Source organism: Lycorma delicatula, chromosome 7, assembly GCF_047948215.1.
Source record: "Lycorma delicatula isolate Av1 chromosome 7, ASM4794821v1, whole genome shotgun sequence".
NCBI lineage: Eukaryota > Metazoa > Arthropoda > Insecta > Hemiptera > Fulgoridae > Lycorma > Lycorma delicatula.
In genome coordinates, this window is record NC_134461.1 from 15620701 (window position 1) to 15692789 (window position 72089).

At 32.5% G+C, this 72089-nt stretch overlaps 2 protein-coding genes across 4 annotated transcripts in view; both read right to left on the reverse strand.

The window, feature by feature from the left end:
- LOC142327672 (uncharacterized) overlaps nt 1-269 on the reverse strand; it is a 2358-nt gene extending 2089 nt beyond the window's left edge. Inside the window, exon 1 of the mRNA XM_075370905.1 lies at nt 1-269. This exon is cut by the window's left edge and continues 2089 nt beyond it. The gene's annotated coding sequence lies outside the window, so the exon portion shown is untranslated.
- Nucleotides 270-5552: 5283 nt separating this feature from the next.
- On the reverse strand, nt 5553-40710 carry LOC142327673 (protein C19orf12 homolog). 3 transcript variants are annotated; one of them, XM_075370908.1, is made up of 3 exons: nt 40293-40710; nt 34381-34552; nt 5553-12762 (listed from the first exon to the last, which is right to left on the reverse strand). In XM_075370908.1, exons 2-3 carry the CDS (start codon nt 34538-34540, stop codon nt 12503-12505), a joined length of 420 nt encoding a protein of 139 aa, XP_075227023.1. In that variant the 5' UTR covers nt 34541-34552; nt 40293-40710; the 3' UTR covers nt 5553-12502. The 3 variants fall into 3 exon arrangements, with proteins under 3 accessions (XP_075227023.1, XP_075227021.1, XP_075227022.1); XM_075370906.1 differs by having other exon boundaries at nt 40299-40706; XM_075370907.1 differs by lacking the exon at nt 40293-40710 and adding an exon at nt 39806-40136.
- Between the last annotated feature and the right edge of the window lie 31379 nt (nt 40711-72089).

Consider the following 72089-nt stretch of genomic DNA (forward strand, 5'->3'; position numbering starts at 1 on the left):
ACGTACTCTTCGTGATCTCGACTTTCTTTAGTTAGATGCAGAGCTATGGCATTTGGATTTTTTTTTTTAACCTCCGGGACTACCGTTAGGTATTGCTTCGGAGGATGAGATGAGTGACAAATATAGCGTGTGAGAGGCCATGCTTGACCGGAATGCGAATCCGGGACCTCCGGATGAAAGGCCAAGACGCTACCACTCGTCCCACGGAGGCTGGCATCTCCAATTACCTATTAGCAAATTTAATTACGTATCAGAATACTGAGCTACAATCTTCAGTATTAATAAACTCCGCCTTTTTAATTTGAGTAAATTAAAAAAAAATCACTAATCAGGCTTATCTTTCATAAATATTCAAATTTATACTTAGCCTTTTCATGTGACATAATTTAAATACTCAAATTACCATCTAATATTCTCACATAAAATTGGATTACTCAAAAAAATGTTTATTTTTGGTGTTTTTCCTCGAAGAAAATATATTTCAAAACACTTTATAGGAAGTTTGACCGAGTTTCTTGGTGTCATTTTATACACCAAATTTTTTATTGGCACTTATAATTGTACTAATTTTTATTTATATATGTTTATAATTAAAATCTTTCTATTTATAAACATATTGTACACCTATATAATGTTCAAAATTGTTTTGTTCAGGCACAGGACGCCTATTAGGCGCCTTCAACTTATCAATCCGAGTATTTAACCACTTTCTAATAAATAGATATAAAATGCACACATTCTCTTTGAATATAAATATATTATTCAAATATTGTTCACAGAGTGCTCATTATATCTTCTAAAATCATAGAAAGAAAATATTTTTAAATACAATTACTAGTAATTTACAGAATAACTTACAACTGAATTTTATATCAGTAATACTTGGATTAGGAACACTATTAGCTTGTGACAAATTGATTTTTACTGTAAAAATTGCATGGTCATTTGTCAATAATAGAGGAAATAACATCCAGGTAAACTTCACCAATTACAGACGTATTAGTAATTTTGGCATTTTACTTTCAATCATCCAATCAACAAAATGTCCTCCAAGATGTAATGAGTATTGTAAAACTGTAAAGAAATAATATTCAACATTAAGATTCAAATTTAAGGGTAGCCTTTATTATTCTATAATGGACTTAGAAATCATCAAAGGAAAAACAATCAATAGGTACTAAAAATAATAAACCTTGTGATATAGGTGAAATATCATGTGCAATCTTTTTTTTGAAATATTGTAGGCTCAGTAGGTTTAGTTGTCACACTTAAAGCATGAGTTATTGAAAAATTAAAAGTAGCGAGAATAAGACTTCGTAAGTTCAACAAGAGACAGAAAATTACAGGCCTGAAGGTTTGTTTCAACATTCTTAAATATTTAAAAGAATACTGTTCAACAGATTAGAATTTTATCTGAATGAAAAGTATATGTCAGTACAGAACAAAACAGGTATAAAAAAAGGGTTCAGTTGGCCTGTGAAAATCTCTTGTCACTTATTTCATCCAGAAAACAAGTTCTGTAGTGATGGAATTATGGTTTTACCTCAAAAATGGTAAAAGGTGGTCAATCAAAAACTGCTGGCACATATATGATTTAGAAAACTTCATTTGAAATATAAAATATTTTGTTTTACTTTTGCATTAAAATATGAATAAACTTTTTCCTCCAACCCATTGTTTCAATTGTGCTGAATATCAAGAGAACATATTGAAAACACATCAGTCAAGTTAACAAATATGTGAAAAGTGACATAATTAATCTTTTTTAGAAAATATCAATAAATGTAAAAATAAAATCCTAATTAATAAATAAGCAGACAGAATGTAGGGCTAATACATTTTAATGTTAGTTGAACTGTTAGTGTTGCACATTACTGAATATTAAATTATTCTATTACCTGCTATTGAAGAAGAGATTGTTATAAACACTGAATTGTCAAAATAATTGAAATATAAAACTTTTAACTTAATATTTTTGTTTTAAACAATCTTGTTAATGAGCATAGCACTCAAAGGTATATTATGGTGTTTTTACCTCTTTTTATACAATTATCTGATAGTTTAGTGTCTACCTGATGGTTTATATATATATATTAATCAAAATTAAACTGCTCAATTATATATTTTTAATTTAAATTAAGTGTGCAAAGAGAATTAGAACACAGGTAACACTAAGTTATTTATTATTACTAACATTCAGTACTTTAAAATTTTAATTAATTAAAATAAAAATCTTCATATTGTAATCTATACTATTATACAGTGTCCCATATAAAACGCAACCCAACCTTATATTGGTAGGTATTGAAATAATAAAAAGGCATGTGTAAATGTAATCTTTATTATTACCATCTATTACCTTACATTTAGAGTAAATGTTGGAAGTGGCCGCCATCTTCTTGAATAGAAGCTTCAATTCTTTTTACAGCGTTTCTTGCAACTTTTTTCAAAGTTTGTGGCTGGATATTTAATACAGCTTGTTCAATATTGCCTTTCAATTGTTCAAGTGTTCGTGGATTGTTGCTGTAGGCTTTTTCTTTGAGGTAACCCCGTAGAAAAAAATCCGCCGCAGTCAAATCTGGAGATCTTGGTGGCCACAAGCCTCAACCGATAACACGATTACCAAAGAATTCCTCGACTAAATCAGAAGTTGAACCTACGTAGTGCGATGTCGCCAGCAGTGTCTGTCTTCCTCTAACAAGAGTGCAATGAACTGAAATAAAATATCCTGATATCGTTCTGCATTAATGGTGTACTCGAAAAAAATAGGACCGATTATTTTCTTCCGCGATATCGCGCACCACACGCCCGACTTCTACGGGTGTAATTGTTTTTCGTGATAAACGTGGGGATTTTCAGTATTCCAAATTCTACTGTTTTGGCTGTTTACGTAGCCATCCAAATCAAACCGTGCTTCATCTGTGAAAAATAACGAATCCATAATGTTAATTCCCTCACGCAGAAATCGACGAAACCGTTGACAACATTGTAGCCGTTTTTCTTTGTCGGGCTCAAGAAGTCGATGAACCGTTTGAATGCGATAAGGTCGTAATTGTAATCGTTTGGTCAACCGAAGAACAGTCGATTTAGACAAATTAATTTCAGCAGACAAACGTCTAATCGATTTATTAGGCGAGGCGAGTAATCGGTCTTTGATTTCAGCGACTGTATCTGTATTCAACACCGACGCAGATCTTTTGTGTTCCTTGTTATTAACAGAACCGGTCCCTCTAAATTTTGCGACTAACCTTAATACCGATGTTTTGTTAGGAGCTGGTTTATCTGGGTACTTATGGCGAAACAAATCTTGCACTGCAACCACTGATTTCGTACTTAACGACTCAACAATGAAACCACGTTCGTCTAGCGAAAACACCATCTTGTCTCTAGCAATACACTGAAAGTTATGATTGCATTGTTATTACTGTCGGTAGTGTTATACTGCGTCACCACGATGTTCAGATGTTGGACGAGTCCATTTCAGTTACGAGTAAGGGAGTAAGCTTGTCTTTTGAAATTTCATGGAAGAGCGATTGATGGGTTGCGTTTTATACGGGACACTCTGTATAAAGAGGAAAGGTCTTTTTATTGTTTGGGATAAACAAAAACCTACCTGATCAATTGCAACCAAATTTTGACCCATGTTGCTTGGTATAACTAAGAAGAATTACAGATAATTCATCAAAAAAACAATAATGAATGAGGTTGATATATATGAATGTAAATGAAGTGTAGTACTTATGACTGTATAGTCTCAGGTCGACCGTTCCTGACATGTGTAGTTAACTGAAACCCAACCACCAAAGAACAATCCATGACCTAGTATTCAAATCCACATAAAAGAACTGCTTTTACTAGGATTTGAACCTTAGAACTCTCGACTTCAAAATCAGCTGATTTGTAATGACAAGTTAACCACTAGACAGGGCTAGGCGGTGGATATGTGGCACTCTTGCTACAACTTTTTATGTAGTATATTGGCTCTCTGCTAGGTGGCTTCACCAATTTTTTTTCCTCTGGGACCATCGTTAGGTATTGCTTCAGAGGATCAGATGAATAATATGTAGCATGTGAAAATGCCATGTCTGACTGGGACCTCCAGATGAAAGGCCGAGATGCTACCAGGTGGACTTGTTGCACTAAATTCAGTCTACTTATTCCCAAGAGCGTAAGCTGCCAGTGAATTTCCTAGATACTATATCTATAATAATAACTAGTTTAGCAGAAGAAAGTGTGGAACTAACATTGAAGGACTTCGTGGAATCTAAAAGGATGCTCCTCTGGGTAGAGTATATACAATTCATTCAAACCAAAGTGAATTCTTTCATCTGCATATGTTATTGCATAATGTTAAAGCACCCATCTTTTGATTACTTGAAAACTGTTGATGGTGTGCTACATTAAACATATAAAGTTGCTTGCATTGCACTTGGCTTATTGGAAAATGATAATCACTGGAAAGACACGCTTGCTGATGCTTCTACCTGTTAAGTCTTCGGCTAAATTGAGAGAATTATTTGCAATTAAATTAGTTTTTTGCCATCCTGCACAAATGAACATATTGTGGGAAATGTTCCACAACGATTTTTGTAGATATTTTATATCAAAATCAAACTTCAAACCAATGATACTGAGATTACAATTTCAAATGAAATATTGAATAGAGGTCTCACTGACACTGAAGATACTGCCATTACATGGCAAATGAGAAATACTTATACAATTTCAGTTTATCTTTACCAAACACGTGATAATCAAGAAGCTATTAATGCTTATGATAAAATGTTAAGACTTTCTTTTGATGTTGATGAACAGTAAGAATTTGTAAATATTAATCTTCCTAAATTAGTACCAGATCAATGTCAGGCATTTGATGATATAAATGACAATGCTGCTAGCAACAACCCTAAGATTTTTTCTTTGATGCTCCTGTTGGCAGTGGGAAAACTTTCTTAATCAATCTTCTTCTTGCTCAGATTCACTCAACTAAAAATGTTGCAGTCAGTGTAGCATTATCAGGAATAGCTGCTACACTAATGTAACGAGTGGCTTTGCAAAAGGTTTATCATAACTCCTCAAAATATTTCTGCATTTGAAATTAATAATATGATTTTAGAAAAAGTTGAAGGGCAAAGCAAGGAATATTGATCTGTAATCAATACTGAAGATGCAGTCCACTATCCTCCATAATTTTTAAATTCTCTTAATCCTGCAGGTTTTCCAACTCATAGTCTCAATCTTAAAATGGAGTTTCTATTATTTTAATACAAAACCTTAATCCTCCATGATTATGTAAAAGCATGAGACTGCAAATCAAAACTATGCAAAATCACATCATTGATACATTTTAATTATCCGATATTACCTAAATAAGTAAATTAACTACTTATGATGTCGATTAGATTATTCATGCTTAATGAGTGTAGGATTAAATACTTAAGAACCATTTTATTCCACTTCTTCAACCACTTATCAAGAGAATTAATTTTAATTTTAATTTTATTACACTATTTCAGGATTAAAAGACAAAAATAAATCTGAAAACAATTAAATATTAATACATTATATTGTATATTTTACTGGTAAGTTTTTATATTTTACTGGTAAGTTGAGTTACAAAAACAACACATTAAAACTTACTGATATGTTTATATTAACTATATTAGAAACATAAATATTAATAATTTAAATAAATTCTAAAACTTAAGAATAAATTTAACAGACAAATAACCTGTACCCTGTATCAAAATATAAATTTTTATAAAAAATTGCATTTTAACAAATTTTTTTGAGAAAAAACACTAATACATGGGTGTTAGGAACCAGTTTGAAAATTCTAATTCCTTTCCTTACAGCTAAATGTTTTAATTATGAATGATCACATTCATCTGTTAAATGATGTGAACATAAATTGACATGGACAACTATATGAAGTGCAGATATGGAACGGAATATCAAAATACCACAGGTCAAAAAATCAGAAGGGAACATTAAACTGCTGAAGATGAAGAAAGCCTAGTAAATAAGGAAATAATGTTGGCTAAGCTTTGCCTGTAAATAATTTTATATTTCAATACTTTATAAGTATTAATGTAAAATTATTTATAGCATTCGGCTAACTAACAATAAAAATAAAATTACGTGTGGAGAAAGATAAAATCCCAAGTTAAGGAGTTGGAAACAGCGAGTTCAAGTAATTGGTAACTTAAGTAATAGATGATGAAAGATGAAGGCAGAAGACAGGAAGAAGTGCAAATAGTGCACTGGCTTCTACCAAGATAAAAGATGTTTGTTATGAGATGCCGAGATACAAAAAGTGTAAGAAATAATTTGAATGAATTTTAAGGCATGAGATGAATGATGGATGAGCACAGAAAGATAGGACAGTAGGAGGCAGGCAAATGAAAAAGAACTTTCTCTGGAGTATGGGATACCCAGCATACTCCTGATTTGAGACTGGCTGAAGGAAAGTTTGAGGACGTGTCATAAACTATTTGTCACAGACTCCTCTTCGTTGTCATTCTGGAATCAATGTTCATCCAGTGCCTCCTTCAATGACCCAAACAAAAATAAATTGCAGAATATCAACCTTGTTATCCTAGCATTTTAAGTATGATTATAACTACTTTAATAAAAATAAAAAAATAAACTGAAGATGGAAGTACCACAAAAACATTTTTTAATATAAATAAATATAATACCGTCTACTTTGGAGGAATTATTGATATAAATAGTTATGTAGTTGCATATTTATATTACGTGTAAAGTTATGTACAAACTAGTCGTTTATATATATATATATATATATATATATATATATATTAACTGACAAAACACAATGATATATTTAATTATCAATAGATTAATGTTGCATATCTATCAATCAATAAAAATCAGTCTTCATAAATTTTTCAGAACTGTCAGCCTTATATTTTTTTCTTTTATAATGATCATAGGTAATAATTGCAAATGAACAGAACATTCAGTCAAGCAGAACATTATTAAAGATATTCTATCTTTTAATAAACTTGTATTTTTTCCTTTATTCTTATTGAAATAGATAGATAAGGTGGAAATAATTGCCATGATAAGAAAATATAAATGAATATTAACATAATGTTTTGAACTATTTATAGGTGTATAAAAATAATATTGGCATTATAATTTTCTTGTTATAATACCTCTTGAAGTAGGTGTATAATGTTGATTTAAGTCTAGAATCTAAAAGCTGAAAGGGCAGTTTTAGTTGTATACTGGCCATAGATTAATTCCCTATCTCTTTGCCCGACAGCACTGTTGCAAAGATGTTAAAAGAGAGTCTTTTGCGTTTTACAGTTTGCTATATGTGAATCTGTTTTAGAGTTCAACATGCATTCTGTAGAATGCTTAATTGTGATCCTCCCAAGTAACAATAACTTTCGTCAATGCATAACTGGTTTGAAATGACTGGATGTCTGTAAAGAAGAGTACAGGATGACAGTGTATCTGAAAAAATGCTGAATGTGTCTGGGAATATTTCCTGTTTTGTCTTGAAACAATCTGTTAGGAAGGCCAGCCATAAACTAACAATGCTGGTACTCTGCTGACAGTATGGAATAGTTTTTAAGGAGTTTTAGTATTTAGTTTTTAATTGTTGTTAAGGAACACTTACATACACATCGATACTGGTCACAACCTGTAAACAGTTTAGGCTTTGAAGCCTACCAACTATGCTGTTCATGCCTACTATGAGATCAAAATGTTGCAGCATGAAGATGGCTTTGTGACTGTACTGTGTCTAGCGACACAAAATTAACACACATAATCTGGGGGAGGGGGTCAGAAAAATTCCATGAACAGTGTAAAAGGAAATCCAAAAAATTCAATGTTTTGGCTGTTCTTTTTCGCTGAAGCAAGCATAACAGGAGTTGCTTAAATGGATCAGAAAATTTTATTTGGCAACAAGATGGTGCACCTTCTTACTACCAGCATAATTCTGTACAGGATTGTTTGTTTAATACTTTTTCTGTTGGATCGGTCAGTCAATGACAGAGCTTGTTTGCACTGGCCCCCAAGGTACCCACTCTGATTCCATGTGATTTTTTTTCTTTGGGGTTTTAAAAATGATATTGAGTATATCAGTTGGTTGCCTTCATGATCTTTTGATCTATCTGATTTGAGGCACATGATTAAAGTAGCTCTTGTTTACTTACTCTAGACATGCCAGTTAAAGTATCGGATGAACTCTCCTATTAATTGGATGTTAGTCGTATGACTAAAAGTACTCAAATTGAACACTCATATTAGAAAACGGTAAGAATTACATTATTTGCCATTCATTACTATAAGTCAAAGTTAAAAGATATTAACAAGCTTTAAAACTGCTACATTCTTTTTTGAACACCCATATGACTATCATACAGATTAATCATATATCTCAGAGTTACAAGTATTTTTAAAAGCTGTGATAATATTCATGCTTTTATGAAATTCATTTTCATGTTTAAAAATTATATACATATGTAAAAGATTATTGCCACAGTGTTGCATCCACCCTCTATCTCTGTAAAGTAATAATTCTATAATATAAATCATGACATTTATGATTACAAAAATAATGTTTATAAGTAAATACTGAACTGAATGAAATTCAGGATTTCTAAAACTCATTTTTATAAACCATTTTATTTTATGAAAGAAAGAATAAAAATCTAATGAAGATCTGTTAACTCTGATTAAAAACTTACTAATGGATACATTTAAAAAAAAAATCATAGTGATAATTATATCACATATGATACAATATATTGTACTTAAATTGAATATAACACACTAAGTTAATAGCAAACCACAGATAAAAGTACTGACTATTTTAAAATAATTATTATAAACTAGACAATTTTCAAATATAACAATTTAAAAACGGTAAAAATACATTTCTAAATATAAAAGCTTATGCGTACAAAAATACATGTTAAAATACAACATATATGTTATATATTATGATAAAATCAATAAAAAATTTTTGAATTTATTTGAAAAAATCCAATTTAAAAAAATAAATTTCTTTTCTAATTAACTGACATTAATATCTGCTGAAACTCATTTTTCCATTACTTTACACCATTTTATATTAAAAAAATCACAGTTAAATAAAATAATTGTTTTTTATAATTATAATCTATAAAAATTAAACATTGTCAATATAACATAGAATAAACACTGTAGCAGTCTATTCTTCTGAATGTATTTTTTATTTTCAATACAGATTTGTGCTACTTCTATGATTAAGAATAAAGTAAAGATACTTTTCATGTTCTCACCCAAAGTTAATATCAACTATGTAGATAAATTTTCTTTAGTATATAATAGTTTTGTACACTTTTTCCTGTAAAAGACAATCTTCTCATGTGAATGTAGATTAACCAGACAGGTAAAAAAAAAATTAAAATATGAGGAAACTAATATCAGTTAAACAAACAAGATTTTATATTAAAAGATAGGTTCTGAAATATTAATGCATAATGTTAACATTTACAATTCATTATTTATGTGTAATGTTGTGTAACATTGACCTATAAAACCTATAAAATTAAATACAAATACTTCAATTAAATTGGCAAAATGCATAAATAAAGGAAGGGGCTAGTATATTTGAATGTGGATGAAATCTGTTTATAATAAAATAAAAAAATCAAGTGTTTATAAGTAATTTAATTAATCTTATCAATTTTGTTTACTGTAACGTAAAGATAAGAGAATCATTATATAAAATACTTTTCTCTAAACCTACATTCTTTTGTTTAACTATAAATAAAGTTCTCCACTGATTATTTTTCAACCTAAATGAACTTTATGCTTTTATTAGACATGTAGAAAATAATTTTAAAATTCTGAATTTTTTTGATTGTCTTCAGTCAAACAACTCCTGGTTTTTGTAATAATGAACTGGTCCAAAAATGAAAACAAAAAACAAACAGGAAAAAGACAATAATTAAAAATAACTGCTATTATAATGGGGATGAAGAAAATATTTAAGAAAAACATTCTTTTAAAATAATTCCCAAGTTAAGACCTTTGGTGAGGAAAAATATAGCAATTTCATATTAATACAGCCTACACAGTTGCTGTTACAGATTGCAATCATAAAGCAATGTGCTGACATATATGGAATAATTTTCTAATAGAGTTGCTGTAAATCAATCACACTCGTGCAAGATATACAACAGGGTTCTCACCAGATTTAAAATTCATTTTTCCTGACCAATATAGTAAAAACTTCCTGACTCTCATAATGCTATGCTACTGCCATTACTCAGCAAATTATATACATATTTTATTTTTTGCAGCCTTCATCATCCCCATAACTGCTGAACTAGTGGCTTTTCTTATTATTACATTAATTTTTAAAGTTTATTTTTTAATGATTTTTTTTTACAATATACATTTAAAACTGGGCTATTTTTTTGTGATAAACTGTTTCAGTAAATCAATTATATTGCAAAGTAAAAAAAAAAAAAAACAACAATATTTAATAAGTTTCTTGCATAAAAATCAACATCATGATAGTTAAAATTAACGCAACTAAGAAATAAAAACCAATTAAAGCAATTTTTAAAAATAATTGGCTCTCATCTAAGGTTGCTTAAAAATTTTTCACAATAACTAGCATACACAATTTTGCAAAGTAAAAAAAAAAAACATTTAATAACTTGGTTTATATAAAAATGCTAAGAAACACACATTTCAATTTAATAAAAATTATATGCATGATCACAACTTAAAAGGAAAACTAAAAATCACTGCGACTAAAGTAATACAGGAAAGAAAACTAGAACACAACACCTTATTTTGTACAGAAAACAAATATTATTAATATCTACTTGAAAAATATTTTATGATTATTATTCAATTGTACACCAAAAATTAAAAAAAAAAAAATAATAATATGAGATTTTGATTGACGATACATTCGTATTATGTATAAATAAAACAGGGGGGAAATTTTTTTCAATACCTTTAGGTTCCTAATAGTTTTCCCTATTCTAAAAGTTTAATTTTGGTAGTTTCTATTCTATTCTTCTTTTGCCAAGACTGTAGCTTTCAACTTTTTCGTTTTTCTTCCAGTTTTTTAATTTCTGCTTGCATTTTCCTTTTCAAGGCTCTATTCTGTTCTTGAGAGGTTTCTGTTTTTTCTACAAGACATTCTTCATATCATCTTCTAGAGCTTCTCATTGCAGTGAGCATTTTTCTTTTGATAATGAAAACATTCTTCTTGAGCCCAGCATCTACAATTGCGTATAAACTTTTTGCTGATAAATTACTGTCTCTTTGTGCAAATTCTCCACAAGAAGAAATTTGTTAATGGAAAAGCCACCTCTGAAAATGCAATTCTCTGAAGTTTTTGCAATTTTTCCCGACTTTTCCTGACTAAGTTTAAATTTTCTGACTATTCCTGACTGTGGAAACCATGCATAAAATAATATTTTTATTTCTGAGTCTTTTATAATTCAATAATGGTTATTTTACATTATGTGAATATTAATTTTACTCAATTTATCAAAATGAACAAACAAGTTACAATGACTTTTAAAAACATTTTGACAGAAATACCATTTATAGCGCTAGAAAAATGTATACACATTAACGGTTAAAAACTTACTGAAATGACAATGAGAAAAGATAATTTTAAGGTTGTTAAATTCTACGGGAAAAATTCAAGATATAACAGGAAAACAACATTTTTTTATCTATTTTCTAGTTTTTTAAGACATATTTAATAAAATGGGTACTTACGTATTAACGCCACTGCAGCTACAGCTTTAGGTTATGTTGACTTAAAATCATACGTATATCAAAATAACCTAACTAAATATAACCTACGCTCGCTAACCTTGGTACTTACGTATTAATGCCACCGCAGCTACAGCTTTATTTAAAAACAAAGTAGTCAATTGGATTTCGGTGGTTTAACATTAATTGGATTTTGGTGCTATAACATTAAGGTTATATTATTTGTATAATATTAAGTTGTATATATTATGCATATTTAATGTTAATTATAAGAGGTTAGGTTAATTACATAACCTAACGCTGTAGCTACGGTGGTGTTAATACGTAAGTACCATAAAATTAAATTATACAGGTAACAAGAAAACAAGAAAAGTGATTGGAGAATAAAATAAGACCATCCTTAAATTTTATCATCATTATGAAGTAAATTATTAAATTTAAAAATTACTGATAAAGAAGTATGAGTGAGACGTGTCAAACATAAAATATAAATGTTATCGGTATAAATCAAATTTGAATTTACTTAATTTAAAAGTATAAATTTACGAAAGTTAAGGTAGCACGCGATAGAATAATAATAAAGGAAAATAAACACATTAAAACTAAAAATCACAAGTTATTTAAAAATAAAATTAAAGATTATTAAATAAACATTTGATAATTAACAGAATGATTGATAACAGAATACCTATGAACATAATCTAAGTAAATAAAGAAAAAATTAATACATCTACATCAGTCTAAGATTCATTTCACTTTGTATAAATCCTAAAAGAGCACTCATAACAGCTTCACCCAACCTAGCATTTCCTTGAATAATTGGTAATAACAAAACTAAATCGGTGACATTAAATTCCCGAAGAATATTGTGAACTCTTGAAGCAAGTAATGCTTGTTGCTTTGGTGACATGTCTTCAAGAATTACTTTAGCTACAGGACGGAATGAATTTTTACTGGATGCTGCTGCAGTAATACCCCCAGCAATTCCACCTAAATGCATGAAGAAAAATTAGATATTAAAATAAATAATTATATTATGAATAAATAATTAATAATTTGTTATAATTATAAATGGATGTGTAAACAACAAAGTTAAAACTGAATGGTCTTCATTATCTTCCCACCCTCTATGAGTCTGTGGCATTTAATGATGAATCCAGTCCATGTTTTACCTACTGTTATAAAAAATCAAAGAAACTCAGTGGAATCACATTTTAATAAGTGTCCCTCAAGAAGTGTTCAGTCAAATGTGTTTTTGGTCGACTGTTATCCACAAGTACAATGAGGAACCCATCAAGCAGAAAGAAAGCTATCTGATACCCAAAACATTCTGTAAAATGTAATGGAGATGGCCGATTGTAATATCATCTATATTATACATTATACAGTACATTCCGAAAGTTGCTGTGCAATATGCTTTAGAATTATATGGTGCGTTCTCTTCTTTCAGCATTAGGTTGGTTACCCTGTGGGTTTGTTGGGTATTGCTCAGTAATAAACGAAGATGTCAGTTGCTGAGTTGTGATTATATGTGCTTTGTTTCATTTCATGTTGTTTTGTTTATCAGAATCAATAGTTGCAAAAAACGTAAAGGTTCTTTCAGTAACGGAACGCATTTTTCTCGTTGAACATGTCTTTTGTGAAAGTGATAATTATACTGATTTAGTGAAGCACAAGTTTTCTGTAAAGTTTCCAAATATTTCTTTCTGTTCCTCATCAGAATACATTTTGAACTCTTATCGAAATTGAAGATGCTGATCGAAGTGGAAGACCACACCTAAACTAAACGAACAGAAGCTGCTTGATATTTTAGATGCTACAGTCGAAAGTTCATCAAAGTCAATGCTGTAAAAGTTAACATAGCAGCAAGATATTGAACTTGGCACAGCACATAAAGCTGTAAGGAAATAACTGAATTTGTCTCCCTACAAAGTAATAATATGTAATTATATGTAATCAAGAACTGAAACCTACAGATCATGCCAAAAGACTAAATTATTGCCAATGGTTTAAATGTTTTATTGACCAAAATTCCGTAGGTATCCTTGACATTATGTTTTTTTACAGATGAAATGTGGTTTCATTTGGGAGGGTATATTAATTCTAAAAATACATCTGTGATAAAAAAAAAACTAACCTCCATGAATTACATAAACAATCTTTACATGAAGCGAAAATTGGAGTCTGGGTTGATGCGAGTAGAATGCGCATTGTGAGTCCAATCTTTTTTGAAAATACAGATAATAGTGATCATTATTGTGCTGTTTTAACAAACTTCATTATTCAGTTAACAGAAGTTAAAATCAATCACAGTTATTTCAAACAAGATGGTGCCACAGCGTACACAGCTAACATGTCAATGAATTATTTATGACATGTGTGGTGAATGAATCATTTTGATTTTGAGGGGTTTGTGACCAGCACGATTGCCAGATCTGACTCCCTCAGATTACTTTCTATGGAAGGGCGGGGGGGGGGGGCAGTGAAAAAAAGTAGTGTTAGCGGAGCAGACCATGCAAAATTAATGAATTAAAAACTGTGATGACATATGTACGCGACACTCCAGTACATCAGCTGGTTAAAGTGATTGAAAACAAATTGAAATGTGTGCTGTGTTGTACTGATGTTGGTTAATAGACTATTCCAGTTATTATAATATTAGTTTCTATAAAATAATGAAATAAAAATACACAGTAATAATTAAGATAGTATTGTTATTATATTTTCATAATTCCAGTGCACAGTATCTTTCCAAATGCACTTTCTAACCAAAATTTAATTTTTATTGATTCAAGATTTCACAACAATGCTAAAGTATAGTAAGATGCTAGTAATTTAAGTAATTCTAAGCTTACAGAGATCTTTCCAAGTGGAACTTGTATATTAAGGTAGTTTTAATTGATTAACAGACTGTGACTTGCTCCAACATGTGCATAAATAACTAATGTCAAACTGTAAGATTTAATTTAACATAAACTTCTGACAGCAAATGTTTTTTTTCTTTAACAATGGTTAAATTTTTGAGTCCTGCCATACATAAAGTGCAAGTGCAATCAATATGTTCTGAGATCGGGCTTATAAGAAATGAATATCTGATGTAAATTTGCACCATCTCCTTCAAATCAGTCCCTTTGTTAAGTAATAAAATACTTCTATTCATATTTAAACTATTACTACTACTTCTGATACTTAATCAATAATAAAACAAAATCCAGTCTTTAAGTGTGTCATCTTTTGTGACTCACATTTGATCTCCATTGGTATGTTGTAAAAATGGTAGGCAATCTTTGAGCTTGAGTTTCATTTTGGGAAAAAGAAGTTTGCTGGGGACCTAAATTGTTGAGTATGGTTGGTGTGTAGCAAGAATCATTTTTGTAAGCTATGAGGATGGGAAAACCATCATCATAGTAAACTCAATTAACTTCAAATATACCTCATTGTTTACGATGAATATTCTCTTTCAGCCGCCTCAGAATATTAAGTAAAAATTTCTGTTTACGGTTTTCTCCCACGGGATTAATTCGGGATGTAAACATCGTTATCAGTGTAGAAAAAAATAAAATGATAAGTAAGGTTGTAAGTGCTTAATGAGATTTAAATCAGTAATTTTCCTTTCCAGAAAATTTAGGGATTTTTTCAAGTGTTACAGCCTGGTATAAAAATTATTAATAAAATACTAGTAATATTATCTAATTAAAATTTGAATATTTAAATAAATATTTGGTTTAATCTAAAAAAAAGAAAAATTTTCTAATAATGTGAATTTTTATACAGAATGATTCACAAAGAATGTAATCTCAACCATCAGGATATGTTCTAGTGGTAATAAATGTCTTGATTTCTGTGTCGTTAGTGTCTTGTAACTCTTGGGACCAAAATTAAGGGGTTTTAGAGAAATCTGTAATAAAAGACTAAGTATTGGGGTTGAAAAACACACTATTTTATGTTTGGCATAAAAAATTTGATAATTGAGTAATAATAATAAAAGTTTTAAACAAAACTTGTAGAGAATTTGATTTTGAGTAAAATGGTATGAATAAAGTCCACAGAAACTAAATACAAAGATAAGAATTTCAAGTTTAATAAAAACCAAACATTTCAAAATGTGGCAGATTTTAACTATGTATAAAATGAAACAAAAATTTCATTATTAAAAAAAGAATTAAAATTTTATAAAATAATGAATACAAACAATTGAATAAACTGCTGAAAATGTCCCCCACCACAGTGGAGACAGCAATCTGCCTGATGAATAATGTTTTTGATGGATTTCTGTATTTCATCAGAGTTATTTTGTTCAACCAACTTTCAGGATATGTAACTGTAATACAAGCCCTTATGTTATACTGCCCTGAGAATTCTAATCTCTTCTCTTATATTACACTTTTTCTCATATAGTAGTGATTTCAAGTGGCCCTACAGGGGGTAGTCCAGAGGTGTTACAGCAGGTAGCACTGCAGGCCAGTTGATAGATCCATCACATCCAATCCACTTATTTTTAAAAAGTCACATTTAAAAGTAGTTTAACTGCCAGAGAAAGGTGTGCAGTGTCCTATCATGCTGGAACATCATCTGCCTTCTTGTTATCAGAGAAACAACCTTTGCTAAATCTGGCAAATTATTGTGCAAAACCTTAAAACAAAAAGAATGAAGCACCCAAAAAGTTTCATTGAAAATAAATGGTCCCAATATTATGTGGCCTATAATACTACACCAAATGTTGACATGGTACCTGTTTTAATGGTGTTGTGTGGATTTCATGATTCCAAATTGTTTTTTGAATTAAAAATTCCTCTTTGAATAACTGTGCCTTTATCGGTAAACAAAACAGACTACATTATTAACATTGTCCAGAATCCATTGACAAAAATTGTAACAATCAGAATGATCTCTTAGAAATAAATTTTATACCTTTTGAAGATTAAAAGAACAGAGCTTATATTTTTGAAGTATTTTCTAAACCTTACTTTGTGTTAAATTAGTGAGGTAAGAGATTCTTCTGTTACTGATGCTCAGACTATGTTCAAAATGTTGAATTATGTTTCTTCTTCCTCAATAGGATGTTGCTCTTGCAGTCCAGCAGTATATGAAGAAGACGGCAATGTTCCAGAGGGGAAGTACTGAAATACCAAAGCAAAGGTTCTGTGGCCTGAAATCCTTCTATCCGGGATTCCTCTGATTCTGTATATGCTTGGTGTTGTTTCCTCTATTACTGACTAATGACCATGCAGTTATGCTATAAAAATTAAGTTGTCACAGAGGTTCCTAAACCAGTAAGTCTTACAGATGTGAATACATTTGTAAATTATCGATAACTATTAGATCATTACACTGAAGATTTGGTTGTATTGAAAAGTTATTTTCTTTCTGTGATCTTTCCAAGATCAATTAAGCACCCTGCCAAGAGTGCCTGGAAAATATAAAGAAAATATCTGCATTTTATGGGCTTAATACTAACTTATAGGCAACTTATAGGCCACATACTAAGGCATCCTGGAATAGTCGCTTTAATATTGGAAGGACAGGTAGAAGGAAAAAATTGTGTAGGCAGGCCACGTTTGGAATATGTAAAACAAATTGTTAGGAATGTAGGATGTAGAGGGTATACTGAAATGAAACGACTAGCACTAGATAGGGAATCTTGGAGAGCTGCATCAAACCAGTCAAATGACTGAAGACAAAAAAAAAAAAAAAAAAAAAAAATCTGCATTTTAGCAGGCAAGTTCATTCTTGTTTACATTTATCAATTTGATGTCTTTTGTGTTCCAGTTTTCTTATTTATTGGTCTGCTCTATTAACTAATTGAATAGTTAGAACTTAGGATGAAAAAGATAGAAAGGTGGACAAGGTGGATTCGCATTTAGAACTGAAGAACCATAGTAGGTAATCAAATAACAAACCTGAGAACAAGAAAGATCCAAAGTGTCGAAAATTCACAATACGGCAGTTATCTAGTACAAGTGAAATTGGGATATTTCACTTGTACGCAATGGCTAGAAGTGTAGTCCTCCTCATTATCCATTGTCTCAACCTCAACTTGTTGTTTTCTTTTTTTATAAAAAGTAGGTGTCCACTAGTTTCCGTTTATACGAATTTAAGATTATGTTGTATTTTTATGGTTCTAAAACCATCTAATGATGGTGGTTTCACTTGTCTTAGGTGAATGTTAACAAGATAGTTAGCTCTAACGTACTGCCAATCCTCCTTTCAGTTCTTTAGCTCTAAATGTGAACCCCCTTTCAACATAACAAATTTTTTTTTGTTATTTAGTATTTTCTGGTCCGATTTTTTGATTTTGATTTACTTCATTCACTTTTGAAGATGGAAATTATTTGAACATTAAATCAAAATCCTATTGCATACGTTTTCAAGGGCTCTACCGCAAACAGTATCTTATCTACTATATTCCTTTTGAAGATGGAAATTTAATTCAATGACCTTGTGATTAAGTCCTTGTAAATTAACTGCTTGCCTCAAAGTTCTGTTCAACTTTCCTTCATAATACATGAACACAGATACATGAACACATAATACTTTCCTTAATAATAACATTGTAAGAGACGATATTAAAAATAGAGAAAATAAGAACACTGTAAAGAAGTTTAAAATGTTATGTATAAACTGGTACAGTTCCTTCATAATACTTAACTGATTTTCTTCTTTTAATTTTGAAGTAAACCTTCTCAAACATATTTTGCACTTCCATTCCATGTTGGGTATCTCTTTCCAATTTTCATTATTTCAAAATCCTATTTCGTACATTCTCAAGGGATTTCCTATACACAGCATTGTTCATTAGTTTAAAGTAATCATTCTTAAAGCTGTTCCTAGCTTCCGCCCTACGTTGGGTATTAAAGTCAATATATGGTTGCAACCAACGTGACTGTCTAACTCTGGGTATCTTGCTCATAACCAGTCTTCGCCTAAGGTTATAGTTGCTGTATACTTCTGATTTTCTATTAAGCATCTTCTTGCCTTATTCTACCAATTGCTTGATTATTCTTTCAAGCCTTCAATCGTTTGTGTTAGTGGTTCTTTCTCTTTATCTTTATCGTCACTACAGTTAAGAGGTATTATTCTCATGTCAAAATGACATGGCTTTTTCAAATTTTTCAATATCATCTACCTCAACTGGAAACTTAGCGTGCTGAAGTCATATCTATCAAGCAGAACTTTGTAATGTTTGTTAAACCATTCTGGATGTGTACTTTTATATTTTTAGGTAAGATAGCCCATTTAAAGCAGTAATTATCGTACACGTTTTTAATGACGATCACAGCAAGCTTATTTTTTATGACCTCTGGAAGCTCTATAAAAGTTGAGTCATGCACTGAAAGTATTTATTTACAGATACAAACAGACCATCAATAGATACTAGTTTCCATCCGCTTCCTTTAATTTGGTAATCTGTCTCTACTTTAACAATTTTTTCTAATGCTTTATTTGAAAAGTTATCAAATTCATTATGACTGTTCAGCTATCCACTTCATTTTAAAATTTGTGTTTTTTATTTTGTATTCGTTCTCACCATCTGCTAATTTCTGGTATCTTTTATGTGTACATTCTAAAAATAGGTTTAATTAAATAAGTCTCATTATTCAACAGCTTGACTAATAGGTTTATGATGCTTAGTCTTAACAAGAAAAGTATACATATCCTTAGTTCCATCACCCTTGCTGGTATAATAGTATATTACAACATTACTGTGGAACACATTTTCAACTAAAGTAAACCAGGATGATTTTCATACTTACAGTCTTGGGGACATTTGATTTTCGATTTTGCAATGCTTGCAAAATTGCCCCCCAGTCAATGCTTGCACTGTTTTTCATCTCATCCGGCAGCCATACTCTTTTATAGTTAACATTAATTTGGAAGGGTAAATGATCTAAACTAAGTAAGTGGAAGTTTTTACTGTCAAGTAACTTTTCATAAATGATGTGAAATGCTTTTTCTAGTGATTCATCTAGATTGCTCACGTTATTCACCACAATGTTACTGCTACCGAGATCTATAGAGCTCGGTAGCAGTAACTCATCTGTAGAAATATAAATCTTGGTAGCAGTAATTTTTCCTTACAACGCCTGCACATTCAAGAAGCAGACTGAACTTCATGGACTCTATAGTTTTAACTGTATTCACTAACAAAATTTTGATATCTTCCATTATATAACATTTTTTTAATCATTAATGCAGTTCTTATACTGATATGTTTCAGCATTAGATGTTTGCAAGGTGTTGGCTAAAGAGCAATACACTGGAGCATTGCATAGAGCTAACCTGACCTGTTTTGGTAAGTTTGAATCAAAAAATTCAAACACTTTTGAAATCCATAATTTTCATACCACTGTAATATTAAACTACAAAAGCTACTTCAATAAAGTACTGATATTGTTTTAAGAATCTCAAAAGATTATCTAATATCTGTGTAACAATAACAACTCATATGTCGATGTTCAATCACAATTTTTTTTTTTTTTTTTTTTTTTTTTTTGGGCGAAAAACGAATGATCGTTATCATCGCCCGGAGAATCGATAAATAAATAAAATTAATTAAAACTTAAAACTACTATCACAGGAGATCAAATCCGGAATGGGTGTAAAAGGCCTATTCTCGGATAACAAAAATACTAACATGTAACTTAAAACTAACTACTATGTTAAAAACTAAATAAAACTTAAAATTAAAAAGGAGATAAAACTTACAACTAATATCACACAAATCTTACAACTAATATCACAGTCAGTCTTTAAAATATTAAAAAATAACTTATAAAATTTAACAAATTCCGATAAGGAGTGTAAAAGGCTCCTAATCGTATAAAAATATCAAACATTCAGAGAAAAAAAAAAAAATATATATATATATATGTCGGAGAGGCGAGGAGATTTGTCAGGGATTCAACGTTTTGTGTTTCACTCATTTTTATTATTACAAGTGGAGAATATATAAGATTATAATAAAGTTCAATTAATAAAAATGAGTAGATAACTCGTACAATGAAATAATTACAAATGATAATTATCACTTATCAATAACTCAGTAGTACACGAATTATAATATAAGATTAATTTAATTTAGAATTCAAATAACATTAAAACAACTTGCGACAGACCGAGGCTCAGGGAAATAACGAATTCGCGATCACCAGGACGTCTGTTCGATCTGGGTTCCAAAGCAAGACTGCCTTTTCTCAATACTCTCAAATAATATGCCTACTGCATATTTCCTTTTCCTTATTAATTTTATGATACCCCTATCGTCCTGGGATCCCGACTACGTTGACAACCATGTGCCTACCTAGGCGTAAGCCTACCGCAATAAAACAATTTAAACCTTATTTTACAAAATATTACAAGTAATAGTACATTTCTTAAAACTACTAAAAATACAGATATTCTAAAGAATATTCTCATCGTTTTGTCGGAAGATACTCCACTGTACTTTATTCTCCGACACGGCCATTCTGACAATCACACGCCCTCGGGTGTATCTAAAACATTGAGTTACAGTGGTATTTTAATTTTTGTTTTCAACTGACCTCGGTCATTATAAAGCATTTTACAATAGTTAAAGTACAAAAGATAGAGTAACAGAAATCCATTAATTATTCATTATCCTAAATAGTCATCGTACAGTACTCAAGAGATCGAAAAGTCATCAATCATTATTCCTTATCATTTAACTGTCAAATAAGATTTTATTTCCTCCACCAATAGACCTCTGCACTATCTCTAGGCTACCCTGTATGCCACATACAGTATCATACATATTCTGTAGTTGCCACAACTACCTGCCCGACACATCATCAGGTGCCCATCGCGCCCTGATCAAACTAACATTAGCCACTAATTTAGTTTGCAGTTACGACTACACACTGATGCATGTGCGAAAAATTAAAATGCCAGGTCCACGACCTGCTGCCAGCCATTAGTGCATTGCGTCATTGGTGGTCTCCTTTTAAACCATAGTCCCTGTTTCAGGACCAACATCAACAGTCTCCTCGGCACAACTTTCATTGTCCGAGGAAACATCCAACTCATTAGGAATATAATTCTCAGGCATTTCTCTCAACTTATCATGACTATACTTTAAATTACTATACCTTTATTATTTATTACTATACCTTTAAATTTCCTATCGAGTTTCGTTTGATTACGTTCTTCGTTCTTAATCAAAACGTGATCTCCTATTTTAAACTTATTAACCTTCGCTTTATTTTTATCAAATCTAATCTTCTCATAATTAGCATTTTCCTCTATACTTTCAATCGCTCGTTGTCTTACATTAGAGATATCAATTTGATTTTCGTTGTCATCAACTAACAACCCGTAAGATCTTGCCTTCTTACCAATTAATAATTCTAACGCACTAGATTTGGTAATACGATTCGCGGTTGAGTTTAAAGCTAGCTGAACTTCACCAATGGCGTCTTGCCATGGACGATTATTAGACTCAACAGCAGTGAACATATTTTTTAACGTACTCATTACACGCTCTACTTGACCATTTGCCCTACTAGTACCTGTAGCTATTAAATGTAAATTAATATTTAAAGATTTACAAAAGTCTTTAAAATCTTTCCCAGTAAAACATCTACCTTGATCGGCAATCACACGAGCGGGAACTCCCAATATAAATATTGAAGCCTTTAAAGCTTTAATAACACTATTACAGTCAATTTTTCTGGTGTGATGTAAATAAACATATTTGGTAAAACCATCTATAATAACAATAATGTATTCTTTAGTATTATTTTTACCGCTCAATTTACCTGTAATATCTATATGCACAGTATGCCAAGGTATGCGGGTCTTAGGGATGGGATGTAATTCAGCTTGAATTTTACCTGACTGAGCTTTAGAGAGTTTACAAGTAATACAATTGTCAACAAATTTACGTACGTATTTAGACATACTTTCAAACCAGTAATACTCATAAACCTTATCGAGTGTTTTATCCCAACCTAAGTGCATAACAGACTCATGTACATGGTTAATGACGGACCACCGAAATGCTCTGGGTACAATCGGCAAACAAAGGGTTTCGCCTTTTCTCTGTATTTTCCGGTATAGCGTACCGGCTTTAATTTCATAAGATTTTAAGAGATCTTCCGATAGCTCATCGCTTTGCAATTTGGTGACTATTTCCGAAATTTCCGAGTCACGCTGTTGTTCAGCAAGAAGCCAATCAACCGATAGTTCCGCAAGGTTAACGCGTTTCTCTTCAATTTTATTAACCTGTTTTGGTAAATCGGACAAAGGGTTTCGAGAGAAGAAATCCGCGTGCGACATACGTTTGCCTTCTCTATAAACTATATCGAACTGAAAAGCCTGTAAATAAGCCCACCACCTATGGACTCTATCATTAAGATCAATCTTATTTTGAGAAGATTTCAATGAATTACAATCAGTTACAACAGTAAATTGTCGTCCATGCAAGTAATGCCGAAAATGTTTAATAGATTTAACAACGGCTTTAGTTTCGAGTTCGTAAGAATGATACCTGGACTCGGCTGGGCTTGTTCTTTTACTAAAGTATTCAATAACTTTATTTTTACCGTCTACTTTATGCATGAGTATTGCTCCGTACCCATCGGAACTAGCATCGGTATGCAGTTCTATAGGATAATCCGGGTCAAAGATAATTAAGACGGGTTCGTTGGTCAAAGTATGAATTACTTTTTGTCGGGCGTTTTCATGTGTCTCAGTCCACTCAATATATTTTTTACCTGAGGTAAGAGCATATAATGGTTTCATGATTTGTGAAAACTTAGGGACAAACCGTCGGAAATAAGATGCAAGGCCAATAAACTGTCTAAGCTGAGTAACGGTCCTTGGAGCGGGTAACATTGTTAAAGAGTTTATTTTACGAGGGTTTGGACGAACTTGTCCTTCTTGAATCTCGTACCCAAGGTATGAAACAGATGTTTTGAGAAAAGAACATTTTGAAAAATTAAATGAGAATCTCGCATCTATAAGAATTTTTAATACCACTCGAAGTCTTTCAAACGCTTCTTCTATCGTATCTGCAATTATCAGTACATCGTCTAGATAAACTACAACGAAAGTGTACGCGAGCTCACCCAATGCCTTTAAAATTGCTCTTTGAAAAACCGAAGGAGCATTTTTCAAGCCGAATGGCATTGTTAAAAATTCAAATTGACCATCAGGAGTAACAAATGCCGTACGTTCTATAGATTCCGAATGTATAGGAATTTGATGGAAACCACTGGCCATATCTAAACTAATGTAGAATTTAGCCTTTCCAAGTCTCGGTATTTGATCTAAAATAAGTGGCAAAGGAAATTTGTCTGCAACTGTATTTTTATTTAATTCACGATAATCGACACATAAACGATCCGATCCGTCTTTTTTCTTGACTAGTAAGGTAGGACTAGCAAACGGTGAATTGCTAGGACGAATAACATTAGCTTCAAGTAACTCATTTATTCTTTCTCTAACTATTTGTCTCTCTTCTACACTAAGTCTATATGGTCTTCTCTGTACCGTAACGTTTGTATCTATTAAACGTATGTCAAGTTCACCACTGTTGACGCGAGTACGAGGAAAACCCGTAATAAAAGAACTTTCATACTCTTTTAAGATTGAAACTAATCTTATTTTATCATTTTTATCAACATCTGTATCAACATTATCAAAATTTATAATTTCGAATTTACTACATTCATTTACTACTTTAGATTTACAGATTTTAAAATTATTTTGAGAAATATTTACTTCAAAACCCAAGCTCAAAGTTTCTCGACCAATTAAAATATTATAACTCAAATATTCATCTGGGACAACGTGAAAAAGAATCTCTAATGTAAACAAATCCATAATTACAATAGATAAAATTTGCATGCTACAATTTACTACAACATTTCCGATGCCTTTCAAAATTATTAATTCATTAATTCTACGTCCAGAAAACTTAATCGCTATCGATTCCTTTATTAATGAGCATTCCGCTCCTGAATCAAAACAATATGGAAACGACTCACCAAGATGGTTTAGAATACCAGTAGGAGCTGCAACTGTGCAAAGATTCACACGGCGTTCGACGCTACCATTCTCCTTGTTGTTCCCTGGACCGCTACGGCTGCTACCTGGAGCCGTACAGTTTGGCGCAATATGACCAGCTACCCCACATTTGAAACACGTCACATTGCGCGATGAAGAGGATGATTCTTTGGAGCCACGATGGTTACTGCTTTGCTCCGCTTGCTTCTTCTTAAGTTTAGGACACTCAAACTTTTTGTGACCTATTTCCCCACAGAAATGGCACTTCCCTGAAGCTGCTGGCTTAAAACGCTTCAAATCGGATGTAGATGAGTTATCTGAAGCTGATATTGGTCTTTTTCGGGTGTAGGAAAAGCCTCGCATTTCGCTCAAAAATTCGGCTTCCGTTTTGATGTCGCTAGTTAATGCTACGCGCTCCACTCGATTATCAATATGGGTCAATCGCGCAAGCACAACCGCATTAACTATTTCGTCAACTGTTAAAGACCTCCAGCGGGCCTTTAGCGATGATCGAAGTCGAATGCCAAAGGCGCCGACACTTTCATCCTTGGTTGGTGCCTCCTGATGAATTTTCAGCACAACCGCTGTCGCAGTTTCTTGTCCCCCGAAGCGTGACACAAAAAGTTCTTTTAATTGAGGCCACTGTATACCCGGAATTGCCACTTGGGATAGCCACTGAGCTGCTGAACCTTCCAAAGCTTTGCTAAGCGCAGATATCAATTCACTGCCTTGAAGAGGATTTTCTAATAGACACAGTTCTGCTGCAGAGCACCAAGCAACAGAATCCGATCCCGCACTCTCTGGATTAAATCATGGTAACACAACACTTTTCTTTGTCGATAATGGCTTTTGCATACAACACTTCATAAACTCAAACAATGTATTCCGCTGATCAGGTGATGGACCAGATGGAGACGATCCCACTTCTGATGTCGGAGAGGCGAGGAGATTTGTCAGGGATTCAACGTTTTGTGTTTCACTCATTTTTATTATTACAAGTGGAGAATATATAAGATTATAATAAAGTTCAATTAATAAAAATGAGTAGATAACTCGTACAATGAAATAATTACAAATGATAATTATCACTTATCAATAACTCAGTAGTACACGAATTATAATATAAGATTAATTTAATTTAGAATTCAAATAATATTAAAACAACTTGCGACAGACCGAGGCTCAAGGAAATAACGAATTCGCGATCACCAGGACGTCTGTTCGATCTGGGTTCCAAAGCAAGACTGCCTTTTCTCAATATTCTCAAATAATATGCCTACTGCATATTTCCTTTTCCTTATTAATTTTATGATACCCCTATCGTCCTGGGATCCCGACTACGTTGACAACCATGTGCCTACCTAGGCCTAAGCCTACCGCAATAAAATAATTTAAACCTTATTTTACAAAATATTACAAGTAATAGTACATTTCTTAAAACTACTAAAAATACAGATATTCTAAAGAATATTCTCATCGTTTTGTCGGAAGATACTCCACTGTACTTTATTCTCCGACATATATAATAAAAAAAAATAAACTTATTAAAAAACTAAAAGTATTAAAAAATATAAGAAACAGTATTAAATTTTTTGTGTTAACCCTATACTACGTAAAAACATAAACATCCGGTTTAAAACCTCCTTATCATCACGCAAGATACCACGGATGTTACTAGGTAATTTAAATTTACGACGCAATGCCGCATAACATATGCAGTCCACGAGTATGTGGCGCACAGTCACGCGGCAGTTGCATCTTGCGCATAGAGGTGGTTGTCCTCTTGTAAACAGGTACTCGTGTGTGACTCTCGTGTGTCCTGTCCGCAATCGACAGAGAACTACTTCCTCACGCCGGGGTTTTCTGTATGAGGAGTTCCATGGTAACACAGAATCTTTAATCTGACGGAGTTTATTATCAACGGTAGCTGTCCAATCACCTTGCCACCTTGTTTTTAAAAATTGTTTTACATAGTTAATGAAATCAGCAGTAGCTACTCGGGTGGTGAAAGGAGGCTGGTTACATGCTTCTTTGGCAGCAGAATCCGCATGTTCATTACCTGGAATCCCTACGTGGCTAGGGACCCAGCAAAAAATTAATTCTGTGTTGCGATTATTCAACTCAGCGATTGCGTTATAAATTTCAATGACGATAGGATGTTTAGAATAAAAGTTTTTTAAGGCATGGAGAGCACTACACGAGTCACTGCAAATAAGAATTTTTCTATATTTAGGGTTAATGATGTTTAGAGCCTTATTTATAGCATATAGTTCAGCGGTAAACACACTCGTAATACTGGGGAGACCAAACATATAAGTTCTCTCATTGACAACAAAAGCACACCCAACCGTATCGTTTTGTTTCGATCCATCAGTGTATACAACCGCGTCTGGTTTCGTCTTGGAGAGAACACACTGAAACATCTGCTGAAAGACGATAGATGGTGTTGATTGTTTATTATATGTAGTCAGGTCAAAATTAAAATTTATGAGGTTTATTCTCCATGGAGGATATGAGCAAGGGTACATAGGAAAGAATGACGGTGTGTCAACATTTATATGCTGCAGCAGACGCCAGGTATGGACACCTACAGGTGCAGTACGACGTGGATGATCCTCATACTTTCCTAGATTAGGATTTTTAAAGACTGACTCAAGAACCGGGTGATTTGGCTGTCCTATTAGACGAGCAAAATAAGATAATAAGAGCTGGTCTCGTCTATCCCAAAGTGATGGTTCACCACAGTCTACAAGTAAGCTTGCGACAGGACTTGATCTAAACGCGCCTGTGGCAAGCTGAAGGAAAGCATGATGTACACTATCCAGCATTTTAAGCACGGTTTGACGAGCTGAAGAGTAGGCGACACAACCATAATCTAAACGGGAGCGAACAAAGGAATAGTAAAAACGTATCATACATGATCTATCGGCTCCCCAGTTGGTGTTAGTAAGGACTCGCATCATATCTAGAATTTTGGAACATTTTGTTTTCAATTCTTTTAAATGTTTGACCCAAGTAAGACGACTATCAAAAAATAAACCTAAAAACTTGACGTAAGTAGAGATAGTAATAGTCTCTCCGTTCAGAAAAATTTGCGGAATAGAAGGGTTTCGTAGCCGAGAAAAAACTACACATTTTGTTTTTTCGGATGAAAATGTGAAACCAGTAGTCCTGGACCAAGCTTCAAGGTGATATATAGTGTTCTGCAGTAGTCTCTCTGCTGTAGGTGCCGAACGGCTTGCAATGTAGATAGCAAAGTCGTCAGCAAATAGAGAGCATGAGACAGGAGCCTGAACACATTTGGTAATATCATTTATGGCTACAGAAAATAAGGTGGCACTTAATACACTACCTTGGGGCACTCCATTCTCTAAGATGACACTATCTGAGAGCGAATCATCCACACGAACACGAGCCGTTCGGTGATTTAAGAATCCCCGGATAAAAGCAAGCATATTGCCCTTGATTCCCCATTTTTTGAGAGTGTTAAGGATACCACGTCGCCAGGCTGTGTCATACGCCTTTTTTATATCAAAGAAGATAGCGACGAGGTGTTGCCGATTGAGGAAAGCGTTTTGTATGGCTGTTTCTAGTGACACTAAATGGTCAATGGAAGATCGTCCTTGTCGAAAACCACATTGTTCTGGAGATAGAAAGCCATGTTTCTCCAACTACTATGTAAGTCTGCGGTTTACCATTCTCTCCATTATTTTACACAAAACGCTTGTTAATGAAATAGGGCGATAGCTTGAGGGGTTCGTCTGGTCTTTACCAGGTTTTAGTACTGGTATAATAAATGCTTCTGACCAGCCGGGTGGGAAGACTTGTTCGGAGAATAAACCGTTGAAAATATTCAAAAGTTGTTGTAGTGCCGAATTAGGAAGGTGTGAAAGCATGGAAAGGCGAATGTTGTCCGGTCCAGGGGAAGTGTCCCGTGAATTTTTAAGTGCATGTGACAATTCTTTAAATACGAATGGAGTGTTTAATTCACCAACCGAATCACCAATGTTTAACGACAACACCTCCATTTGTATTTTGTACCGTTGAAAATCGTTATTATATGATGGGGTGAGAGACACCGAGCGGAAAGATTTTGCTAGACTATTTGCCACTTCCGAGGATGATGAAAGGAGTTCTCCTTCATCAATAAGACCAAGAATAGATTGTTTCGGTGATCCGAAGATTGCACGAATTTTCTTCCATACAGTAGACGTGGAAGTAGTGCGTGAGATAGTGCTCACGTATTTCGTCCATGAATTCCTCTTAGCGTCCAAGAATACTCGACGGCACACCGCTCTAGCCCTGCGGTATAAATTTAGATGTTCTGTTGTAGGCCTACGATTAAATTTACGTAGTGCCTGCCGTCGGTTCCTAATAGCATTTTTGCATTCATCGTTCCACCATGGAACGAAAGGACGTCTAGGATTACCCGATGTTTGTGGGATATATCTGTTGGCATTCTTAAGTATCAAGGATGTAAAAGAAGAATATTGGTCGAGGATGTTCGCTCCATCGTCATACTGAGATTGGAATGCTTTATGGTATCCGTTCCAATCTGCCTTTTCAACAATCCATCTCCGTGGCCTTCTTTTAATCTCGCAGTCTACACCGAAACTAATAATAATTGGTCTATGATCACTGCCGTGAAAGTCATCACAAACCAACCAATTAAAATGAGGGAGCACATTCGGTGAGCATATGGAAAGATCAAGGTTAGATACAGTACCAGTTGATAAGGACATGAATGTATGTGATCCATTATTCAGTAGGCAAAGGTCAAAGTCTTGTCTCAATCTGTTTATCATATTTCCTCGAGTGGAGCAGAAGGTTGAGCCCCAGGAAATATGATGGGCATTGAAGTCTCCTACTATTAACGATGGTGATGGTATTTGTGTGAGGAGATTTGAGACATCTAAAGCACTGAACTCAGTGTTCGGTGAGAGATACAGATTGCAGATATGCAATTTGAAGGGAATAGAGATCTTTACTGCAATAGCAGGAATGACAGTGGTTAGTTGAATTCTTGTAGCTGATACCCCATTCTTCATGAAAATCGCTACTCCACCACTTTCCCTACTGTCTACTAGGCAGTCGTATCTCTCGCAGAAGTATCCTCTAAGTGTAATTCGGTCATGTTGTAGAAGGTGAGTTTCTTGGAAACACATGATTAGTGGATCATGTGTGTGCGCTAGTACTCTAATATCTTCAATGCGGGACCGAATACCTCTAACATTCCACTGAATAATGTTCATAAGTGTAAAAAATAAATAAAAAAATAAATTTCGGGAATTATATAAAAATTAGTTGTATGTGATTCGGTTTTTCTTTTTTGTATTTTTTATTTTAAAGAACTCCGATGCCCTAGGGTCGGGTGGTTCTTCAACCATATCCTCCATATATGAGGTGATGGTGGAGGAGATTTATTTGAATGGGATGTTGTAGTTGACATCCCAGAGGAGATAGTTATATTGGTTCCCTTTATGGGGAGCTTATTAGGTGGCTTACTGCCAGCTGTGATAGTCGCTATTCGTGGCGGTACGACTTTGGGAATAGGAACTTTCGTATGTATCATACTGTTTGATTGACTAGCTACGACAGAGGACTTTTTATTCATTTTTGTCAGCTCTGAGATAGTGGCTGTAAGTGAAGCTACTTGATCAGATAGCATCTGAACAAGTTTTTTAAGTTCATTGCAGGATCCGCACTGCTGATTATTAGCATTTGTAGGAATTTGTTTAGATGCAGCGGTGGCAAAAGATACGTCTGGTTTAACCAGGTTCCGTGAATTGTTTATCTTTTTATATTCTCTACGTGCAGCCGGAAAAGATAGTTTTTGCTCCGTACAGATTTTGAGAATTGCCTTTTCTTCTTTAAAAGTTGGGCAATCTCGGGAGCGAGCTGTATGTGGACCACTGCAGTTTGCGCATTTTTCACTCTCTTCACAGTTAGTGTCATTGTGACCTTCTTTAGCACATCGAGCACAGATCTCGGTTTTTGTACAAGATGTTGTAGTGTGACCAAAACCTTGGCATCTGAAACATCGCCGTGGGTTGGGTATGAATGGTCGTACCCGAACCGAGAGGTAACCCACTTTAATCTTCTCTGGTGGAACAGGGAGATTGAATGTTAATATAAGAGACGGTGTCGGTTCTTCTGTTCCGTTCTGCCGTCTCATTATACGTTTCACTTCTACAACATCTTGGTGGCAAAGCTCGTCAACTATTTCATCGATATGTATATCTAAGAGGTGTCGACAAAAAATTACACCCCTGCTCGTATTTAAAGTTTTGTGGCTTTCAGCACTTATATTTATACCACCCATATTACAGAGACGTAAGATTGATCGACTCTGTTCGTCGTTGAATGTTTCAACCAGAATCGATCCGTCGCGTAATTTCCTGATGTTCTTTGGGGAGCCACTTGCACCTGTTAGAGTTTTATTTATAAGGAAAGGTGAAACCTTTTGGAGGGAGCCACCTTCCTGACTATTTCGGAGAACAATGAATCGGATACTTTTAGTGTTCAAGTTTAACGATTTGGAGTTCTCTTCCATAGGACTTTTATCCTCGTCAGACGAAGCTGATCGAGGTCTCTTCGCAAGACTTAAATTGGTGGTTTTTTCAGATGGACCACCAACCATCATTGTGTTTGTTATTGGAACTGAAATTTTGGTCCCACGAGTACCGGCGAAAAATGGACCACTCCAGCAGAGTGCACGCGTACTGGAGCTAGAGCTAAATACAACTGGGTTCGCCCTGGTGCCCAGAGGACATCGTTCGAGACTCACTACGTAGAGCCATTCACCCATCGGCACGATTTGTTCCCACCTTGGGTTACGGTTGCGTTTCGTAAGATGTCGCAACACCACCGAGTGTAAATGTAGGAAATATCAGTGTAGGTTGTTGTTGTGTAATTGTGTATGTGTGTATGTTGTAATTTATGTAGTGTTCTTGGTGTAGTATATGTGTAAAATGTAAAGTGTTCCGCAGCTCATTGTATAGTGGGAAGAAAAGCTGCGGAGGCTAGGCCCGTGGGGACGCCAACTCAATCACAATTACTTGTTATTAAAATCTAAGAGGTCCATTGTTTTTTTTTTTTTTATGAACAGTTAACAGTGTTTACTCTTTTATAATTGATATTGAAAGCATGATTGTTTAATGAATAAGCGGGTGCCAGCAATTAATATCTATTGGTGATATGTTGAATGTAATGAATATAATGAACAGATATGTGTAGATGTAGAATTAGATTATATAATTCCTACTACTACAACTGATGACAGCTAAACATCACATGCTACTAGTTTTATAAGGAAGTGAAATGCACATTACAACAACTAAATTAGTATTACATTAACATTAGGGTACATAGGGTAACATTAGGGTATTAGCAGTTTCTACTACAACAACTGAAGAAGCTAGGAAAGTGAACTATATAAACAGAAGCTGTACAATGGATTGCATTTACGATTCTAGCTGCAATAGCAATTGTTTAGGAAAAATATTACAAGTTTATATTTGAATCCCAATCTCAGGTAAAAAATCACAAATATCTAAAAAGTTATGGGTATTAGCACTTCGAAAAAGTTTTTGTTCCTCCTACAATGATAAACTCCATCTGATCTCCTTGCCACCCATCAACTGGTAACATAGAAGTGCCCTGACGACGCTACTTTGGAGGGGTGCTCATAATATATCTACAACCGTTTGTCTGATTTTCATGATTCAAACAGTGTACATGTTAATAGGCTGAAAGCTAGCTGTTACTGCATGGATTTGGTACACTCTCAATCAGCCAGATTTCCGGTCATCCAGAAATTTAATTTTAATTTTATCATTTCCATACCATAGTGGTTCTAGGACAAGTTTGGACTTCGACCCCTTGTTAGCTGTTTTCCTGTTTAACCTCCGGATTCACCATCAAGTATTACTTCAGAGAATGAATGAGGATGTTACGTATGGGTGTAAATGAAGGGTAGTCTTGTATAGTCTCAGGTCGACTGTTCCTGAGATGTGTGGTTAATTGAAACCCAACCACCAAAGAACACTGGTATCCACGATCTAGGATTCAAATCCGTATAAAAGTAACTGCGTTTACTAGGATTTGAATGTTGGAATTCTTGACTTCAAAATCAGCTGATTTGCGAAGATGCGTTCACCACTAGACCAACCCAGTGGGTACATTCAACCCCTTGTTAGCTGTACTGAACTTGTCGCTCTTGTTCCAGAAGCCTCAAAACGTTTTCCGAGAATGGATATGTTAATTGCAGTAAGGACCTGTTAGTTTCATTGTGGACCTGTGCAGTTGCACAAAATAAAGGTCAAATTTGTCCTAGAAGGAACATATTTACAGTACTCCTGCCCTTCAAATGTGGTAAATCAGTAGGCAGCACAGACATATAAACAAATTCATTTACAAAATCCTCAAAGGAAAGTATCACAGGACTCAGATCAAGTGACCTTACAGGCCACTTCAAAAAATCTTTGTTATTAGGTCCATGCCGACCAATCCGGCAGTTGGAACAAACATCATTCAAACAATCCTGTGCAGAGTTATGCCGGGGAGGCATAACTCCCCCTTTCTTTCTTGAGGAGAGATGTGAATGCAGCATATCCAAATAAACAATTCCTGCTACACTTACTTAAGTGAAAACAAATAATCCATAAACCTGCCAGCAGGATATCGTACACAAAAAATCTAATTTTGAGGAGTCCCTTTTGTGCTGTAAAAGTTCACTGGGATTTTCCGAGTCCTAGATACAAGCATGAGTGTTATCTTTAACAATAAGATGAAAAGTTGACTCATCAATAAACACAATATGATCAAGGCTGCAATATTTTGATCATGAAATCAGCATGCACAGCTTAGTTGGTAGGCTTCAAAGTCTATATCAGCTGAAAACTGTTTGGATGCATATAAGTGTTTCCTTAAAACAACCCTTACCATCATCACTGGCATTACTAGTTTGCAGCTGGCCTTCCTAACAGATTTTATAGGACTTTGCATGAAAGATTCTGACGTTTTCTTCAGACACCTTTGGTTGTTGTGTATTCTTCCCTTTACACAAACATCTGGTCAATTCACAAGAATTGTCATCATTGCTAGTGGCACTGTCAAGTGTAAAGATAGGGAATTACTCTACATTAATTTGCACAACAAAAACTGTAATTTTTGCTCTTTAACTCTAGCCTTAAATCAAAATTGTACATCTCATCCAAGAGATATTATAACAAAGTAAAGCCTGATATTCTTTCTTGTACACCCATTATTTATCAGCAGTATGGTATAAAAAACCCCCACTCCTCTTTTAGAGATAAGTTTTTATCTATTTACTTCAGAACTATTTAACAAAAAATTTCAATAGATGACAATATAATCTGAAATAATATATTTTGGAAATCTTCAAACAGGAATGGAGGCTCCACTTTCCTTTAAGTGAAACTTTTTTGAAATTTTCCCTGTCATATCTTTGTACAGATTTTGGTCTTAATCATCGGTTATGCATGTATTCTCTTAAACAGATTTCAGTGGGAAAGGATTGAATTTATAATTCGTCAAACATGTAAATCTCGTAATACTCACCAGCAGCTAAACCTAATGGTCCAAGTAAAATACCGCCAATGAATGTTGCTGCACCGACCAAAGCAGCTCCTTTTAATGATTCTGTAACAGCAACTTTAATTTCTCTCTCTTCTGCCAATTGAGCTAATACTCCTATTATTTCATGTTGATTAACAGGCATTATTATAATAATCTGAAAAAAAATTATTTAAAAAAATATATGTACAACAGAAAATGTGATAGCTTAAAAAATGTAAAGGTAATAAAAAGAATGGTTGTGATTATTTTGGAAAGTTTTTTAAGTGCAATTTTGTGACCCACTTTTGACCAGAGTGGTCAGAACCATTTTTTCAATTAGACATTCTCTGCAGCAAGAAGTTATTCAGATATTATTAAAAAATTTCACAAACTTGCTTGAAATTGAACAGAAAAACTACTATTATAGCAACATGGTGATGCCATGCTACACTGCAAATTTGACTATGGTATTAAGTGAATTTTTCAATGACTGTGTGTAATTTTCCATGTACTATGGTCTTCATGATTCCTTAATTTCTCAACATTAGATTTTTATATATGGGGTAATCTGAAAAGTATTGTTTTAAAGAACAACTCACACTTTGGATGAACTGAAAGAAGATATCATCTTATGGCAGCATCACTAACATCAGCGCAGGAACTCTAAGGAAGTTGAATTTAACATAAAAAATGAGTGTTTCCTGCATCAATACTCAAGATGGGATATTTTAAACATTCATTGTATCATTAAGTGGCAAACAAATTAAAAATGTAGTCTAATTAGTTTCCTTGTTTTACATATGAATTGTGTGATTATATTAACGCTCTGTACAACAGTTCGTTATTTGGAATGGTCCACAGCTGGGAAGGATCCATTGATACAAGTTTCATTGTATTTCAAAATAACAACTGGTTTTAAAATAAAGATTTCATCAGTCATATTTAAATTGTTTTAAAAAAATGTTTAATTTTTTACTTTGATACATGTAAGTTGTTAACTTTTAAAAGTTAGCACATCATAAGTCAAACATCAAATGATCTATTTCATTATTATAAAAAAATTTCAAGTTTCAGAATGGAAAATTTCTATTTAATGATTATAGAAATTTTTTTAATTGGACTATAGTAAAATTACTACTGAACTGTGACAATAATTATATTCATCAGTCTATTGTTTCTGGTGTTATTAACACCAAGAAACAAAAAAATAGAACATTTTACTGCTTTAAACTACTACAAAAAAAAGGCAAAAAGGCTTCAAGGCTACAAAAACCTTTAATAAAATTTTGAGGAAAAGCTATAAAAAATGAAACAAAATATTTATAATATAGTAGTATTCTAAGAATAAGTTTTTAAATGTATACAAGCAATAATGAAGGAGGTAAAGAAACAGAAGTTGTAGAGGGATGCCCACTAATGAGACAATTTTGAAGTGGGGGGGGGGGGGGATGAAAATCTTATCCAGAAAAATAAATTGCATAAGATATTACTGTAAAAAATTAATGAATAAAGAATAAACATTTTTACATACATTAATCACCACCAATATATGAAGAGGTATTTGATATGTGTGCGGAAAGTAAAAAGATGTTGCTTGTAGCATGTGTTATTGTGGTCAATCTTCATTTCCCACATATTGTTCTAGGAGTGTTCATAAAGTTTTAGTCAGATAACTCTATAATTCTACTCTTGGCAGTCATTTGAGTCAATCAAGTATTGCGATTAACAAAAAATGCGGAAAATGTCTTTTGTGCAGTGATCAAACATTACTTTTTGAAAGGTAAAACTACAAGGGAAAATAAATCCAAGCTGGGCAGATATTAAGGTGAGTCAGCTCAATAGATTACAATAATTTACAAATGGTTTGGTTATTTACAAAGTCATATGAGGACAAACGATGGTGAATGTTCTAGATGACCAAAGAGTTATCAGAAAATTGAAAAATCTATGATATGGGGACTGATAATAATAAATTGAAAGTGCGTGAGATTGCTATGACAACAGGCCTCTCAAAAGGGATGAAGCATCATATTTTACTTTTATATGAATTTTACAAAATTGAAAACTATCTGCAAGTATGTTTTCTCAAATTTATCAAAAGTGTGATGAGTAAAGATTTCTAAGCATGGTTTGGGGCTGTTTCAACATAACCGAAAGGAATTTGCACCATTTAATACTAGCTGATAAAACTTACATACATTACTGAAATTAATCTGAAATTAATGAACAATCAAAACAGGGAGTTGCAGATAGGGAACTTGCTCCAAAGAAGGAAAGATGATGCCACTATCTTTTAGGATGCTCATGCTGAATAATTATTACTGACTTTCTGAAAAAGAATAGAATAATAACCATGCAATATTATCCATCTTTGCAGGATTATCTAAAATAAGAAAATAAAAAAAAAGATCACGAGTGATCTTTTTTGGAAAAAAGGTTATTTTTCCAAAAAAAAGGCAAAAGCTTACTCTTCTGAGATAATGGCAGCAAAATAGTTCAAATTAGATAACAAAATTATTCTGTATATCCCTTTACCATCAAACTTAGCTCTAGCGGACTATTATCTTTTCTAAACATGAAGTGGCTTGCTGGAAAGATATTAATACAAAATCAAGTTATTGCTGAAACATCTGATTATTTTGAACACTTGGATAAATCATACTGTAATGATGCAATCAAAGAAGTTGACTTGAAAGTGTCAGATTATGTTAAAAAATAAAAGATTTTTCCTGAAAATTGTGTTTTCTGGATTTATGAAACATACTCTGTATAAGGAGGGGATGTGGAAAGGGATTCACACACAAATGAAGTGAACAGAAAATAAATAAATTAAAACACACATATCAGTTAGGAATCCATACATTAACCTAGTTGGCCCCATACACAGATTATGAATTACTGAAGCCAAATTATACCTGATAAGGGATTTCATCAAGCCATGCTGCTGTTTTTTTAAACTAGATCAGTAAAAATTATTGAATTATTTGTTAATCATTAAAAAAAAAATTAATCTATTTTTTTATAAGTGTGTAGTCTCTGAAGAAGTTATACATGAAGTGAAAGCTAGCATCCATAGAGATATTTGTTACAAACACCTCCTTTGTTTCATTTGCAATAAAATCAAAGTTTTATTTTGATCAAACTTTTTGATCAAATGAAATGAAACCAATCTGATCATCCCAAGAGAATGTGTTATCTAATATCACCCATTTTGCTTTATGAAGAACAAAAATACTATTGTTATCATTAATGAGAATTCTATCCATGCCATGTGATCAACAAAGCCCAAAATGTAACAGTTTTATCCATAAAGTTACATGGTTGCAATTCACTCAGTGAATGATTTTTATTTACAATAGAATTTTCTTTTAAATAATTATCTTCAGATATAAATACAGTTGTGTTGTCTGTGAAGAGGGTTATAATGATTGATTCAAGATTTTGAGGCAGATCTCATTAATAAATAATAGGTAAAGCAAGGATGCAAGAACACTTCTGAAGCACTGTGTTCTACAACTTGAAACAAGGACTAAAATTTTACATGTGAAAGTTTTACCTCAGAAAGTGAAAATGCTAATTATTTAGAAAGATAATAACATTCAAAAGTTTATAATCTTGGCGTATATTTTTATGGTCAAGATGTTTTTTATTTTTCTATTTAGCCTTCGGAACCAACGTAAGGTATTACTTCAGAGGATGATGTGAATGAATGTAAATGAAGTGTAATTTTGTATAGTCTCAGGTTGACCATTAATGAGATGTGTGGTTAATTGAAACCCAACCATCAAAGAACACTGGTATTCAAGATCTAGTATTCAAATTCATATAAAAATGGTTAAGATGTTAATCATCAATAAACAAGAAAACATATCCCTCTCTCTACCTTAGTTCTTACATCTATCTGTTGTAATAAAATGTAAAAGTATTTTTACTTTTTCTTAAAGTATGGGAAGGAAACAAAAGTCAATTATGATACAAACAATAGCATTCAAATAACTAAATTTTTAAATATTCTATTCTACTGGAAGAGACTTACATGCACTATCAAAAAAAGCATAAATATGACACCTTTCACGCAGGTTTTATCCCTCATATATTATACAGTATCCTCACCAAAAATTGTAATTCAGTCTGTTCAAGTATGATATACATATATTTTTTTCTGACTAAATAATTAAATATTATATACAATTGACTCAACCTGACAATCTATCAATTTAATATTTAAGGCTAATTAGATAAGGTTAGTGAGTGAAGTGAGCGTTTGCTGATATTGTACAAAGTTTGATAACATTACCCTCGCTGCTACAAGAATATGTAATTTTTTGATTTTTCAATCTAAAATTTTTATAAGTCAAAAAGTACAATAAAGTAACACTTTTTTTGTATATTAACAATCAGTACAGTGAACAAAACATACGTCAAAATTACTGATGTTTGAATATAAGTCATCTTTCTAAATAATTACTGAAATTTCAACTACTTGTTTACAGTTGGTAATATATGACTTTATAACCAATTTAAAGTCAAATAGTTACATAATTTGAACAATTTAGGTTGAGATTAAAACTGTTCAATATGATCTTCTATTCTACTATAATAATGTATACATTAATTATTTGTTTTTAAAAAACATAAACATGTGCAAAGACATAACTTTTGTGTAGATGCATATCACACTTAATGCTTTTTATCCAGCAAAATATACTACGTATTACCACATACACTTTTAATCACTCAATAAAACCTACAACAATATGCAGATCAATATTAAATCTAGTACTTTGAAAACCAATATTAAAAATTCCAACTAAAAAGACAATTTTAAAAGTCCAGCAATTTGTATGTAAACAAGAATGGATAGGGGATTTGCCAACTTATTGTATATGAAGTAGTAGGCTGTTGCGTATACAATGCAATCACCAAAAAAAAAACTGTTTACAGCTATTTACAATAAACCGTTTACAAATAAATAAATAAATATATATATATATATATATATATATATATATATACACACACATGTAAATCTGTTTTTTAAATACTACTAAATAAATTAAAAATTATATAGAAGAAATAATAATATTAACTAAGATAAACAACTTATATCATAATTTTGACAAAAAATACATAAAAGAAGGGACACTATTTGTACAGCAAGCATACTCTTAATGAAAAACTTAATGAAAATTACAATGAGCAAAAATTGGAAATAACTTTATTAAAGAATTGTATAAAATCACTTGCAAAATGTGTGGAATTGTGTTTAAAAATTTTTTTGAAGCTACTGAATGGCTCCTTCATCAGTAGCTGAATAAATTTTTATAAAAATACATAACACTACATAGTTAACAAAAAAGTTAAATGATAGTTAATGCTTAAATTAAAAGTATAAATGAATATATATATATATATATTTATGACTTACAATTGTACTTCAATAAATGTTAGCTACAATGTAAACAAGTTAGAACATTTTAACACAAATCAATAATATTATTTAGTAAAATAAAAAATCACAAACAGAATGAGGGTTCTTCAGATTTTTGAGGAGGCGAATTTAATTTACTGAAAACGGGATAACTAATCTCTTACGTTAGAAGTAGTGATCAATCTACTAACATCAAGCAAAGTTTAGTTTTTAGAATACAACTATACCTACGGTTCATTACAATGAAACAAAAAAAGTAAATAAAAAAAAAGTAAATAAAAAAAAAATAAGTTATTGTATTGGAACTGTTCCCTTTATAATCTGCTCCGAAAAAATGTACGTCTAACCTAAAAACCCTACACTACATATCCAAAATTACATAATCAATTATATTAATCTACATATCAATTAAAATTAGGTTATGGTATTATATGTATTCCTCAACCGAAAAACTTATATTAAAATTATGTGAATAATTACTTACACTTACCAAGTTCTACCCAAAGATTTTAAAAACCATGAAAGTACACGTCATGTAAAGTACTCGAATTAAAGTTAGAACAATTTTTGTTCGTCACATATTACGCGACAATATATACTTAAATATTTTGTAATTATGAAATATCTCAAACAGATGAAGTAGCGTATGAAGTTAAATTAAAGGCCACAAATTGGTGAAATATAATATTGTTACACATATGCTATTACAATTATAAATTATTTTTCCGATAACTATAACTTGTCGAAATAGGGTAAAATGGCGAATTGTTATATTTTAATTAGTTGCAGCACGATCAATATAACATAACAAACTTGTTTAAAGTTCAGGTTTTCTGAAATGACCCATTTGAAAAACAATGCATTTAATTTTTTCAACTGACCATAACTCAACGATAGCATATTTATCTTAGTAAGATAAATATCCACCACTCCAGCGCCAAACACAAATGGGTACAACAAAAAATCACATTCAATCTAGACTTAAAATATGTTGTTATAACAGTTCCCTTTATTTATATGTGTTATAAATTTCAAAAATAGGGACTAGATCCCTACTGTAGTTGGGAATTCGACTATAACCTTTTGTTATTTTTATAAAGTGATTGTTTTAGAATTTTATTTATTTTATGTTTTTGAGAATAAAATTTCTTTTGAGTATTTCTTTCTCTAGATTATGAATTTTGCACCTAGATTTGCCTCAAAGATCTAGTGGTGAACGCATTTTTGCAAATCAGCTGATTTCAAGTCCTTTGAACGCTGATTTCAAGGACTTGAACGCTGAAATTCTCTTTATTTTTATATGGATTTTAATTCTAGATTGTGGATTCCGGTGTTCTTTTGTGCTTGGGTTTCAATTAACCACACATCTAAGAAATGGTCGACCTGAGACTGTACAAGACTACTACACTTTACTTACACTAACACATATCATCTTCATTCATCCTCTGAAGTAATACCTGATGGTAATTCCAAAGGCTAAACAGGATAAAAGGAAGAGGTTTGTATCAAAGAAGATATTCATAATTTAGGATCATGTTAGTTATATTTAGCAGCATCAAACAAAATTAAAAAAGTAGAAGAAACAGCTTTTGTTGTTTAATTTGCTTGTTATTGTTTTAATTTGTAAACAATAACACTGAAAGGACTTTATTAAGGCTACTCTACTGATTAAAGGTATTCATTCATCCCTCTGAACCAATAACAGGTATTCAGGTATAGGTTCCCCAGAGGACCTATACACTATGATATCAGGTATTTTAGAGTTTCCTACAAAACTCTGAATTCATACAGACATCCTACTTAACAAATATATTGAGTTAGATATTACCTGTGACTCAAAGATGTATGTGAGTTATTTTCTAGATTTTTCTTCTCAGTTTACAATAGCCTCAAGTTCTCTTACTACATATTGTATTGGTCTCTTTAGTAGCATTCTAATAGTTTGCAATATGTTACTTCTTCCAGATGGAAATGATGATGCTCATTTTCCTAATTTTTGCTAATCAGACTTGATCAGTCTACGAGTTACATTCTTAATTCAATATCATTCATTTGTTTTTGAGTTTGATGACAGTAGACATTAACTTGCTGAGGTCATCTATAGATTCTTTAACACTTTTCTTAGTTAATGAATACTTCTCTGTATGCCTAAATTTAGCTTTATGATGCCTATTTATCAATCAGATTTTCCCGGATGATTTAAAAATCTGTAGGCTCATTGGAATTGAGTTTACCATTTTCAAAGTTTGTGAAAACTTGTATTACCAAGACTGCTATATACTCTAGCTCTCTAAATCCTTCAAGAGCATGGTTTTGGTTTTGTAATATTCAGTTCTAAGCTAGGGATTCATCCTATTATTTATCATGAAGGCATTTAATGCAGTGGCTTTTGCAAAGTATCCATTTGGATTGATTATATTATATTCATTTTGCAATTAAGGTTTCAACATAAATTTCAACTCTATGCTGCATCACTTATTGGTGATATAAATGGAAGTACTTTTATAATGGCATAAATTCAAATGTATGAAATAATATTAAAATAAATTCATCATGATATAAATATAAGAAATTACTATAAAATAGTTGACAATCCTGAAGGTGTTAATGAAAATTATTTGAGTACTATTTAAGTTCATGAATTAGCAAAGTCAGTGTTAAACATTTCTTTTTAGCTGATATCTTAAAAATAATTAATTACTTTAGTTTTCATTTATTTAATTTAAAAACTTTACTTTTAGTTGTATTTGAATAAATGAAATACAATAAAAATTCTACCTGTAAGATCCTTGCAATGACCTGTAATCATTGAAAATATCCTCAAGTACTGAAATACAAATCCAGAACTTTTTTCTTAATATCTATTCTAATAATCACATATTACATCCAAAAAAGGTAAGAATATTTATCTACCAGGCTGCTTTGAATACATAAAACGCCATCAAAAATTTGTGTCATGCAAATTGATGAAACTTGATTAGAATTATTTGTTAACAGTTACTTATACATTAAGAAAAAATCTATCTTTTACAGCATAACATAAATTTAATTTTCACTCCTTACATCTAAAAATGAGAAAAAAATACTATCCATAAGATGGTATAGATGAACAAATACAACTGAAAATTTATCTATATTGTTCACAGTATGTGATTAAAACTTTATAAGAAAGATTTATTAAAATTATTATCTCTAATTAAAAAATGTTCATCCATTGCACAGAATATAATCATTTATTACTTTAAAAAAAAACCCAAAAAGTGATCTTCTAACTTATTTTGATACAGAGAAATAGGGTAAGCTCTCAATAAAAGCAGGAAGTCAGATACAGATTAGCGGCACCGACAGTCGGCATGCTGGAGTTTGGCATGGTTGTATATAGTAAAGTCAGATTTACAAGCTCGTCATCGTGATAAAATTATTTATTTAGTCACTATTTTATTATCATGGAGTTCAGTTGTGTCTTGATACCATTAGCATCAGAAAACATCAGTTTGAAATTAAAGCAAGAGATACTTCGGGTTCATGTTATTATTAAGGCTAGAGGAGTATATGGAGAATACCATCACTTTTTTGATCTAAAAAATGATGCTATCAAGTTCTTTCAATATTTAAAAATGGAAATTCAAACTTTCTACTATGTTTTAGAGAAAATTGAGCATTGGTTATTAAAAGGAAATTTTAGAACAGCTAATATTAACTATCAGGTAAGAAAAATAAACTAATATAGATTTTTCATAATTGTTATTGAAATAATTTTTTTTATTATTTCTTTAAAATTAACAAAAAAGTACAAAAAAGCCTTGAATATTATAATGTAATGAGAAATATATAAAAATGCAAAATAAAAAACAGAAATTTATGACAAATGAAATCTTTGCACAGATAAATCATTAAGGGTTAAGGGATTTTTAGATAATTATTAAATTATCACCATAATTAAATTATTTAATATTTATATATTTTGATAAGATGAATAAAATAAGTAACTAAAATTAACCATTTTTATAAGAAGGATGAATGTTATTTGCCACAAAAAATTTATTATCATAACAGCTGTACTAACTGCTGTGGAGGGGAAAAAGTACTATAACGATCATGTAATAGTAAACACAGTACAACTACTAATGTTCATTAGTTATACACATCATTACCAGTGAGTGAAATCGCGCGCGTTTTTATGTACTTCTCATGTAAGAACGTTAGTATGAATGAAAATTTATCGTTCTTTTTTAAAAACTATGTTCATTTTTCATTAAAAAAACATTAAAACAAATAATTTTTAACAATAATTGTAAATATATTTTTTTCAAATTTATGCTATTTATAAGTCTCTTCTATGTTAACTACAACTAATAATGATTATTTTTATTATTATTTGGATAAGCACGACGAAGTGCTAGCGTCTCTACCATTCATCCGGTGGATCTGGGGTTTAAATCCCGGTCAGACATGTCATTTTTCCCCACGATATACAATCTGTTATAGTGCAATTATCATGGGGCGTCGCTAACGCCTCCTATGGCAAGTATGACAATTTGATAGACAGACGGTGACGGCGCTTTACCTCGCTACCTCTATAATCTTTAAAATAGTAGTTTTCGACTCCTTACGTACCTCCAAATTCATTTTATTAAATAAATAAGAATGATTTTGCATACATGAATTGTGTTTAAGAATCCTGAATAAAGATGTAATGTTATGCATAAAACATTTTTTTCGATTAGCATTCTTGTTTTTTTTATTGGACCGCATCAAAATCTCAGAGTAACTACTCCAAAAATATTCAGACTTCAGAATTGGTCCGACCAAGATCAGCTGATACTGATCGGTCAGGAACGACTCAACCAATTTTCATCAAATTTTAACATTCATATCTATTATTTCAATAAAACAGATGTAGTAGTTTCGAAATTTTTGAGGCTCAAAATTTTATACATAGGAATATGCACTGTTTATATATATATATATAAACACATCCCGTCGAGTATCTTTCATGACTTATTTAATATTTATATTGAAAACTGTTCATGCATACAAACGCGCTTTTTCAAAACAGAAATTTGTCTGAATTTATTTCCAAAATTTATGAACATTTTTTTTTTACAAAAATAAAACAAAAATAGGAGCAAGTATGACTTTATCTTCATGGAACTGTATGGAAAATTCCATCTTCAACTCTATGCAAAAAATTAAATCAAAACACATTTTGTTCATTTTCTTACTATATGAAATTTTCCTTTATATTTAAATACAAAACATTTTTTCTTAGCCTAAATGTATTTATGTTAAGGTAATGTTTTTTGCAAACCATTTATATTCTAAATCTCAAGGAAAGTGATGGATGAACAAAATGAATCACAACTTACTTTTAAGTAATATTCTTAATAGTGTTTCGTATCTTACTGAATCCATCCAACAGAATTCGTTGTAAGATAAAAAAGTCTCTTTTTAAAATGGGATTCCTTTAGAAAAAATGGAATCGACCAAGTAACACACAACTTTTAATCAATTTATTATCAATCACCTATTAAAGGCAATTACTTTTGAACGGATTTGAATACTAGATCGTGGATATCAGTGTTCTTTGGTGGTTGGGTTTCAATTATCCACACATCTCAGAATCAGTCGACCTCTCTCTCTCTCTCTCTTTCCTGTTTAGCCTCTGGTAACTACCGTTTAGATAATTCTTCAGAGGATGTATGTATGAGTGTAAATGAAGTGTAGTCTTGTACATTCTCAGTTCGAGAAACAGTCGACCTGAGACTGTACAAACTACACTTCACTTACACTCATACATACCATCCTCATTCATATTCTGAAGTAATACCTACCAGTGATTCCCGGTGGCTAAACAGAAAAAAAAGAAGAAGAAAAAGGATTCATCACCATTTAATATACCATCTTTTACCATCTTTTAAGTTCATATCTTTGTCAGAACTGAGATCTTTTCACATGACATCACCTGGTGGTTTTTTCAGATGGACCACCGACCATAATAGGGTTTTTCAGAAAATTCATAATTTTGGTCCCACAAGTACCAGGGAAATACAAGACTACCTCTACAGAAACCATGCATATAGAGGCTACAGCTATGTACAACTGGGTTACCCAGAGGACATCATTTGACTCACTACTTAGAGTTATCCACCCATCGGCACGATAGTTTCCACCTTGGGTTACAGTTGCTTTGTGTAAGGTCTTGCAAAATCACAGAGTGTAAGTCTAAGATGTTGTTGTGTTGCTGTGTAAGGGTATATGTTGTACACATCCCATTTTCTTTCCTGATGATACAATTTTATGTATATTCAATAAAATTCTATGTTAAATATTAAAAAAAAATTATTCCCTGGATTGATCAAAATTTGAATATGAATAAAATCATTACATTGTGCTCTTTAGATAAGAGTTACTAACTGCATTGACAAAATTACAATAAAAAATTATAATATTTAATTCTCATGGCATAATTAAATTTTGTTGTAGATAAAAACGAAGTCAAACCATGTTCCTTTGTTTTAAAAATCTTAAAAAATTAAGCTTGTCATCATTACTCAGTATTTATTATGGCTATGTGTATTTTTTAAATGAAATATAATTTCCTCTCTTAGGGCCTCTTCACAAAATCAAAACAAGATTTAAGAGATAGAAGTGGGTTATCAGACCATTGGTTGGTGCCCATAGATATAAATCATGAAGACAGATGTCACTGGTAAACAAAATAATGATTTTTTCTGTTACGTCGATTCAATATGGTATGTCTTATGCTATTTTTTTCACTGATTTTATATTTGCAAACCAGAATTGAATGAAGGGCAGGATTTTTTGGTAATAGTTTAAAGAAAATCAGATTTTTTAATTAATTATACAAGCTATAGTCATTTTAAGATTGTATTATGTCAACTAATATCTGCTTTTCTTTAGTTCTCAATAGTATTCAGCCACTGGAATGTCCCTTTTCAGCTTCAGCATTAATCAGCAAGCATATTAGGGTCCATTTTCCCTGGTAGCTTTTTTCATCATTGATATTTCATTATAAAAACATTCACTGTGCGCATCACTTACATCACCAAGTTTCAATGGAAAAAAGTCCAAATGTTAATGTAACATCTGTATTTTTTAGAGACATAATGCAACCCAGTTTTTTTTATAGTTTTCAAGAAGATAATTAAAATTAAAATTATTATAAAAGAAGAAGAAAATTAAAATGGTGTAAAATACCTATGCGGAATGTTAGGTTCAAAATAAAACCAAAATAAAAATATTAAAAATCCAACATAAAACAATAAAATTGCCAAAAATCGAAAGGCAAAAACATGATTGTTTTAATCACATATTTGAATCCAGATGCACAGCCTTAGGAAATTGGAACACAATAGACAACACCAATGCATTGTTGCCCAAGACATTTCGTTTGATAGGCCCTAGTTTAAACTTCCGATACAATGTCGCGTAACAAATACAATCCACAAGGATGTAGTCCATCATTAGTTAGCAGTCACAGCGAACACAAATAGATGCATCAGTCTGAGTCATCACGTATCCATGAGTGAGCCTAGTGTGCCCTATTCACAAATGGCAAATAATAACCTCCTCATGGCAGTTATTCCTACATGAAGAGCCCCATGATGACACAGTATTCTTAACTGAATGAAGTTTATTGTTGATGGTAGCATTCCATTCACTTTGCCACTCATCATAAACCACCCTCTTCAGAAAACAGACAAGATTGTTTGAAACAACACAATTAGTGAAAGGGAGCTACAAACAGGCATCTTTTGTCATACGATCAGTACTCTCATTGCCTGAAATAACAATATGGTTACAGATCCAGTAGAAACTCACACTTGGTGTTATGCTGAGTCATTTCAGCAATAGGATGTTTGGAGTACATATCACTAATCGCCTGCAAGGCACTCATGAATTCTGAGCAGACAAGTACTTGTCAGAATGTTGGGCTACTAAATATATTTAAAGCTTTGTTAAGAACATACAGTTCCACTATGAAAACATTGGCGATGCTAGGAAGGCCAAACATGTATGCTCTATTGGCAACCACAAAAGCACTACCAACATAATTATTGTGTTAAGAGCCGTCTATATAAACTGTAGCATCTGGATTCACTTATTTACAATAATAAATAATTTTTCTTATAAGATAACCAGATTCATGTCTTTTGTATATCGACTGAGAATAAAGCAATAATTCACAAGGGAAGATCACCGAGGGGAGTAATAATGTTGAGTGATAGGAGGTTCTGGAGGTAATTGCAAATTTAGAGATAAGAAAAGCAGATGAGCTCTGATGGCTACAGCAGCAGTTGATCTTGGTCGTACCTTATATCAACCAAGTCCAGCTAGGATTGGTCACCATCTGATGTTGTCCGTGAAATGGATTCAACATAATCCAGCCATGATTTCCGGTTAGCACATCCTGACTCCGAAGGAAAGACCCCCATTTAGCACAACAAAACAATCGATGGCAAACAGCCCTCGCATTTCGGAAGGCGCAGAGCAATTCAGTCGTAGGTCTTAGATTGAAATTACATAAAGCCTTCCGCCAATCACTTAGTGCACGCCTGCAGTCTTCATTCTACCAAGGAACAGCAAGCGGCCTTGGCTTTCCAGGTGTTAAAGGAATGAATTAATTCGCTCTATCGAGAATTTGGTGTGTAAATTTGGCAAGTTGGTGGATCACGATACCACTCTTATTATACTAGCCAAAGGAATCCTTTTGTCCGATTCAGTCCACTTTCTCAACCATCCATCTACGTGGCTGGATCTGAGGTAAATCACTATTACCAACTGAGATAACAACCAGTCAACGATCGCTTCCAAAGAAATTTTTAGAGACACATCAGGTAAGATATAGGAGTAGGGTTGGTGAACATAAGGACGGATAGATGCACGAAAATGTACCTGATGAAGATGTTACAAATGTGTACAATCCATTGTTCAATAAACAGATATCTAATATTTGCCTTAGTCGATCAACTATTCTATATTAAGAACATGATGATGAGCCCTGTGAATAGTAATGGGCATTGAATTCGCCAATTATTAGGCAGGGTAAAGGAATATGGGAAATTAGACTGGACAGATCATCCTCATTGATAACGAAATTTGAAGAAAGGTATAAGTTGCAGATATTCATTTTGAATGGCACTAATATCTTTATTGAGACTGCAAGGACATTTGTTGCTAGCAGAATACAGGCAGCTACTATGATTTAGTTCAGGAAAACAGCCACTCCTTCACATCCTCTGTCCTCACTTTGATAGTTGTATCTTTCGCAGAGGTATCTGTAAAAGGGCACATCATCCTGGGGAGGGAGGTTTGTCTCCTACAAACACAGTATTAAAGGATTTTCTTCCTTTATTAGGATTTCAGTTTCCTTACGACGGAGACCGCAAACATCCCAATTGTACTCATAAAAACTCTTTTCCTGTTACATACAAAACTGCAGGCAGATTATTTGTCAAACTCTATCTGGTTTTTTTTTCTATTAATAACTTTTAGGAAGTGCTTTGCTTCTTCAGGCACTTCATCGACATCCATATTCTTGAAGAGACCTCGAAATGATGGCGGGGACTTGGAAGCTTGGAGGCCATAGATACCATAGTAGGCAAAGATTTTTTTATTGATCCTTTGCAGGGATCTTGATAGTTAGGTGCGTTGTTGGTGAAGCGGGAATTTTATTTGTCAGTGTACCGTCAAATGTGGTTTTCAGTAAACCACTGTCGGTCTTTCCAGCAAGAATACCTTTCTTCTTGTTTGAACTCTTAGTTAGCTTGTAAACAGTGACTTTGAGCGAAGCAACTTGATCAGATAGCATCTGAACAAGCTGTTTTAACTCATTGCAGGATCTGCACTGTTTACCCACATTTGCAGGGGCATGCCCCTGCAAATGTAGGGTAACCCTGCAAATACGGTACTAGTTGAGTCGTTTAATAATGAGCAGAGTCTGATCACTCTTGCATTTCACCAATATGGATGATATTAATATAAAATTGATATGCCACAAATCTTTGAAGACATCTCTTTTGTCGTCACTATATCAAGGCATGCCCCTGCAAATGTGGGTTGTCTGCTCAGATTGCATGAGTGCCTTGCAGGCGATTAGTGACATGTACTCCAAACATCCTATTGTCTGTGATATAAAGTCTGTTATCTCTGAAATGACTCAGCATAACACCAAGTGTGAGTTTCTACTGGATCTGTAACCATATTGTTATTTCAGGCAATGAGAGTACTGATCGTATGACAAAAGATGCCTGTTTGCAGCTCCCTTTCACTAATTGTGTTGTTTCAAACAATCTTGTCTGTTTTCTGAAGAGGGTGGTTTATGATGAGTGGCAAAGTGAATGGAATGCTACCATCAATAATAAACTTCATTCAGTTAAGAATACTGTGTCATTATGGGGCTCTTCATGTAGGAATAACTGCCATGAGGAGGTTATTATTTGCCATTTGTGAATAGGGCACAAAAGGCTCACTCATGGATACGTGATGACTCAGACTGATGCAATGTGTTCGCTGTGACTGCCAACTAATGATGGACTACATCCTTGTGGATTGTATTTGTTATGCGGCATTGTATCGGAAGTTTAAACTAGGGCCTAACAAACGAAATGTCTTGGGCAACAATGCATTGGTGTTGTCTATTGTGTTACATTTTCTTAAGGCTGTGCATCTGGATTAAATAAGTGATTAAAACAATCATGTTTTTGCCTTTTGATTTTTGGAAATTTGATTATTTTATGTTGGATTTTTAATATTGTTTTTTTTTAACCTAGCATTCCGCATAGGTATTTCACACCATTTTAATTTTCAAGGTAAATTTCAATTGTTAATTTTTAATCATTTACTATGGTAATCTTGTATTCATGTACTAATTCACCTTGTTGTGCGCCCTGGAAAAACCAATATATATCATGTATAAAAAAAGTAAAGTTGTTAATTGGTTACCAGAGTATTAAAATATGATAATATTTAAATCCTTTAACGAATCTTATTTAATAAATAAATGTGTTACGAAAATAAAACAAAAACTTATAAAACATGCAAGAGATGAGAAACAAAAAACTTAGGTACGGTTAGATGGGAGGAAACTAACACAAATTACTATATTTAATTAGTTGGGAAGTAGTATTTCATTGAATGGAAGAGATATAATACATGTTAAAAGTAGAATAACACAAGCTAAAGAAGCATTGTACAGAAGTTTATTGGTTTCAAAGAGTATCTGTTTGATAAGAGGGATACAAAAGGTGAAAAGTTTATTTTGGAGTATTTGCATATACGCCTCTTTAAGATGGAACCTAAGAAAAATAGAAAAGAATAAACTTGACGGTTTCGAGATATGGTATTGGAAAAGAATTTTGAAGGTTTCTTGGACACATAGTGGAAAATGAAAATGAGGAGGTACTAACAAGAATTGGTGAAAAATGAACATTACTGTCAACAATATCCAAGAAGGAGAATTATTATTGGCTACTTGCTATGACATTCCAGCTGGTTTACCATGTTAATAGAGGTAAGATAGGTAAGAGAGACCAAGGCAAGAGTTCATGGATGAAATGAACTTCAATTTTCATTTTCATTTCAAGGAATTTAATACACTGACTGGGTTTGAACAGAAAACTGTAATGTCTACCAACATTTAAGAGAATAAAAAAGGAATCTTATTGTAGTAAAATAAGTATATTCTACTACTGGTATTTAAACCTCAAAATATATTCAAAACAATCACTATACGTGTCAATTCTTGACTGGCATATCTGTTGTTATACAAAGTAGTATCTGATTCTGTTCCAATGTGATATTTTATCTTAAGCTGTTATAAAAAAATCTAAAGAAAGAAACAAACAGAAATCTCACTGAACTGAAATTTTTGTTTTTTTGTACCTTAAGCACATTGGTATACTGTTTAGATGTATGTCAACTAACTCATTCTTCATTCTAAAGAAGCTGAAATTTCTGCAAAGCATAAAAGTGAGATAAATATTTAAAAAAACAATAGATGTTAAAAATTAATTTTAATAAAATAATTGTATATTCTGGTGTTAGAATGCAATTTGCTAGACTATTATTAACAATCTATGAAATAAATCTTATTAAATAATTTATCACAATTTACTGTTGATGTAAATTGAACTTGAGAATTATTAGTAAATTGTTTTTTGATAAGTAAAATAATTCCTTAATTAAACAGTAGAACACAGTAAAGTCTGTGTTCTATTTATGTGATTTACGAAGATTAATTTTGATTCATAGTAATTATTTTATGCATAAGTAATTTCTTTTATGCCTCATGAAAGGGATAAAATTTCAAAAAGGTTCTTTTTTTTTAAAAGTTAATTTTCATACTGTAATACTTTCTTTTCTTACAGTACCAATACTTCCTTTTTGTACCAGAACACAGGACGACAGCCCTCATTCTTCCGCTACACAAAAAAGGGGACAAAACAGAATCTAACAATTACTGGGGAATCTCACTCCTAGATACAACGTACAAAATTCTTGCAAGAATCATTCTCAACAGGATTGATTCACAACTCGAAAAAGAACTAGGAAAATATCAGGTAGGTTTCAGACCCTGGAGGAGTTGTCAGACCAGATCATAAGTCTTAAACTGATAATGGATTACAACAGGAAGAGAAACAGAGATATGGTGATGACATTTGTAGATTTCAAGAGCTTATGACTGCATCCACAGAGAATCCCTACTGTTGTAATCAACATCGATGAAGCTAAATCACAGATATTAGAACTTCAAAATATTGCAAATAAAATTGACTTCAAAATATCATTTGAAAAGACAGAAAGTATGCCCAAAAAAAATATCCGATTGAAAGAAGTAAACATAAATAGTAATAAAATCAAAATAGTAACCAAATTTAAATACATTGGAGAAATAAAAACAAATAATATAAAGGCAAAAACCTCAATCCAAATAAGAAAAAACAAACTAGGTAAAGCTTGAAAATTAACCTGGTATACTTACAATAAAAAAATGTCTACCAATGAACGCAAAAATAAGACACTACAGTACAGTTATAAAACCAGAAGCCACTTATGCAGCAGAAACACTCTTCCATCTGAACGAACAATCAAAGACATACAGACTGCAGAAAATTGAAAGAAGAATTGAAAGAACTTGCATCAGTAAAAAGTACAAGAAAGATGGGCAATGGTGGATTGTGTCCAATAAAGTTGTGTACAAAGAGTTTGTACAAAGTGTTACCTGTCACTGATACCATGCAAAAGAGGAAACTAGGATTCTTTGGACATATCATGAAGATGCAAGATTCAAGATTTCTGAAACAGCTAATATAGTACAATCTTGACTCGAAAAACACCAAGACAGGATGCAGATGGATCAGAGAGAACCACAAACAAGATAAAACTAAATGAAAAAATCAAGGACAAAAACACTACACACTCACAAGAAAGCAACTCGCCACACAAACATTTTCACAATATATAAAGGGCATAAAGATCGGAATGTATGAAAAAGTACTGGGAGACTGCAAGGCCCAAAGAGACTCATCTATCAGATGATAATGTACTGACTAAAGTGATCATATGCGGTCATAAAAGATAATAATAATATATATTTTTTTAATTAATCTACAATAACCTGCAATTTTTCAAAACTAGGCATAATTGAAATTAAAATGATTCAACATATTCTTTGTTGTTTGTTTGGTTATTTCAATATTCATTAATAACCAAGACGTTACTTTTCTTGTATTACTGTAAAATAATTCTTTAAAATCTACTACAAGAAGTTGGTAGGCATAATGCCTTTACGTAAGGTGTAAATTACTACTAAAAAAAAACTCTCAAATTACAATTAGGAAAGTGTAAAGACATAATAGTTTCAGCCTAGAAATGGGATAAACCTGATTTATTTAGATGTCCCAGTGAAATACAGGATTTACTTTTCTAAAACATAGAGGGTTATAATTGGGAACCTATTTTAATTGTGGTATAAGTTAATAATGAAAATGAAGAAAATCTGTAAGAATTAACAAGTTAATTATAAACAGCAGACAACATAATGTATTTGATTTAAATAAAAATAGATTATATATTTGAAAATAGGTAAGAGGAGTAAAATTTGAAGAAAGGGTACATAAGCGAGTGATAAAAAATTTATACGAATGCACTGGTGTGTGGACACATGATGGAAACGAAGCTTCTTACGCAATATTATATTAATTATTAATGGTGTAAAATAAAGTGTATGCAATATATGCAAATAATAAATTTTTTTATTAATAAGAAATATGAACTAACATTGAAGTACACATATTATAAAAAAGATTTATTTATTAAAACAAAGAAAAATTTAAATATAACATTGAGGTTTAATCATTATTATAAACTGGTGCGTGTGTTTTCTATACTATGTATGGTCAGCTGTATTGCATCACATGCAATAGGTTTAGCAGAAGAAATCAGCCAGCGCATGACGCTTTTTTGTGATGTTTGTTATTTTTCAGTTACTTCCCATCCTGAAGCTTGCATTAATGCTTTGTTTAAAAAAGTATAAGGAAATCATATCTGGAAATAATGATCAGCCATGAAGAGCAGAATAATAGTGAACAATACATATATTACTATGTAAATCTGTAAAGAAAAAATCCAAAATACTGTAATATTACACTTTTATAATCTTCCCGTAATTTTAAACCCATGTGAGACATGAGCAACATCTCAGAAAAATTGCAAAAAATTGAAGGTATTATAAAATAAATAAAGGGAGTGGGCTGATAATATGGGAAGATCTGAGGAAGATTAACATCAAAAGAGTTTTGAAAGATGGAGAGAAAGGGACAGCCCAATAAGGATATAGATAGATGGATTACAGGGAGCATATAATACTGGCCGATATGAGTGGGAGATTGCAGCCTAAAATTGAGGAAAATCTTTGAATTGGTCAAGGATCCATTTGGTTTTAATAATGCATAATAAAACTAGTAATACAAAGGTATCTAAATTTTTTTTGAAACATTTCCCCCTCCCCTAAAAGTTGAAAACAGATTCAGAATTATAGTATCATTCTTGCTCTATGCAGCTGATACATGCCCTTTAATTTTTTATGATGTATATCAGACACTATCTTATTCTCTCACTTCTTTCACATTTGTTAACTTATCTGGATACCCCAATTTTGGAGGACTTTGGCCTCAATCCACATTCAAGGTTTTCTGTCATTCATCACACTCGCAAATATTTACGTTCATAATTCTCAAGTCTGACATTGACATCAACTTATCTTTGTCTTGGCCAACCCTTCTTTCTTCTCATACATAACTTTTCCTTTCACTTTATCCTTTACCACTCCTGTTTTAAAAATTAAATTCTATTTTCATTAAAATAATGTTGCATTTAATTTCCATCTACGCTTTAAACAAGTCGTAATCACTGTCTTTTTCTTTGAGTCTTAATAAACTGGATAATATCTCTGTCTTTTGTGAAAATAATCACTTCCTCATGTTTTCAAACTATTCAGTTTTATCTATCTTTTTATGTACTCAAAGAAGCTTCTCAAAATCTTTTTTTTTAAACTTCTCGGTAATGTAATATCAGATTCTATTAATATGTCTATAGATTAATATGTTAAACTTTTAAAATATTATAAAAATTTATTGGTGAAAAAACTCAATCATATGCTAAGGAATTATTATGTTTTATCATAAAACAAAGTTTAAAATACCTCAAATAACAATATTGAGAACTATTTTTAAAAAGATATTAATAATATAATTTAAATTTTACCTTACTTTTTACAAAAATTAATATTTATTTTTAGTCAATTCCGCATTAAAAAAATAAATACAAAAATTAAAATGATTAAAAATTTCACACTGATAATGTATGTAAACTTTAAAATTTTTAATTTTTTTCTCTCTGTTAACGCTTATTAAGCTGGTTTCACCTGAAAACTGTTGTTACATTATGAATTTCTATTTGAACACACTGATAAAGTTAAAAGTTACAAAAATAAATAAATTTTGATCAATACATTACATAACTACATCAGAAATGGATAAATATGCTACTCAATGCATAAAAAAAGTACTGCTCTAGCTAGGCGAGCGGGACACCTCCAAAAACTCGCTTAGAAACATAAAAAACCGGTTAGCTCCAATCGATTGTTCTAATCGCTAATTTCCACATTACTTTATTTTTCGAGGGTTCTGGATCTAAATATGATGTTTATTTTGCTCTGGAATTAGGGGAACATTATGAAAATTGACATCTTAGCCTAAAAATGAGAAAAATATTTTTTCAAGATTTTTTGTGTTTAATTCGCTGCATCTAAGTCGGATAATATTTCTTAACGAAATTTTAACGGTATGATCTTAAGGGATTTAAACTATTCTTCGAAAAACAAGGCCAGATCGAATTTTTCAAAGCATTTTCAGTTTATGATTTTTTGAAAATTTTAGATGCATTTTCACCTTGAGTTAGCCCATTAATTGCAGAAGTTAAGTGAAGAAGTTTTGATTTTCACTTTTAACCCGTACAATTTTAAAATTTAAGACGTGAAGTTTTTCACAAAGTTTCAGCTCTTAATATACCCACCATAGAAAACAGTTTGGAAATTTAAAGTGTACTGTTCGTCAGTGGCGGATTTCTAAATAGGCTAGCTAGGCTATAGCCTACGTCGGCAAATTTTCGAAAGTGGTAATGGGCCAAATAGCGGCAGCGTCGGCCGGTCATTCAGCCTATAGGCGGCGTATTTGTAAATCCACCTCTGTCGTACGTTGCGCTGGCGGCGGGCGCTCTAGCGCGCGCAAGCTGCCTCTCGCGTCAGCTATTTGTGCATGCGTGCCGACTGATTACAAAAAATATACAATACTGAATACTTTGTTTTAAGGTGTATTTTTATCTATTTTCATTGCTAATCAGACTACTTAATTACAATATATACATTATTATATCTAAATATAATTAATACATTTGAATTGAAGAAGCTGTTTTTGTATTTGCATTTTTTTTTAGATTGACGTGCTTCGGTATCGATAAATTATTTAAATTTTGTTTTGAATTTTCTTTTAGAAGGTTTATTAAAATTGAGTTTTTCATTTTTGAACTTCATCCAATTAGTGCGTGCATTTATTAACTTACAGTCCCTCGCGAACACTGTGCATACGTTGACAGGTTTTTTCACAGGCTATCGACTCGTCTATCACGCATTGCAGAACTGAAAGAGTTTTTTTGGAGTTTATTAGCTTAGTTAATTTATTAGCTAGTGTAACGAATTTACACAATAGTAACGCGCGATATCATGCTATTTTGTTATCAAAATTATATAAGGGAAAAAGCTCTTCAAAGCATATCCCTTGAAAAACCGAGCGAAAACAAAGATATTGCCAAAAATACATTGCTTGTTTACAAAGAAAAATTCGAATCTGGTGTCATTGTTCTTTCACCCGAAATTTGCTACAGTTTTAGAGAACGTTCAAAATTTCAGCAAGATGTCCTTTCTAATCGATCCCTCGACATTTTGCTTCCATAATTTAATTTTTTTTTTTTTTTTTTTTTTTTTTAGATTTTTAGAGAACGTGCCCACCATGCTGGTCTAGCGGTAAACTCGTCATCACAAATCAGTTGATTTCGAAGTCGAGAGTTCTAAGGTTCAAGTCCTAGTAAAGGTAGTTGCTTTTATATGGATTTGAATATCAGATCGTGGATACCGGTGTTCTTTGGTGGTTGGGTTTCAATTGACCACACTTCTCAGGAGTGGTTGACCTGTGACCTGAGACTGTACAAGACTATACTCATTCACATTCATACATATCATCCTCATTCATCCTCTGAAATAATATCTTACGGTGATTCCGGAGGCTAAACAGAAAAAAAGGCTTTAGAGAACGTGTAGTTGAAACAGGTTTTAAAACTCGCGAAACTGGAATAAATATAACATTAATTTAATATATATAAATATAACATTAAGTTAATAAAATCAAAGCTTCAAATGGTCACGGAAAACTTGAATTTCATTTACAACGGTAAGCCTGATAAAGCTTCAACTAATTTTCGTATTCTATTATTACTTCATTAGTCGAGCGTTCGCCGCCCGCGCTACGTACGGTTTAATTTAAATTTCCATTTTCCATTTGGTTTTCTATTATTCTCCCTAAGTCGGAGTCCATCAACATTTCGTTTATTTGTTTTTTGTTGCCAATCATTTAATCGGTGTTTGGTTTGATGTAATTCTTCTGATCTTAATCTGTGTACACGTTCTCTAGTTTTCAAATTTTCTCTCTCTTTATATTTATCATCCTCTCTTAATCTTTTTATTCTTTCCTTGGTCTTAACGTTTTTTCCCCTCTTTATATTTATCATCTTCTCTTAATATTTTTATTCTTTCTTTGGTTTTAACATTTTCTTCCTCTTTATATTTATTATATTCTCTTAATGTCTTCATTCTTTGTTTGTTTGCAACATGAGAATGTTGCAAAAAAAAATAAGCAGGAAGAGATTCCTGCTTATTTTTTTTTTGGTTTGCAACATTTTGTTCCTTTTTATTCTTTCTTTGGTTTTATCATTTTATTTCTCTTTATATTTATAATCTTCTCTTAATTTTTTTTTAACAGTCTCTTCCTGTTCATATTCATCTTCTTGTCGTTTTTTTGAGATGTATTTCTTCAAGTTATCTTTCTTTTTCTGTATGATTGTTTCTTTTTCATTTTTGATTATTCACCAAATAATCCAGTAATAAAAACTGAATATTTTACACCTCAAGGTCAAAATTAACATTTGTAACCAGTACAGAGGAGTTCATTAAACGGAATAGTTTAATTATTATTAACTTTTATTTATACGACATACCAGAAATCTGAAACTTTGTTAATTAGCAACTCACGAAAATACGAATAATATTGATCTAGTAACATGAGTAGTAAATGGACTTTAACTTTATTCTAATATTTCATGTAAACTTGTTGAATTAATATTTGTATAACTATTTGATGTTAATAAAAACTAATATTTCAGCAATTGTGTAACTGTCCAGAAGATATGGAGGATCGTATCTCAGTTCAAAATGATATAAGTCTAAATGAAGTGCAGCAAAAAATGCGTATATGTAATTTAATAGAGGTACAAGAAAGTCATGTGGTGTCCAAATCAAGATTTTTTTAAAATAGTGTAGTGTTAGTTTTGCTTTATATTGACGTTAAAGAAATGTAGATTTCAACCCAGAGTACAAGAATCCGTTAAAACATCAATTTCAGAAAAGGGTGGAGTATGTGAATTTTGCAGTTAGGCTCCAACTCATATGTAGTACCGGAGATTTGCCGATTGAAGCTCAAACTTTAATGAATTGTATTAATGAACTGTGAGCCTCTATAACTGTGTGAGTTGCGTTTGAACTGAATGATTCGAATCAATCGAATAGAAACCGGCAAACAGCCCATTTCTATTTGTTACTAGGTTGAAAGCTAAATTTTGTATGTATCAGGTACACTCTCGATCTAACAGATCATGGTTCTTCCGATTTTCAAAATTCAAACGGTCTATTTTATAGAATAATACAAAATCACGATGGAACCAAACCAGAACAAAAATTAACTAATATATACAGAAGTGGAACTTATTTAATGGAACTTATTTTCATTAGATAGTGTTGACTGCCAGCCTCCCAACTAGGCTGGCAGTCAACACTATCTAATGATAGTGTTGACTGATAGATAGTGTTGACTGCCAGCCTCCCAACTAGGCTGGCAGTCAACACTATCTAATGAACATAATATCAAATGTATAAAATACATGTCTGATTGAACAATACATTCTAGTGTTTATATCAATAATATCAGATGAAAACAAAACGCAGGAAATTTAAAATCAACGATAAGATGAAATGCAAATTCTGGAGAGAGGCAAACATATACACACAAAACCTCGTGTATATACGTAAAGAATTATGTGACCGTAATCTCAGTACTTATGGAGGATTTCAAAACTCTGAAGTAATACAAAACTTCAAGATGAAGGATAATTTTTAAACGATGCGAATGTTCTTTTATTATTAATTTTACTATGAAGTAGGGAGAATAAATATTTGGAAAGAAGAAAATAATACATTAAATAATCTTTTTCATCTAAACGATCGGTTTTATTAGCTAATAAATATTAAACATTTTAAAACAATTTTAATGAAAACTGATGCTTTTCAATGATGATTTTAACAAAATTCCCAAAAGAGAACCAGTTTTAATAAAAGGCTAAGCGATGTTATCAGGACTTATGAACACATCACGCATCCAAAAATAAACCACTCATTCAGTCAGTCAGTAAGGATAAGTGTCACAGTTAAAAAAAAGAATAAAAAAAAACATTATTCATTGTTGAAAGACTGGTTCGGCTTTTAGCTGAGGATAACGTGATCATTATATAGGTATTAGAGAAAGAATAAAGCGAATTAGAGGGAGGCGGGGTTGAAAGCGACCATCTGCTGCAGCTTTTGCGGGAGGGCAGCTTTTCAGTCATTCAACCCTCAATTCTCCCTAGGCAGAGCAGATCGTACAATAAACATTAAACCACCTTGTACCTGTCATAAATATCCAGAAGCTTCTGTACTCCTGCTTTTGATTATTAGAAATAATATTCTAATTTACTATTTTAAGTGTGACTATTTTAATTAACTAGTAGCATAAAATTCCCGATTTTATAGGTGAATTTCTCTGTACCATAAAAAATTACTTTTATATTAAAAATTTATCGGTGTCAATACCTCTTATAAATACAAGTCATTTTATTAAAAAAAACAAAAAAATCGAAAAACAAACTTTTTATGTTAACGTAGTTCGGCTATATGAGCAACAACTGATATTAAATACTTTTTCTCAAATTAAGAATTAAGCACATATAAATAACATTTACGCAACTAATTAACTTTTAAATTATTCGGTAGTACAATAATTAAAGACAAACGGCTGTAGAAAATTATTATTTATTCAATAACAATAAAACTAACCCTACTTTTTAATATAATCCTTGGTTACATTTTGGCACTGGTCCCATCGTTATATGAGCCTTTTTATTCCAGTACTAAAGAATTGTTCACGTTGGTGTCCGAGCCATTTGTGTACCCCCGCTCATTGTTGCTGAATTCAGTATCACAAATAAACTCTTTGAGAGGACTGAACAAAAAATCTGATTATATGGGATCGGGACTGTAATATACGTATGAAAATATCTCCCAACCAAAAAATTTCTGTCTTTTGAGCGGTATGGGTACGGGTGTTATCACACATTAGAATTACACATTTTGGAGAGAGCCAGAACGTTCCTTCTTATTGTGTTTGTTTGCTTTATTTTCTACAATATCACAATAGTACTTGCTACTGATTATAAGTTGTTCTTCCAAATAATCAATAATTTGTACCTGTATAGCCCTAAAACATCGTTATTGTCACTTTACCTTTTTTTCTCTGTTTAGCCTCCGGGAATCACCATCAGGTATTACTTCAGAGGATGAATGAGGATGATATGTGAGTGTAAGTGAAGTGTAGTCTTGTAGAGTCTTAAATTGACAATTTTTGAGATGTATGGTTAACTGAAATCCAACCGCCAAAGTAGACCGATATCCACGATCTATTATTCAAAACCATATAAAAATACCTGCCTTTACTAGGATTTGAATGTTGGAACTCTAAACTTCGAAATCAGTTGATTTGCGAAGACGCGTTCACGAATAGACTAACCCGGTTGGTTAGTATTACGTTACCGCGTAACCCGTAATTTTTGAATTTTTTTCTCGCGGACAAACTCGAATGTTTCCATTCCATGCTCCGATGCTTTGATTCCAGCTCAAAATGACGAATCCAAGTTTAATCACGAATTATTATGCGATCGAAAAAATTATTACCTTCGCTAAAAACTGTCGTTTAAGTTCAATACAAATGTGAATTCGGGTGTTTTTATGAGGACTGTCTTGGAACCCACTTCGAATATGTTTTGCGGTAATTTAGTCTGTCATGGACAATGGAACGGTCTATACCGATACGCGCACTACAAATTTCAAAAATTTCAAACATTTTTATGCGTGTATCCTCGTGAACAACATCATTATTGCGATGTTGCGAAAGCGTCAGTAGAATTTTCTACTGGTCTTCAGCTGCGATGTAAATCGGTGATATTTGTTCTCCCGGATTTAAACTGTTTGATCCATCTATAAAAATTTTCATGGTTTATATACTTTTTGACATCCACAAGTGAATTTCGTCCGGTTTTATACCTTCAGAAAATAACAATCTTACACGGTGTACACCGTGTATATATCATTCACACAATCAAATTCATATCATTCAGTTCATACCTTTTTTAATATGACCTTCACGAATCGAAGATTCAGTGATGTAATATTGCACTTATTACTTTGTAAGTGTAACCCTCGATTCTTATCGTTAAATTCGATTTTACCAATCGAATTTATTTCTGTTTTATTTATTCCTTTTTTAATAAAACTAGTATAATCTCTTGTTAACTAATACTTTTATGCTTTTTTTTTTTTTAAGAAGTGATGGGAATTTAAAAAAATTGTTTCACCTTCAGTACTTTACCTTCATTTACATAAGAGCATTTACTACTAAAACAAGCGGTAGTATATTTTCTTTTAAATTTTATTATTTCAAGTACTTTATCAAATTTTTGTACGATACCTAATACTATCAAATACTGCCTACCTAGCGACGCGATTCGAAAACCCACATTTTTTTAGGAAAAGCGACATATCCAAGTCCTACGGTTCATCAGATGAAAGAAAAAAACGTTGTCTTACAAAATTCAAGGTATTTTAAAAAGTATTCTTTATTACAAATCTGATTGGACTGAAATACGATGTTTTCATGCTTATTTTTTAATTATTTTTCCTATTCTCGTTAGGTTAGGTCACGTTTAGAACTGCGAAGTTCCAACGAACTCAGTGATCATGGTTATTTTTTTGAATAAATTTAATTTACAAAAGATATTTTAAAACTTAACGTGGTGGTCATTCTAATGATTCTGCTAATAGTACTTTTATTTTAAATTTGAACGTTTTTAATTTGCCTTAATCATGTTTCACTAAGAAAATGAAAGAAATTTAGAATATGTCCTACAAATGAAAATAAAGAAAAATATTAAAACATGGGTCCGAAATCGCTTTGTTTTCAACTAATAGTTTGCAAAATATTTTGTCGTGATTTTTGCTCAAAGGCTAAACTGCAGTCGTAGTGAAATTTTTTTTTTGATTTAAATTAATGGATAAATTTCATATTTTGTCCACGAACAAAAAGGAACTACAAAAGAAGAATTAGTGACAAGAATCTTTAATTTAGTTGAAGTTATATGAAATAATTGTAATGCATTAACTGGGATTTTAAATCGATCTGAGTATTATGTAAATTCTGAACAGCAATTGCAACAGTACGTTTTAAATACGTGTTTATTATTATTTTTTTTTAATAACTGGTTTTTATTTACAGATATTTTGAAAAATTAAAATGATTCTGTTTTAATTTAAAATTATAAAACAGCATAATTTTTTAAACACATTTCAGACAATTTTATTTTTAATAAAAGTGAATTTAAAAAAAAAATCTTCTTTAGGTTCAGTACATAGATTTTGTCAAAATTTTAATTCTTTACAATTTTCATTTGAAAAATTTAATTTTTCTATTAGCAACGAAATTACTATGAGGTGATGTTTTGCGGGCAGTTTTTTTTTGTGTTTTACAATAATTTTTGAGAAAATTATTGTAAATTATTACTGGGGTTTTGTTTTATTTTATTTTTCAAGTCAAAAATCAATGAAATCATCAAATTTATTATTTAAGTTCTAACAATTTCAGTACGGGTTCATTTTATCTTGAGCAGAAATCAGGGCAAAGTTTAACGCAAACTGCAATTAGAAAACGAAGAGTTTTTGCATCCTGTTTATTTCAACATCCTACGGCGAATCGTTTTTGAGTTACATACGTACGTAGAGACGTCACGCCGAAACTAGTCAAAATGGATTTAGGGATGGTGAAAATTGATATTTCCGTTGAAATCTGAAAAGAGAAATTTTTCGCGATCACAATATTTCCTTTACTTAGTAAAACGAAGAAAAAAGTTGACATTTAAATGTAGAATAGAAAAATGAAAAAAAAACAAGAAAAAAATTGGCAGAAGCAAATCTCAAAAATTGTTTTTCTATATTACATCAAAGCAATATAATATTTAATAATCACAGTATCTTCTGAATAAATAATTCTATGAATTCATAAAAATGACTCCACTTAGGTCTTAAACATTTGCTTAAAGAATTTTTAAACACAACTTAAAAAAGTTAAGCTCTTTTGATAACGTCACCCAGTAAGATGATATACGAGCAAGTAATATATTCTGCAAGAAAGTTATAACATTTTAGAAAAGAAGGTACTTTTCTTAGCTATTATTTTTATAATTAACTCAAATAAAAGTATAATATATATTAAAAACCGATTGTTAAGCACAAATAAAGTGCTTGAAGGTTATTAAATTTAATCAAACGAGATAATAAAAATTTAACAGATGATAATTCTACATATATATATATATATATATATACACACACACACACACACGAGTATAAGTATGACGACAATAAAAATGTTTTATTTATGAGAAACTCAATTCTAGTAACCTCATCGCTACCTCCCTCCAACCCTACATCTATTTCCACCGACTACTACCCTTCACTGATTTAATAGATGGCTAATAAGGGTTGCAATGTACATCATTTTATCCCTATCTCAACACACATGTCGTATATAGTAAAATCATAAGATAAAATCTACATAAATCTACAAAAACCACCCATCTCTTCTTACTTGTTATCGTAAAAATATTAATGGTTTCACTAATCTATCCTTTATTCGATTCTCAGTTTACTTTTACAAATTTTCATAAGCCTTATATTTTATTTATCAAGATAAATTTTGTTTAGAATATTATCTTTAATATGTTTTAAACACATGTTAATATCAAATGAAAAGCTTATGGGTACGTCCTTTGTATTGAATTTTTAAAGAGTACTTAAGGGATTTAAATTATGTTTAATAGAATCAAAGGAAATATGCAGTTAGGTTATAAATATGCCAACTTATGCTTATTTTAAAAAAAGTAAAGGAAGTCGGGACGAAAAGTGGCAACGTAAAGAGCCAGGCAGGCAGCCTCCTTACCTAGGACACCTTGGCTTGTCCGCACGCAAGAGCGGAGGAGTCGGGGTGCTCTCGTTGATGACACGGAGGACCCTGATGGTATGAGAGGACGCGTTGCGGGGAAGGGCATGCGAAATTCATGCCTGGAACCTATTAGGTTAGGGGCGGGAAGGGCAGCTTCCCTGGGGAGGGGCATCTCAGCTATCCAGAAGCGGAAGTCGTGTTGTTCCTATGATCCGGGGGAGGCCCTGATGGGAGCCTCTGGGGGCCAAGTCAGGGTGGAACAATCTGCTGCCACGACACTCTGGAGCGATCGAGGTAATGCTTTAAGACTGTACCGGTCGCTCTAGAAGTGATAAAAAAAAAACAAAAAAAAAAACTTATGTTCACTGATTTTCAATGACTAAAGTTATAACTCTCTAAAGATATAATTTAATAGTTCTGCGAATATCAGTTTGCGTTTACTTAATTTATCGGAGGAAAGACAATGTATGTACCGAAATTAGTCTGTTATAAAAAGAAATTTAAAAATATAAAAGCCTGAGTGGTGACTCTTTAGTTTTGACAGTCGGTATCGTGCTTGTCTGCTACACCGAGGATTCTTGGTTCGATTTTCAGTACAGTATGGAAAGTTTTTAACGAATTAAACCCAACATAATCGAATAATTTTACATTAAGTTATTTAATTTCAAAACTTCGGAAATATTTTTACAAATATTTTATCTAGGAAGAAGATATGGTTGAAATAAGTAAAAAAAAATCTCTTTCAGCACGCCGGAAGGTGAAGGTAGATTTCCATTTTAAAGTTAAGAAAAACTTTCGAAAAAGCCTTTCCATTTCCATCCCCATTGTCCAATTTTGGCCGTTAACGAAATCAACCGAGACTTTGGGACGCGTTATTTTTAAGGAACAATTTGAAGAAACTGATTGGCGCAAAATTACGGCATGCCGTAATTTTGCGCCAATTGTGGGAGTTTTGAGTTAATCTAATTGTTATTAGATTAAAAATGTAAACAATCGTTATAATTGTTTAAACATTACATAAATAATGTCAAGAGTAAAAATTCCGCCCAAAAACCAATTTAATACTAACCTTGAATACTCCTTTTCACGAAAAACCTCAATACACTGATATGCATAAACAGTTTTTCAACGCAATTTAGCAATAAACAATAATAATTTATTTAAACAAATCACTCAACATTTAACGTTTACGAGAGCTTGCTGACGCTGACGGCACGTGCTTACTTCGGACCTTATAGATGCTAATTTCGTCAACTACAATACCAACTTAACTACTTAGGCCCTAAAAAGTCCCAATATTGCTATCTTATTTTAGGGACTTTTGGCCAGCTTTTGGAGGATTGGCACCACTGTGCGGCAGTTTCGACTTCCGGAAATTTCGACATATTTTCGCGTTTCAAATCCCCCAGACCCCAAAACCACCATCAGTTCAAAAGTTTATATATACATATTTCACTTTCTTGTGGACACGATAACTGCCATAATTTTGCGCCAATCACTTTCAAATTGTTCCTTAAAAATAACTCGTTCCAAAATCTCGGCCGAGTTCGTTAACCGCCAAAATCAGAATATTGGGTGGAACTGTAAATAAGGGACGCTGTACTGGGGATCCAACTACCGCTGAGGGAAAGCTCGGTCCGATTCCAATCAACGAGCCATAACTCCCCGATTACCACCCGCCGGCCCGAGCCGAATTCTCGGAGACCAGAGACCGGACTCAACAACCCTTCACAGGGTTCTAAGGTGCCACGTGCCGTCGAAGCCATTCGGCGACAAGATATACGAGTATTTTATTTTTCTTTTATCATAGTTCTAGATGTATACTGCAAGAAGGGAAGTGTGGTAATCAGTCAAAAAATGAGGTGTGGATTTTTTTTCATTTTTCGACATTTGATGACCCAGGGACTCCAAAGAACGTACATACATATTTTGGCGTGTTTGAAGCTTATTAACGTTTGACTGGGTAAACCGATTTTTATAAAATTTGGCACAGAGACTTATGTATATGAGGAAATTTGTTGGTACAAATTTAGGTCAATATCTTCAGAGGGTAGTTTTTTGGGTAAACGTTTTGCAAACATAATCCCACTTTATATTAAGCACACTACATGCCTCCATGCTTATCTTACCACTTTAAAAAAAAAAAAATTTCCCAAATTCTCCCCAAAAAATCGAAAAACGCTATCTTTATTTAATGTATATTTTTTATCAGACTTTTTAAAGCCGATCACATTTTAAAACTATCGATTTTTGAATTTTAAAAACTTTGTATTAATGTATAATTTTTTCTATTGTATAAAAATAAGTAATCAATGTCAAGCAAACAACTTTGTTGTCAGCTTTTTTTAAAAAAGAATTCATAGAAAGAAATTAAATAAAACAGATATAATGAAGTAGCAGAAATAGAAATTTTATGAAAGTTGTAATGATAAAAAATTATATTAATACTGGGCCAATAATGTTTGAAATTATGGATAACTCACAGCTGGGATACTGGGCTTTAAGAACCAGGTGATTTGGTGGTCCTTTAAGACGGGCAGAGTAAGATGCTTGTAGCTGGTCCCTCCTATCCCAAAGTGATGGTTCACTGCAATCAACAAGTATGCTTGCTTGCTTGCTTGACAGGGCTTGATCTAAACGCACCATGTCAAGACGAATAAAAGAGTCCTTAAGCACGCTATGACGCGCTGAAGAGTAGACGATACAACCATAATGTAATCGGGATTGGACTAAAGAATAATAAAAACGTAACTAACATGATCGATGAGCTCTCCACTTGCTGTTGCTAAGGACTCATAGTATATCTAGAATTTTTAAACATCTCGCCTTTAACTGTTTAATGTGTATGGCCCACGTACGACGACTGTCGAAAAGTAAACCTAGAAATTTAACGTCATGAGAGATAGCAATTGGCAGTTGAGCAGGACTTGTGGATTAAAATGGTCTCGTTGACGAGAAAAGACTACTCATTTTGCTTTTTTACGGTGAAAACGTGAAGCCGGTGATTTTGGCTCAAGTTTCAAGGCGAGAAATAGTATTCTGTAATAGTTTCTCAGCCATGGCTGTTGAACAAATCGTGGTATATATGACGAGATCATCAACAAATAGAGAACATGAAACAGGTGGTTGCACGTATTTTGTAATGATGGCTATAGTAAACAAGGTGGCACTTAATACACTTCCTAGAGGTACTTCATTCTCCATTCCCCCATTTTCAACGGTATGAAAACCATCCACTTAATACAGCACCGATGGGTGTCCGTACCCGGCGTTTAATGTACCTTCTATATTTTGACCCGCCGTCTATTTTCCCAACCTATCCCTGTACATAACCTCCGTGAAGACTTGACTCCATTAATTTTAATTACGATCTCACCATATATAACAAAAAATTAACAACTTCCTCTCGTCTTTCAGCAAACATTTTACCATTTTCTATCAGAGAAAAACCCAGATGCAGTAGTATAATAGATTAGGCCGATCAAGTTGTCGAAAATACTTCGTTTTTTTTTGCCAAAATTAACTTCCGTTAGGTAAACGTAGGAAAGATTCCGTAGAATTGAATGAACTACTTTACCACCCTCTCATTTTTCCGAAAAATTTTCAAAATGGCGTCCAAAGTTGGCGAAAAATAGTTATTTCGTTTTAAAGAAAAACTAGACGTTTTACTAAATAAGATTTTAAATAAAAGTTGTAGAATTATAATCATTGTAAATAAATTTAATCATTGCAAATTACCTTAAATCTGTCATTACCGTTCAACGTGTGTTCCGTTGTGATCTCCGTAGTGACAGTAACATTCGTAGATGGTATAAATATGGCTGTATTTGTAAAGGAAGAGTACAGAAGGACCGAGTTTATCCGAAAACAATGTTAAACTGTAAGAGAGTCAGTCTTTTGTGCGTAGTCCTAGGAAATCCGTCTTAGAAAATGTTTTCTCAATTGCAATACGAACCACAGAAATTTATTTGCCACTTGATATGCCAGTGGGAAGGCGCAACAAGATGCCTTCTCACTGGCATGACGCTGTACGTGATAGGTTGAATGAAATTATCCTCGACCGCTGGATCTATCGCCGGAGACCAGATAACAGGGGTTTTCAATGACGTGGCCTCACGTTCACCTTATATGCTCCCGTGCGATTTTTTCTTTTAGAGTTTATAAAGGATCAAGTGTATGTGCCACCGTTGCCGGCTGACCTATACGACAAGATACACAGGATCGGAGCGCAGCTGTCGCATCAATTACTCCAGACTTGCTGATTAAAGTACGGGTTTAACTTTCCTATTGGCTGGATGTGCCTTTTGACGGTTGGTGCTCACATTGAACACTTAAAAAAAAAAACTGTTTATGTTGCTCTTTCATTTCACGTACAATTTATCGATGCAAGTAAAATTTAATAAATATTACTTAACTTTAAAACCCCGATATTTATTTTGAAACACACGAATATCATCTTATTATTTCATTTTTTTTTATTAATTATGAATTACGCCGTTTCTAATAAATATAAAAAGAAAATTGTACTAAATAGTCGAATTTTGACTGGAGATTTGTTTGCGTTAGAAACGGTATGAATTACGAAAAACCGTTAACGATGGTATACAATGACTACGTATTTAGAAAAATTTAAATTTATGTCAAATCATCAATAAAAATATCATAAATATTTCTAATTTTCCGATGAGTAGCCTAAAGACTAATTTTATTTAATTTTGAAATGTTTATGTAATAACAATATTAATATTTGTTAACGTTGAAATAAGTAGTGTTTTGCGGTTAAATTGGTGTGTTGAGTGTACTATCATGTATTGAGTGGAACCGAGTTGAGCGGCGGTATTAAGTGGCAGCTAATAACGAGCGGTGATGGTGACAAATGAAGAGCGATAGGCGGCCCGTTGCACCGCGCCACGCCGACCGTCCACCGACACAGGCTACTACTATTAAGGGAGGGTTAAGTGCCTCGGCTATTCCCCGTATCCCTTCCGTCTAAAACCTAAACCGTACCCATCGTGCATCGTGCATCGTACACACGCCCAATGCCTTTCGTGCTACAATTCCCTTAAAACTAACTGCAAGTGTTGAACGCAAGGCAGGATTTTCATCGTACGTACATCCAGCCCTTCTACCTCCTACCGCAACCTATTAGATTTGGATTACAAAATAAATTGACCTCACGCTTCAGTCCATCCATGATTGATATAGCTGCTAATCATCAACTGGGAAACGTGTTATACAAGTTAAATAACTGTTAGTTCAAACTAAAAATAATATATTACATTACAACGTAACGTTATATATATGTAAGTAGGCTGATGGAAGCTGTTTTTTCTATTTAAATGTAACATTTTATTGTTTATTTTCTTTTTAACAAAAATTTATATATAAATACAAAATTAAATAATAATAATAATAATTTTTTATTTTTTTATTTTATTTTAAAATTGTGCAACAGAACAGTTACAAAACCTTTGTATGCCACACAATATCACATAAAGTCACAAAAGAACACCCACATATAAATTAAAAATACAATATTCAAAACACAATAATGATAATAATAACAATTATGCAGTCAAATACAAAAAAAATAATTAGAACTTTAAAAACGGTAGCTACGGAGTGATAATAAAAACACATAGATGAAAACATCCAAAAACAAAAAGACAACATTACTAATACATTCCAAATAATCCTCAGAAAAACAACAATAATTGCCTCATCTTCCCAAAAGCTTAGCTTATCCTGGAACTCCACTGCAACACTGGTACACCGCTCAATCGGAGACACGGTGGAACCAACCGGCGTCACAAATTGCCTAAAAGACCTCACTGACCTGGCCTGGTTCCGCAAGACAACATGATAACGCGTCGGAAGTCTGTTGTGCAGAGCTTTATAAAAGAAAACCAAGTCAAAGTACGTTCTTCTATCAGATAACCTGGAAAGGCCTAATTGCCTCAACATATCCTCTCTATTAGCACCGACAAAACAATCTCCAAACTTAAAACGCATCCAGTTCAAGAACCTATCCTGAACACCCTCAACCAGATCAGAGGCAAAACGTCGTGTACTATTTCACACCACGGTCGAGTACTCCAAGCGACTCCTCACCAAAGACTTGTACAGCAGGTTACAAGTGGAAATATTGCTAAACCGTCCACAAATCCAAAGGACAAGACCAAGGTCCCGGCGTGCTTTACTGACAATCCGAGCAACATATTCGTGAAAATACAACTTCGCGTCATATAAAACCCCGAGGTCCTCAACCAATGTCTCAGCGACAATAACGTGCGTACCAATCCTATAGCTGAAAACAGAGCTCGACGTCTTACGAGACAAAGTCAAATGTTTGGTCTTCCGAAAATTCAAGGGCATACAATTGCGGTCAGCCCACTCAACAACCTTGTTAATATTCAATTGTAGCAACAGCTGATCCATACTATTTCTGATCGGACAATATATTTTGACGTCATCCGCAAACATCTGAAAATTGCACGTCAAAAGATGCTCGATATCATTTATAAAAATAATAAAAAGAAGGGGACCCAAAACAGAGCCTTGCGGCACTCCAGACTTAGCCAAGAAGGATTCCTCAGACATCTGTCCACCAAAACGAACCGAAAAACGCCTGTCACGAAGATAAGAGGATAGCCAATCATTAAAACGATCAAAACGATGAAGCCGAAGCCCTTGGTCTTTGTCAACAACAAATGATGATCTTGTCAAAAGCTTTGGTAAAATCAAAATATATCACATCTACTTGACCCCTATGCTCAATAATAATAGTAATAATAATAATAATAATAATAATAATAATAATAATAATAATAATAATAATAATAATAATAATAATAATAATAATAATAATAATAATAATAATATATATATATGATATTTTATACGTTATCACATGAAAGAAATGCCAAATTAACCTATTGAATGCCATGTGCTTCATATTTAATGAGCATCGTTTGGAAAGTTCTCAGCCCGATAAGAAAATAGAAGATTTTTCAGGGTTATAAAAAAAAAAAAATATTTTTCAACGTGCAATTCGATAAGTTTAAACCAAC

What these genes read in the sequence shown, in the direction of transcription:
- LOC142327673 (XM_075370908.1), bottom strand. Translation starts at nt 34,540, where the DNA reads ATGCCTGTTAATCAACATGAAATAATAGGAGTATTAGCTCAATTGGCA. An exon ending in ACCATTAGGTTTAGCTGCTG is followed by an intron (nt 12,763 to 34,380) that starts GTGAGTATTACG and finishes TCATGCATTTAG; the next exon opens with GTGGAATTGCTGGGGGTATT.